At 42.9% G+C, this 72,089-nt stretch overlaps 1 protein-coding gene across 1 annotated transcript; it reads left to right on the forward strand.

The window, feature by feature from the left end:
* Positions 1 to 4,491: 4,491 nt before the first annotated feature.
* Positions 4,492 to 57,358, forward strand: FAM20C (FAM20C golgi associated secretory pathway kinase). Its single transcript, XM_010221858.2, has 10 exons — positions 4,492 to 5,007; positions 6,659 to 6,831; positions 14,165 to 14,243; positions 42,603 to 42,695; positions 44,482 to 44,597; positions 52,628 to 52,808; positions 53,013 to 53,122; positions 54,788 to 54,869; positions 55,372 to 55,431; positions 56,198 to 57,358. The coding sequence occupies exons 1-10, from the start codon at positions 4,499 to 4,501 to the stop codon at positions 56,448 to 56,450; spliced, it is 1,656 nt and encodes a 551-aa protein (XP_010220160.2). The 5' UTR covers positions 4,492 to 4,498; the 3' UTR covers positions 56,451 to 57,358.
* The last annotated feature ends 14,731 nt before the right edge of the window (positions 57,359 to 72,089 follow it).

Raw genomic sequence — 72,089 nt, forward strand, 5'->3', positions numbered from 1 at the left:
AACCAATGCTACAAGCGCTCTGCTAGCATTTGCCAACAGGTCTATCCATCTCATTTCACAGATGACCACATCAGTGGGTAAAAATATTTCTCATCTTCACTATTTGAAATGGATTACACTTTTTTATTGCATGAAATAAGAATTAAAAAGAAACATCCAGCTCAGATAAGTGTTAGCTTATCCCTGCTGGGAGAGGCTGAAGCCTGAAAGATACCAGGCAATTTAGAGTGAAAAACACACAATTACTATTATCCTACATACTCATTGCTATTAAAAAAATTGAGAACCTCACACAGGAGGCAACCCAGATTAACCAATGAGATATTTTTCCCAAAGTCCAAGAAGTTCAGGAGGCCAAGACTAGAGCTGACAGCCGCACTTCCACACAGAAGTTGCAGGGAGGAACATGAGCTGCCTGTGTCTACATGTTCAGCTGCCCTTGACCCTGAAGCATCAGGGATGAGTGCAGTCAAACACAGCGTGCTGCAAGACCCCATAGGTCAATATATGCTCAGACTTACTAGAAGGAAAGTGCCACTGCTTAATTACAAAGCTAGGATGAGGAGGCTTCTGTCTTCAAAAGAAATCTCAAAGCAATTAGGTGTAGAGTAATAGCTAGTTGCTACAGCTGTAGCTAAATACCCACAGTCTAGTGGTTCCATCACAGGTGTCCACTAGAGATTCATCAGCTGCAGGCATTTGCTATTCAACACCTCAACTTGCCTAGCATATAGATGCTAGTTACAGTGTCAAGAAGTTCCCCTGGAGTAGTAAGTATAACCTTGCAAGAGTGAGACTTAGAATCCTTCTATATCTGAAGAAAAAAATGTGAGGGAAAAAGCACGAAGAATTAAAAAACCTCTCCAAGGAATTTTGATTCTGGCAAAATTTGCCTACACACCAAGTCTGAGGGAACACATTAGATGAACCACCAACCAGCCTCCTATCTCCAGATGGATCTGTAACACTCAAAAGGCTCAAGAAACAAGAAGCTCATGAAATAATATTAAAAAAAAATCACCTGAAAAATATACGTAATCAAGAGGAAGCAACCATTACTCAAATAAACAATATTCACCTAAGCATGCACTGATGAAGACAAAAAAGTATTTTTAAAATACACTAATGCCTATTCACGATATTGAAATATGATATAAGCAAATAAATGTAATTTTATAGCTTAGTGAAACTAAAGAGCAAAGTTGATCCTACCTCCATCCCACAACTCACACAGAGTTACAACATGCCTGATTCAGTGCTTCCTTGTTGCAAAATAGCAGATATATTCAAGCAACTCATGCTTAAGAAAAAAAAAAAGTAAATAATCTTTGACTTCTTCCCCACACTGTCTGCTGCAGCTCCTCTCCCAGCTCCTGCAATGACCCTCACATCCAGGAGCTCAGCTCAGTGCCTATAGCCCACATGGTGAGGGCAGCCTTGGCACTGTCCCACTTGCACTCAAACACAGGGATTTCACATGAGAGCACAAGCACATTGAACAAGCAGCAAAAGGTACATAGGAAAAATGAAGAACTGGACCTATGACTAAAACAGCACTATAAAGCACATGCCTGGAGTTACAGCAAGCACCCTATAAGCCCTGTTGTGCCATACTGAAGGGGATCATGTACCCCACAAAGAGCAACAAGCAACTTAGACCTCTTAGAAAATCAGTAGCAAAGGGAAGGGAATACAGCCCACCCACAGGAAACAGCACTCAGTACAGAACAAACCCCAGCCCAAATGCTTCCTTCCAAAGCACAACAAATACTGCTACCCCTTACAGACCCAAGCTTTATTACACCCCTGCAATACTCCACTCACCACTCCTGGAGACCCCTCTCTCCTCCATGCTCCCAATCCTTAGGTCTCAGCTTCCACCTGCCTCCTTTTGTCTCCTTGGGCTTGATTGATAATCCAGCCCAGCTGACCCCACTTAAAAAAACCCCCTGGAAGCTAAGCAGAAAAAAAAAAAAAAAAAAAAAAAAAAAAAAAAAAAAAAAAGCTGCAAACTTGCAAACTGTCTTCTTATGAAGCATATCAATATGCAAAGGTGCTAGGGTGACACAATGTCTTCTGTGGGAATTAAAGTGCTTTATCCACAGAGTGATCTGGAAAAGAGTCCTTCAGGACAGCAAGCAGGTGTTTTGTTCCCCCACAAGGGCTCAGCAACACAAGGCAGTCAGTAGGATCATGGCCTGTAAGACCTTTAGTTTCACAGCGTCTTTTTTTTCCCCCCTGGAAAAGCAGGAAATTCCCTTGTGCAAAACACAGCAAGGCTAGAGAGTGCACAGATGTGATTCGGGCAGGGTAAAAGACGCCTGGTGAGGAAATAGTGCTAGAAAGAGCCCTGGGGGGAATCAGGGCTTTCATGTTGCTTAACCCATGGAAAAACGAACCAGCACAATTAGCTGTAAGACCATGGCGTGCCAAGGTGGCGGGGGTGGGTGGAAGGCCATTCCCTGTCCTCTTGCCCCTGTGGTGCTGCTCAGCACCTCTCCGAGCCCTGCTGAGGAGCAGAAAGCAAAGGGGAGCCCTGATCCCAAAGAGAAAACCAATGCCCCAAGCACCCCCCTTCCCCAGCCAGAGACCAGGACTCTGGAGCCACTGCAGTGACTTGGCCATTCCCCTGTGCCCCTGTAAAGCTGAGACAACCCCTGAGAGCCTTTGAGGAGCCCCCAGAGCTGCACGGACCCTGGCCCCTCCGAGTCCCCCTTGCTATTAGGCTAATGTGGCCACCGAGCCGCCTGGCTGGCTACCGGGATTACCCTGCAGAGCATTTAAGGCTTATCACAGCCCACAGGAGCTCAGATTTAAAATATAAATAAATAAATAAATAAATAGAAGACTGCTCCTCAGGAGGAAGGAGGCGGCGGTTTTCCGCGTTGACCTTGCTCTGGAGAGGGGCTGGGGGTAACGGGCCCGGGCAGCGATTCGGTGTGCGAGCCAGACGATGACAGCGCAGAATCGCCGCGCCGAGCCCGCCGGACAGACCGCACTAATACTGTGCAATGCTATTAGCGCAGATTCCACCCCCCGCTTCCCTTCCTTCCCCTCCCCGCGCCGCTACCACTTGGGTTTTATTTTTTTATTTTGCAAACCTTTGTGGAACAGACGCCCTCTCCTTGCCCCAGTTGGAGCTGCAGTAGGATGGGAAGGGGGGAGGGAAGAAGGGAGGAGAGGAGGGGAAATAAAAAAAAAAAAAACACCCGCTTTTGGTTGAGGTTTTCCTGTTACTATCACTGTAGCGTTTATTTAGCCAATCTCCTAGCTGTGACGTCTGGAAGGCTGGAATCATGGCTTGCTCATAATATTTAACACACCCACTGGAAGCTGGAGCTGCAGAGCTACTAGTCCAACCAGTCCCCAGCATTCAGTGTAGCTGAAAGAGGTTTTCACTCTGCACCTGCCAAAGAGCTCTCCCCCCTTCCCCTTCTCCCCCCTCCCTTTCCTTTCTCTCTCTCTCCACGGCAGATCTGTTAGACCCAGCAGAGATCAAAGACGGGACCTCTTTGCTAAAAGGAACCTCTGCTGATTTCTATTAGTTTCTTTTCTCTAATCTCTTCCTCTCCCCCTCCGCGTTTTTTTCTTTTTTTCCTTTCCCTGTGCCATATTTAACCTTTATGTTGCAGTTGTGCCATCAGACAGTTTTGCGGCCAAAAAAACAAATCAGCCCAAGCCAAAGCCAAAGCCCAGCTCGGATACAGCAGCCGCAGCGCCTCGAGCTCAGCTGAACGTATTAATCTCTCCCCAGCGCTGGACGCGATGGATGAAGAAACTGGAACCGCTCTAAGAAAATAATTTTCCAGCCAATGTTCTTAAAGAGTCTCGGAGAGGAGAAGGAGCGAGCGGGAGACGCTTCTGCTGCATCACTGGTCACAGGCAGAGGAGAGGAGCCAGCGTTTCCAGCACAGCCAAATATTGTGGATGATTTTTTTTTCTTCTGCCGCCTTTCCGTACAGGTTTTACTAATATTTTTCTTCCCCCCTCCATATTTTTATTGTTATTATTTAATCAACATTAGTGTTAGACGCTGGTTTCTCGTCAAGAACCAGTTTTCCCTATTTGTCGTGATCCCCGTAATAAAAAGAGAGAGAAATCGTGAACAGATGGCTTTATATACGGCAATGCCGCTGGCTTTGTTTTCCTATTGATTTTAAAGCCTCAGTCCGGTGGGTTTTTTTTTTTTCCCCCACCTTTTTTCGTTCTTTTTTTTCCCTGCTTTTTTGTTCTGTTTTGTTTTTCCTTCCCCCCGCCCCCCCTAAGTTCTTGATGATACTGAGAAACGAGGAGCTATTGTTTGCAGCCCGCTTGTCCCCCGGCGCCTATGGAGGTAACTTTATTGACTTGATCGCTCGCTTCGCGACCCGCCCGGAGGCCGCCCGAGGCGCGGGGGGGAGCGGCCGCCCCCCGGCCGCCGCCGCCGCCGCGCTCCCCGCCGCCTCTCGCCGCTGATTTCGGAGCCACCCCCCGCCACCACCACCACCTCCCACCGACCATGAAAATGCTGCTGGTGCGCAAGTTCCGCGTGCTCATCCTCATGGTGTTCCTCGTCGCCTGCACCATGCACATCATGATCGACCTGCTGCCGCGGCTGGAGCGGCGGGGGGGCGAGGGCCGGCCCGGCTGCTCGTGCCCGCCGCCCGCCGCCGCGCCGCCCCGCGCCGCCCCGCGCTGGCCGGGCAAGCACACGCTGCGCATCCTGCAGGACTTCAGCGCCGAGCCGGCCTCCAACCTCTCGTCGCAGTCGCGGGAGGCGGCGGAGCGGGCGGCGGGCGGCGGAGCGGGCGGCGGCGGGGCCGGCGGCGGCGCGACGGGGCGGGCGCGGCGGCTCATCGGCCCCGGGGCCCCGCGCCCGCCGCCCGCCGCCGCCGCCGCGCCGCTCGCCGCGCTCTTCCAGCACCCGCTGTACCGCGCCGCGCTGCCGCCGCTCGGCGACGCCGACGTGCTCTTCAATGTCAACAGCGACATCAGGTTCAACGCCAAGGCGGCCGAGCAGAGCGAGTGGTGAGTGCCCGCGGCGGCGCCGTGCGCGGGGTCTGCCCCGTGCCCGGGAAGGGAGAGGGGCCCGGCCGCGAACGAGCCGCCGGGTGGGCAGATATAACTGTGGTGTCACCGGGAGTGGTAAGAAAAAAAAAAAAAAAAAGAGGAATTGGGCATATTGGTTGCTTTCCTGCAAAGGAAATGAAGAATAAAATGCAGGAACGTCAGGAAGCTGGAGCGCCTGTCCGGAGGGACCATGTGCCCCAGTATCTCTTCTCCAGCTGTAGCGGGTGCAGATGCTAAGAGAAAAGCAGTGCAAGAAGGAGAGCGAACGCACAGCAATCTTTCCCCTAGTGCAGGCTCCCAGTGTCCAACAACGAGGTGAAGAGGCCAAGCAGTGAGCAATGAGTCCAACTTTTCCCCAAAGCAGGGCTAATGCCAGGGGCTAATGCCATTGAGGCAGTCATTCATCCCAGCAGGTATATCCACCTTAAGGATCTCATTCGTGGTACCTGTTTTCATCCTAAATGTCCCCATGTCCTAAGAGCTCTGCTTCCAGCTAACTTTCAAAGCAGCTTGTTGTCGCTGTGAATCGTTTGCCTTCTTGGCTCGGAAGAAATGCTTGGAAATTTCAATGACTGAAAAATCAAAAGGCTTGTCTAATACAACAGCACCCTCTTTCAAACACAGTGACATTGTAATGTTTAAACAGCTGCAGTGTACCGCACAACAGCCCTGCAAGCGGCAGAGCAACCGGCACCATCTGAGCCTAAGGAAACAGAGCATAAATATTCCTGGTTTCTACCACAGGAGTTTACGAATTGTCCAGGCCCTTTAGAGCTAATGATTAAAACTCACTGTGATGTGAAATAACCTGAGAAAACCCCAGTTTCTCTGAGGAAAAGGGAAAAATAAATGTCACAATCATATGAACGTTTGGAGATGGCTAAACGCACAGTGGGCTCCTGGCTTCAGATGCCTGATAGTGGATCAAAGGGGTTAGGAGCCCAATTTTCAGATGGCCACAATGTGGCTGCGCTTGAGCATTAGTGATTTCATTAGTGATCATGCCCAAAGTTTGCAGAACTAACTTGAGATGTAGGAGTTAACAGTAATTTAAACAGTTCTCTCCTGTAGCAGTAGCTGGTTGCTTAGGAAGGGGAAACACCACTCACAGTTATTCTTTAGCAACTAGTTCAAAGCGATCTGGTTTCTTCCCATTCTCTGCAACTGTGTGTAAGTACGGGAGGAGGGAGAGCAAGTCAAATTACAGCTGCCACGTCCATGTCCAGAGCCAGCTCAGTGTTAACCAGAAGTCCAGGAGGATGCTTTCATTTCTGTCAAGCTAGGGAAAGAAGTTTCAACCTAATATAATCTAAACACAATATAAAACGTGGAGCTCTGCGTTTCTACTATATAAGGGCCTCCTCTCCCTCTCGGTGATGTCACTCGGAGTTTGGCTCCTGACTTTCATGGGCTTTAAATCAGGCATGAAGCGTGGAGGTGAAAATCCCGCTGCCTTGGAGGCAGCTCCTGGCCCGTGGGCTGTGGGCTGGCACAGGGAGCGACTGTGAGACTTCTGCCTTGTCACGTTTTGAAGCCCTGTTTCTTGATGCCTGTTATAAATTGTAAAAATATTTCTTTCTACTCATTTTGGATTTTTTTTTTATGGTAGGCAAAATGAAGATAATGAAGAATTTTTGCCAACTGGAGAAACCTCCATAGACTCCTACCCAAACTGGTTAAAATTTCACATTGGCATTAATCGGTATGAGCTGTATTCCAGACATAATCCTGCAATTGAGGCTTTGCTACAAGACCTGGTCTCCCAAAAGATAACCAGTGTTGGTATGTTTAGCTGTGTATCATGTTGGTATGTTTGGCTATGTATCGTTTTTATGATTCTTTACTTGATCAGGATCTCCTTGCTGTTTTTATATTAATGAACCTTTTGCATGGCTTCCCTCCGATGTGCCTAGAACATTGCTTCCTGCCTGCACTTATTTTTGGTGTTAAATATAAAAGCGTCTCCCTAAAAGAGATATTGCCGGCTCTGCATTACCTGCATAATGGAAAAGTCTGCCAGCAAGGCAAAACCCATTCATTTCAGCAGTCTTACAGTCACGGTCAGATTGAAAGTGCCCTGTTTGATTATTTTAAAAAAAATAGAGCAATATAAAAAAAGACAGACAAAAGCAGGTAGCATCTTGCCAGAGGTAGCTTTGCATTATTATCTGATCATTCTCTAGAAGCGCCTGCCTGGCAGCGTTTCATAGGCAGGAGAGTGGAGGCAACGCGGCAGCCCTGCGGGAACGGCTGCGAGGAGGAAGCGCTGGAGCTGGGAGCTCTGCTCTGGAGCTGGTCCGTGACAGCCGGTGTCTCCTCGGATTTAGCTGTGTGTGTGTTGCCACCTCCGGATGAGGTCACCAGGGCTTCAGCCCTGCAAGGGAAAAAGTCCCCGTGGCTTCAGCAGGAAATGGCCCATACGAGAATAGCCCGAGTGGGCCCCAGGTTGACATTTTGCACCACGTGAGTCACGCTGGCTGCCGGGCAGGCCTAGGAATAAGCACCATCCAGGGGCAGAAAGCGGGGATTGATGTAGCTGGTCAGGAAAAGGCAGTGCCAAGATTCAAAGATGGGGTGGACACTTATACAAGAGGACAGAAAGAGGCTGGTTATTCACTGGAGGCCGGTTTTCCGTACCCAGAGCGCTGCATTGGGATGGCTGGTCAAGGAGCTCAGGTTTGAAGGCTAAGCCCAGGGAACTGTTGGGGTTCAGGTGGGACGTGGTGCTGTGGCAATAATGACACCCTTCCTGGGGACACTGATCCTTGACACAGGCTTCCCTTTCCTCACCTCTTTGCCCATACCATGCCGTTTTATCAGGTTTCTCACATATTCTCACCAATATTTTTCCCCTTTCTTTGGATGAGATTTGATACATACTGCATAACCTCTCCCTCTGCTTCGGGTCAGCCAGGAGCAAAATTGTTGTAATGAAGAATAGGAGCAAAGCCCTGACCCTCTTGACGCAAGGGGAAGCGTTGCCCCCCGGGGCCATGGATTCACCTGGTGTGTCCCATCGCTGGCTCGGGAGGCTTTCAGTAGTGACGGTCTGGAGGGAGCTTTGGGACCCGCGTGGCAGAAGGGCAACCACCTCGTATGGGGACATGGATGATGCTGTAAGCTGGTTCCTACAGGGCCATCTTGCTTTAATGTCTGAAAAAGGCTTTGCAGAGTCAGGTTAGGGCCTCCTAGAGCCTAGCACCAAAATATAGAGCCGGCGTTTCTGTCCGTGGTTCAGTCCTAGCCCCGTAGCATCGTCCTGGTCCTTCGCAGAGGAGCGCAGCTGCTGCGCAGATGAGCAGGTGATGGGTGCCAGACATTAATCTCAGCTCTGCAAAGCTGGGCTTGTAGCGACTGAAAGGGAGTTTTGCCCATGCAAAAACGACAGGATCTGAATTTTGGTAGTAGCGCGCGCAGCCCGCCTCAGTGAAGAGGGAGTTTCAGACAGGTTGTAAAGTGAGGAGTATGTCATTGATATACTTTTATTATTAACCATTACTAAACATTATTAAAAAGTGCAGCATGCTTTATTTCATGTTGCAAATTCTTCACTTGTTTAAAAAAAATACATTTTAAAGTCATGCCTGCCATTTTTCAGCTTACTGCAGTCACAGCAGGGGTTGCAAGGCATGCATGCTCGTTAATGTAGGTAGGTATTTGACCAAAAGATGTTTATAGGGTTGTTACATTCTTTGTCATATTCCTGCATATTTTCCAATTTGCCTGTTGTTTTTTTTTTCTTGTGGTCAATTTTTGCTGCTTTGCCTTTTGCTCTGCTTTTTTTAAGGCATCTGCAGAGACACCAGGCTACAAATGTAAAATAAATGGAAATCTTCATACTGTCCTGTCTTCAGGCTTCCTTTTACAGACAGGATAATTAAAAATATAGGCTTACATGCATTAGATGAAATGGGATGTTGCTCTACCCGGTCTTTTCTCAGTGTTTAAATTGGGTTTGTCTCTAATAGAATTAGCTGATTTGATATGCAAGGGTTTGATACCTCCAGTAATTACATCAATGTGCAGCTAAACAGCTTTCTTAGCCACACTGTAATTTCTCTGCTCAACTCGCATTATTTACGGAGGTGAGCGGTGACCAGCTTGATCCTGCACCATCTATCAAAACCACTGGCATGGCTCTGTAACGTGTGGTGTTATTTTAAAATGAAAATGGTGACAGAAGCAATTCCCAAGAGCAGGGAACACCAAGGTGACATTTTCTTGATGTTAAAGTTTAAGTGGAACAAATCCACAGATGGGAAGAAGCGTCACATTCAGCTCCCACAGTGACACCTAGAGCTGGCCTTGAAAAGGACAGGGTTAAGGAGAGCTTTTAAGCTAAGGATGTATTTTTCACCCTGCATCGATATATATATATTTCCTATTCATATGGTTCAAAGTAACGGGGTAGCTCTTAATCTGATTTAATTCAGTGCAGATTTCCTCCTGACATAAATGGGAGCCTAGGGAGGACTGCTTTCCACTGTGCAACCCTATTTTCAGGAAAAAAAGACAAAAAGGTCACAGGCAATCACATGCTTCTTTTGCCTTTCCTGGCTGTTTATGGCATGTAAAAGTAACCACAGTTAGCTATTTCCTTGCCTACTTCCAAAATGCCCATGTGTAATTGTAGCAGCACTGTCAGCAGTGTGACAGCAAACATGGCATGGAGACACCAGCTTAGAAAGTGTGGTCCTGACCTGGCTCACACTGCTGTCCAGGGAAGCTGGGCTGTGGGGTTCCATGTGAGCGGGATAGGTCTGTGTGATTGCTGCATCTGGAAGGATTCTATCTTTTTGATTCCTTTAATTCCTCAGTTGGAAAGGTTTGGAAACATTACCTGGCTCCGTTCATTTCTGAAAGCAGCAATGCCTTCAGTTGGTGCAGGCAATAATTAGAAAACCAGCACACAAAATTACTCATGCAGTGAATAAATGCTGTAATTAGCTAGGGTGAACTCTACTTAAATTGAGAAATGAAAAAAGCAAGAAAAAATGAATAAGGCAAGATGCTGAATATCGAACCTAAATTCTGTTGCTACAGGAAATTTAAAAATCTCATCTGAAGGAAGGGAAAAAATGCTGTTGGGAATATGTGAAAAAAATGATGAAATGTAGCACCATTGATTTATTACATAAGAAAACAGTGAATTTATCAAGAGTCAACAGACTGATTAAATGTGCAGTTCCAGATGAAAGAAGTAGGCCTGAAATGTGTAACAAAACCTTTGAATAGTTCTACACATCTTTTCCCTCCTAGCAAAAGAGAAGTCTTTCCTTATCTTGACTAAACCAAGAAAGGCCTTTAAAAATAAGTTAGCAGAACTGGATGAGCAAGAATAAGTTAAGAAACAATGAAGGCTTGAATTTGTGTAGAAATATGTCCTTCCTAGCTTGTGTGGGGCCATGTCTCCAGCCTGGGGCAGAGTAATACTCTTAAAAGCCAGACACCATGTTTATGCTGGATGTAAGCTTGATCTGTAAGCAGGAATCCAAGATGGATCTGAACTTCATCTATTTCAGATGTTACTGCATCCCCAGCTTTGACTGGCTCCTACTTCTCAGGTGTTAGCACTGCATAAATACATTTAAAAAATGTGTTTGTTTATCTGACCATAAAAGGTTCAAAGGTGCCACTGTGACCTTCACTCTTCACTGGAAGAGCAGACGGTCTTGATGGTGATGGAAAGCCAGATCCATTCAAATCCCCAATCCTTTGGGGATAAACCCCAATGGCATTCAATTAAACTAAGATGCCCGAGAGGTGATGGGTAGTCCATGTTTTTTATGTTGCATGGTGTCTGTGGGCCAGGTCTTGTACTAATGTAGTTTCGGGAACGATTAGGAGAGGACAAGATGAGGAAGCAGGACATGTGGTCATGACTGGAGGCTCATCGATGTGATAAGAAAGGGGATTTTTTAAGGTTTGATCCAAAGTCCACCAGAAAAAAAGAGGAGGAGGAGTCTCACTGAATTCACTGTTTTTTTTTACAAGGCCCTAATTCCACAAACACTCAAACAAAGGTAAATTTCAGTGAATTTTTGACAAAACCTCCTAGAGTTAGGAAGATTTATGGTCACACCCTAAAGCTCTTACACTTGGTTAACAGAAAAGGTTAATGCTGCATTCCCTTCCATCCCCTTCTGGAGGAAATGAGAGTGTTTGAGCTACCTGAGAAAAAAAGTAATGGTTTTATTGGTACCCCAAGAGCTGTAGGAGAGCTGACTTGAGGTACCTGTTTGTGTAGTCTTTTCCAGAGATACTTGTGACCTGCAATGTTACTATATATTCAGAAACATTAAATAAAAAGCTGAATTTGGAATATGATTAGAAATACTCCCTGGAGTCGGAAAAAACCTCTCAGATATTCTTTAAAATGTCTGGACCTGCTGCTCAGAGACATGGCAGGTTGCAGTGGCTCGTTGTCCCCCAGCTTCTCTGAAGACCATATCTGCTAATCTGATTCTAAATCTCCAGAAACTTCCATATGGGCAGTAGGCAAAGGGGCAAGGGCACCTCCAGGTGGAAACAAGTCTCCTGGAGCATGGCTGGGCTCTTACCAATTGGCTGTGATGGTCAGAGAGAAAAGTTCAGCTGAGGCGCAGCAGAAAGTGGGGATGCAGATGGAGCACTAAGGGACAAGGAATGTTATCTGACCTAGCAGTCCGAGATATTCATCTTCACGTGGCCATGAGACCTGTTCTTCTCCGGTGTTGTCTCTCTGGTGTTTGGCTAACCTGGTGGTATCTATGCATATGGCATGTGGGAGGCCAGCACGGATCTCCTGCACGCTGTTGCCCCACAATGCTTGGGGCTGCTCTGCAGCTCGGCACAACGTGAGGCCATTCCCACAAATGCCATTCCCACAAATACTCTGTTCCGGGGAGGCCCGGCGTTTGCACGCGGCAGTGGCATGGGCGCCACATGCCAACAGTGCTTGTGTTCAGCGGAGGCTACTCTTGCAACCAATTAAGGCAATACAATAGGATGGATCCAAATAGACCAGGGGAGGTGCTTTTGTCTTCCTTCAGCTCAATTCTTTCTGACAGGAAACCAGGCCTTTGTGTCGCGGGAAAGAATTATTCTGAAGAATTATTCTGAATCGTTAATCCCCTGCATACATTTCCCTTCCTGGTGATGACACGCTCATTGTTGAGCGGGCTGCTAACAAAATCATTATCTGGCGAGTGGCTTCAATTTGCTGAGAAACGAATTAAACATAATGCATCCAAAATTCTGTGCTTGGAAAAGGGCACGGTGGAGCTTCCTCTTCTCTCCTCTTCTGCTTTATGGTGGTTTCCCAAAGCCTTGGCTGCCCGATCATGCCCCCAAGCAGGGTCTAGTCCTTTTCTATCTGATGGGCCAACAGCGTGTCTGCTATGGATTTATGTGTTTCAGGGAACAGAGGTCTAAGCCCTAAGCTCCTGGGTATTGAATGTAAATGTGCAATTTATGTACATTTTAGAGAAGAAAGGTTGGATCTTCAGTTCATGTGAGCAGCTATGCTAAGGTCAGTGATCCTAAGGAGAGCTCTGTGTTGGAAAGGATGCAATCCTGCCCTTTGTTCCCATAACTGCAGATCACCAGACCCAATATTCATAAGAGGGGGAATTTAATAGATGAAATCCATGTGCTTCTGCTCTACCTGTTCAGTGCAAGTTATTTAACATCTCTTAATTTCTAATTATTTATTTGTTCCTTTGGGATAAACTGGTAATGCAAGAGAACATAGGGGTCAGCAAAACGGCCAGGCAGGAAGGATTTTACTCTAGATGAAGTATAATTAAACTAACTAGATTTGCATAGCATTTTGTTCCAAAAATATAGATTACAAGTGCTCAAAGAGAGCTGGTGACCTATCAGTAGGAAGGCACAGAGAGGAGTAATTAAAAGGATGTGCAGGTAGTGGCGCTGGTTGAAGACAGAAAATGTTGAAAGTAGATAGGTAGGAGGAGGGTAAACCCAAAGGTAACTTGACATTCATGTAGTTCTGCACAGGTTTTGTCAGAAGAGCAAAGCAGCAAAACATTGATTATCTGATTATTTGGAGGAAGCATTTCTAAAAGACTGACTCACCCACACTGGTACAAACGCCATGGTCAGCCACTCCAAATGCTGACATGAATTAAAGATCAGGACTTTTTATTTATTCTGAGGGGTTTTGAATAAGATGATAAAAAAGCAGCTGGTTTGCCCATATATATATATTTACCTTTCTTAAATAACCTTATCATCAAGTAAAATGTGTTTTAGAAGGTCAAATAAAAAAAACCTCTGAAAACACTATAATCTGACTTTTAACATAATATTATCCAAAATGTACAAATTGCTATGAGTAAAAGTTGATCTTAAATTCCTGTTTGCTGTTGTTGGGGAAGTGAGAGCGTTTAAAGCTCGAGCAGAGCTAGCCCTCAGTGCACAATGTGGACTACCATCCCTGCTGCCTCTGCTTATCATTTCTGTACTCCCAAAAAAGTCTACTATCCTTTGCGTGGTTCTGCCCCGATGTAGGAACCTATTTGGCATCTCCTGAAGTTAATGGGTAGTGTTCAATGCATATCCATTGTGAGCAGAGATGAATTTGCATGTATTTATGGCTCAGCAGCAACTATTAAAATGATGGCAGAGATCTGGAATCACTAGAGTATCTGGTCATACTTTCAATTAAGCAGATGTTTGCTGTGCACCAAATTGCACCTCCTGGCCTCAATTGTCTTCTGAGCCCCCATCTCCTTTTCCAAAGTCTGTCTGTTGTTAATAAGAAGTTCAAAAAAGACTGCAGACAAAGAAAACAAGTCTTTAACAATCTATTCTTATTTATGTTGTGCACTTAGGATGTTTGTGGAGCTCGTAATGGGGGACAATGGAAAAGACCATTGAAAGGTCTATTGGAAAAGGCAAAGACACAATCCCTGTCTAGTCATGGGTAGTAGCTCAGAGCCCTGCCCCACATGCTGCCCCCACTAAATAATTTGTCATCCAGTTAGGAACTTGCTGCTCAGACACCACAGTGATGAGACAAATAAAGAGCAAAAGACAGTTTTTCATGCCCAGAAATCTGAATGTAAGTAGACCCATATGTAGTATGTTAAATGGCCTCATTTTTTCCCCACAGCAATGAAATCAGGAGGCACGCAGCTGAAGCTGATCATGACATTCCAGAATTATGGACAAGCACTGTTTAAACCCATGAAGTAAGTAAGAAATGTTTTCTAAACATTTTCTGAATGTTTTCTAAATGTGGATTTGTGGTGGAATAGCCTGTGGAATTTTGAAAGGTGTTAAAAGTTTGCTGCTGGTATCTCTCAAGGTTAGGGCACCTATTCTTGTGGCTTGCTGCTAATGGAGAGCCTCAGGAGTGTGCAGAAATGTCCTGCTAGACTGGTTTTTGGAGCAGTTACAAAGAAGGCACCATGTACATTATAGTTTCCTCAGAGGTGAAATCTTCCATCATAATTATAGATTTTTCAGCTTTTCTCTTTTTTTATGGAAACTTATTTTGCACTCCTGAGCATTATACAATGTGGGTTCTCTTTTTGGAGTATGACCAGACACGAGAGATGGGTCAGAATAGCCTTGGAAAGACCTAAATATTATTTGTCTGATAAACTATAATTTAATCCATTGATTTATTATTGTTTATGTTAAAGGGTTGTATTAGTCGCTTGGCCGTGACTATGCTGAAGTTATGAAAATGATTTTATCTGGGAGGGGTACTGCAAGGTCATGAAACTAGAGCCAAAGGGAAGGACTAGGAAGATACAGCCTTGATTTGCAGGTGTATAATTCTGACAAGAACCACTGAGAATGGTGAAGTTATTTAGGTATAAAGCAAATGTAAATGAGTTCTGAATCCTGACCTGTGTATTTGTGTTGTAATAAGGCAAATGATTCTTCACTTGTTATAGAGGGTTTAGCAAAGTCGCTTGGGGCTACAAAATGTTTAATGAAGCTACTCAATATCTGTGTCAGGGGTACCACTGAAATAATAAATTCATTTCCTTCTTTTGTTTCCACTGTAGGGAAGTTCAGTTAATTTCCTTTAGGATGGTCCATAAAAGACTAAAGTAGCTGAGAATGACTGGTTTGGAATATGCTTTGGCACTGTGTTATAGCTGTAGCATGGCTCAGGGAGTAAGCTGCTGGCTGGAGGTTGAACATAAACTCCCTGTTTTACTATAGATTTTACTGTAGACTGACCTCAGACAAATACAGATGCAAGTTTGATGCATTTAAGCTCAATTCCTAACTGCATCCTGTCCCACACAGGAACAAAGGACCTGACAATATTAGATGCCTTTAAACCTTAGGTAGAATGGTGATAGCATGGTGTTGGATTTTTGCATAGGGTATGAATTGTTTATTTTCCGTTTATGGAGATGCAGATATTTTCAGTCTTTATCATTGTATGACATTGTAATTCGGGGAATACTAATGAGGTCAAATCAAAAGTTTGCCTTTTCTACTATACTACGTGCAGCCTTGGCAAGATGATGGATGACAATAGATGTAGAGCCACTTTCCTATACAGAAGCAATTACTACCGTCCACCAGAACAACAGCAGAAAATGATGATGTCTTAATCTTTCCTTCTGCTTGATTCCAAGGGCAGCAGCATCCTATTTTTCTCACTGATCTTTGCATGAAACGCACATCTGGAAAAAGAAGCATTACAGCCTTCTGCAGCTGTGCTCCCAGGCACTGCACCTTACAGTGGCAACACTGCTGCATTTGTGCTGAGCGTTGCTGAACATGTTGCTGATTTCAAATAGGAGTGTTTGCAAGCATTTGTCTTCATTCTGATAACAGTGATAAGGAAACCAGCTGCTCTGCTGCTGTAAATCTTCCTAGCTCCTTTGGCATCTGGTCCCACTGACCTCTTTCACCTGCTTATGGACTGCTGTGCATGAAGCTTTTAGAGCAGTTTTCAGCAGGATTTCTTGATATGCAAATAAGCCTAGAACAGAAAAGAAGAAAAAAAAGGCTATTAGAGCCACAGGACTTCGTGTGTGTCCGCACGATGTGTCCTGTGCATTTCTACATGTTGTGAGCAGTTTATCAGCTCCATGGCTAGCAATGCACACCGTAAGAGTCTAAAACCAGCAAGACCTCAGTTCTGGAGCTGTGCGAAGGACTGAACAGAAGTGGGATGCCTTTTCCCAGCAGCAGGAGTTAAGCTTTTCTCTCTCCCGAGCTGATAGCCCTCTTCTTACAGCCAGCTTTCTCATGTGAACGATGTGAAAACTGCTTGTGCTGTCCGTAGCTATAAGTGGTATCTTCCAAACTGAACTGCTACCCATCCAAGCGGGACTGCTGCAGGTAGGAGAGACCATGGGAATGCTTCCTGGACCCATGCAGTTGTCTGCAAGAAAATTGGAGTTCTCCTGAACTTCAGCAGTGATTTCTCTAGGAAAGTCACAGCAAAATAACCTCGCTGGCAAGTTGTTTTGAACTCTGCAGAACTATTTTGGCTGCCTTTGTGGTTCTACAAGTTCCTAGGTTCATGCTGATTAATGCAGCAAAAAAGCTGGCTCTAGAAAGGCTCCTTCAGACCAGACAGTGTTTGGAGGTGGGGAAAGTGGAATCTACTCCTGGCACCTTTTGTGTTCTGTTAACATTAACTGACAGCTCTTCATCTAGTCATTGAGTCGGGGTAGTGGAACAAACCAGAGAAGGGAAGCTTAGCAGTCAGGGAAATGTGATAGTGGTAAATAAAGCCTGATCAGCTGCAATTATTTTATTTATCTGTGGCTCTGCATCTTCATTTCTGGAATAAGTGCCCATAAAGTATTAAAGAGGAAGCCAAGTCTATTTATAAACCCTGTGGCCCAGTACAGATTCCATTGCTAATTCCAAATGCATCATAGAAAAAGCAAGTATTTGCTAAAACTCCAGGGAAGATTCAATGTATTTGCAATGTATCTTACAGCTAATGTGTAGTTTTATTTAGCTCATAACAGTTCAATCATACAAAATTATTGCCATATGGGACATGAAAAAATAGCAACCTTCCCTTTTCCCATTATTAGTGTGTCTAACTGTATTTGTATTGTGGAGCATAAAAAAAAAAATTTACACAATTATTTACATCTCCAGCCATGGCTTTCTGTATGACTTATCAGATAGAGATGGTGTAGAGTCACAAATTTCAAAGGGCTTTGGTTTATTTGTCCAAAACGAATATGTACTTTCTGCTTTCTGCTTTATAATTTTGTCCTTCCTTTGTTTCTGCTAGCTGGTAAAGTTAAATAGCTGGCTCAGCAATAAAACCAACACACTTTTTTTTTTTTTTTTTTCTTTCCTCCAAAGGCTTTATTCTTGAAGGGTGAGATTCTGCTCTGGCAGCATCAGTGTGAGGCTTCCTATTGCCTGCCCTAGTGCCAGGATTTTCACAGAGATTTTTACAGTTCCTTACGCAAAAGCCAAATAGAATTGAATAGAAAATGATATCTTGCTGTATGGGTTGTGTACCCAATAGTATGTGTTTAAGAATGATCTCTCTCATTTGCAGTTACATGGGCTGCTTTGTAGAAATGTGTGGAAAGGATATTCATTATAAAATCTTTGAGGTTTATTTATTTTATTCAAAGCAATGCTATTGCATCCAATGAACTCCCTTCTGACTTAAACTGAGATAAAAGCCGGTTCTGTTCCAGACTTAAGATTTTGCAGCTGATATTTTTACCATCCTTTTTCTTTTCTCATTCTATTTTTACAAGTCGCAATACACTACTGATAAGAGCCACGTGGCAATTTCTTTCAGCAGCTGAAGCTTGCAGTTACACTGAGATAAAGAACCCATTGGTGTCAGGGTGATTTCAGGCCAGAAGAGACTTTTGGGGTCACAAAATGCAGTATCCTTGAATCACCAGTGATTGTCTCATGACATCCCGCTCCCAAATTGCTCAAACACTGCAAGCAAAGTCTGCAGCTTTTGTCCCTGCTATCCGTATCCAACACACTGCTGTAGAAATAATGCTACTCATTGATATCCTGTACTTTTACAGTTAATTATTTGTTGCAGTTTAACAGTTTAACCAAAGAGCTTTGTCTCTTGGACTTTGTCTTTATAGAAGGGCATTGTGTAGAGACCTGTTGTGGTAATTAACATTGTGCTAGAGACCTGTGTGGTAATTAACAATATTAACAGTGGACACTTCTGCCCCAGAGGCAAATCTCGCATTGCCTTGCAGCCCTCGAAGGCCCAACCCACCCCAGGGACACCTACAGAAGAAGGTGGTTGTCCCTGTGGAGCACAAGGCTAGTGCTTTAATATATAAAAGAAGCATATTCACCTTTTAGCTTCTGTGAAGTTCCTATAACATATCTTTTAGCTCGAAACAAAGGCACAGCAAGCGGGACTGAAGTCTAGCAACTGAGGTCATGGGGAAGATAATATTTTTGTTTTGATTGACAAAGTGTTGCTTCTTACTAGCTTCTAGATGTCGTACTTATAGGGACAATGGATTAGCAACACTCTTTAAATTTCTCTTTGATTTCCTTTAGGGATTTCTCAACAAATAATGCATCTTTTGATAGTGATATTAATTAGGACAAACAACCCCCGTCATACAAACAACTGTTAATCGCCTTCATTTCCTCCAGTTATGTTCCATTTCTGAAGTTGCAGTGTGACTGTTGTACCTGCAAAATGCAGCCTCCAGGCCTGATTAGCATATCAATTAGACTGGAGTAATTCTTCCAACTTCAGTAGCATTACTTCCTATTCAAAGGTGTTTAAATGAACTTCAGAATCCGGGCCATGGGAAGATTGGTTTCCTTATTACATTGCACATCATGCTGTTTTGAGGAAATACATTTTGCAAACCTGTTGCATTTCGGCTGGCAGGCATCCAGTATAAACATACTGTTATAAGTCAACATAGCAATTAAATCAAATTGCAATTTTCTTTTTTTTTTTCTTTCTGAACAGCAGCAGAAGTGAGATATGCATACAGTAGCTGCTATTCTAGAAGCCTGCACGGATTAGCACTTCAGCACACCAGAATGAGTTGCATAAAGCCCTACTGCAATCCCCGGCCAAAGTACAAACACAACCACACTGTTTTGTCACTCAGCTTAAGCAATTTTACTGTACTTTTTGCTGAAGAAATCTAGTCCTGTGCAAGGTGTGCAATAGCTGGAGACATTCGGTTGAATAAGCTGGTAGGAAAGGCTAAAGCTAGGAATGACAGCATTCAGCTTACTTAGGTTTGTTCTGAAATAGAGGGGAGTGCGGTCTCATTAGAGCATGAAGAAGAAATGTTTTCCTTGCCTCTGGAAGTGACAATGAATAATTAGGTATTCTGTGGACCTTATGCATGAGATTTTGCTTGTTTTAAGGGCATGCTCAAATCCTTGCCTACAAAATCTCAGCTGAAATATTTATCTGGGTGAGGCTGATAGGCAGTTTCAAATTCGCTCTACATTGAGAATAAATCTGGACTAAGCTGGATGCTGGATATTTAATGCACATGAGATCTGAACACTATCCTAAATAGGGACAGCATCCCATTTAGGTGGGAAGTAATTTGTCCTCAGGCTCTGCAAGGATGTGCAAGGACAACCTCAGCACCCTGCAGAGCCTGCAAAACCCAGGTAGCCCAAAGGTGCAGGAAGACCTAGAGGGACCTACTGCTGGTACCTGCTCCCCAGTGCCTGCCTAGACAGAACCTCTGTGGGCAGTAGGTTTTTACCATTGTGGCATGTCTTTGGCTTTATGAAGCTATTGATTAACCTTCTTCTGTCATAGGTGTTTATAGAAGCCAGCTAATTAGCCTGTGGAAACAATGACATGCTGGTGTTTGCCTCTCCTTTAACAGCCTGTTCCTGGAGCTGCTGATTTCCTTGTTTTTACCTGTTACCATTGGATATCAGGGAAGAAACATCTCCAGCATCTAATTTTAAGCATGCTATTTCTTCATTTTAAGAAATGCAGTTCGCTCGATTAGTCTTTTAATCCCACATCCCCATTTAGCTCCCAGCGTTCTTCTATAACACATCCCATACTACCTCAGCAGTACAGAAAAGCAACGAATGTTTTCAGGGGAAGAACTGGCATAAAAGACATAACCTGTAATTTACTGCTCAGGAGCAGGGCTTGGCGTGCTGGGAACTCATTGGTATAGAGGTGAAGTAGGACGCCCTTAGCAAATCTAAGCAAAAAAAGCGTGGCCAAAATGTTTTCAGGGGGATATGCAGATACCTGCTACCTAGAAATATTTCCTAGGGATTTGTCTCCATTTTACTACAATTTATAATCCTTGAAATAGGCTCAAGAGATGGAAACTCAGGGAGAGGAAATGATCTGTACCAGAGCCGTGTTTCTGCCCGCATTGCACTGTACTTGGCAGCCAACTTTGCAATGCAATAGCATTGGTACTTCTCTTCCTTTTTTTTTTAACTAGTGATTTTCCACTTTGCCATGGCATTCTGCATGTGGGTAAATAAGAGTGAGAAAGCCTGGAAGACTCATTTGCATGGGAAGAAGCAGCAGAAAGCCAGAGGAAATTGTGCCTGTGAACGTGTGGGAGCTGGAGAGTTAGCAGGACAGCCAAACTGTTGTAAACAGGAGCCGCTAGAAGTGTAGGATTAGCTGGAACGGATAATAAAATACCTGAGAAGGGCACTTAGGGCAGACACAGGTCAGAGTGGCAGAATCATAGTCAAAATGATCCTGTTAGAGCTTTGAAGCCCCTTCTGCATGGGCTGCTAACCAGTGATCTGGATTCTTACTGCAGGCATAGTTGCTGGGCCAAGGACGAGCGACAGCGCAGCGGTGCATGGAAATCTGCACTAGTTAGGCAAGATACCGCACACAGACCTCAGAGATGCACAGTCTGTGTATCGATCATAAACTGCTTTGATATGCTGGCATAAAACATCAAAAGGAACGAAGATGTTAAATTAATCTATAGAATCAGGGGAAAATCTGGCAATAATGAGGACCTTTTCTTTCATTTTCAGCACAGCTCACTTGTATTTTGTTTGATTCTGTCTTGTGATATAGTAGGAGGGAGTTTCAACCTGGATTTTTTTTTTTTTTTTTACTTCCCTTGTGGTTTTTTGCCTCTCGGGACTTCTGTGACATGATAATCTTCCCCAGGTTTCCGAACAAGCCCCTTTTCGCATCTGGTTCTTTAGGGTTTTATTAGGCGGAAAATCTGGTTCCTGGGGGCTCAGACAGGGAGGCAGAGGCAGCAGGGGCTCCAAGGAGGGAAGCGCCTGTTTCCTCATTGCCTGCCTAATTATCCCGTTCCCAGAGCTGCCTTGGAGTTACAGCTCATAAGCGCTTCTCCGACAAGCTCTTTGTGGGATGCCGTGACGGTGCGCGCTGTCCCCCATGGAGAGCCCTTGGCAGCGGTTCCCGGGGCCCGGTGCGCTGGCCATGGGCTCCAGAAAGGCCCCCCATCCTGGCTGGGGGATGTTTGGTTGGATCCCCCTGCCCCTGTCATAATTTTCCAGTTTCCTGGTGCCAGATACAAGAGGGAAGCAGGAAGCTCCCGCTCCGGCGCTGGCCAGAGAGCCATGTGGAAGAGCTGCTCTTTGCAGCGTATCCAGGCCACCTCTTCAGAGCCAGGCTCTTTTGGCACCCGTGAAATGATCCGATGACTGGTGAGCAGGCACGGTGCCATCCACGCAGATGGACACGAATGTCCCGGCAGCCAGGAGACTGTCGCGGCTCAGCCAGCTGGGCGAGGGAGAGCGGCTCTCCAAGCGATCATCCGTCTCGGAGCGATCCCAGGAGGAACCAACCTAGCCATGGGTGCCCAGCTGGGGCCTGGGTATGTGACGGTAGAGGTGGCATCACCATGCACTGCACATCCGCAGCGGCGCTGATGCAGAAACACTTCCCAGAGGCTGGAAACGAGACATGTTGAGGCTGTTTTGATTTAAGCAGCCTAAAGGAAAGAGAGGTTTGAGCGTGGTTCTTAATTCCTCGAGTCTATACAGGGAAAACATTTTATTATTCTTGGGCATGAAGTGTCCCTCAATTCCCAGCTGCAGCTGGAGCCTACTCCTACATTGAGGGAATGGGGAGAGAGCGAAGGTCTCCACAAGGCAGTGCTGAGCACGTCAGGATGTGGCGGCTGAGCTGGGGCAGGGGTGCTGTGCTGTACTCCCTTGGAAATAAGTTTCCTATTTTTTTTTCCTTCTTTATTTCCTTCTTTTCCTCTTTCTTCAGCATTTGTGCCCCCTCGCTTTGTACCACTGTCACTGAGAAGATTGTTTCTGGGATGGGTTTCACCAGAGCTGCCTGTTTGGATGCACAGTGTGTGGGTGACAGCCAGCCCCCACCGCCACCCCGTGCCCTCCACAAAGTCCCTTGAGGACAACGGCAATTTCTGCCTTTCTGTGAGAGTCAGATGCTTGCCCCAAGGCTCCTGGATAGTGAGATAAAAGGATTAAAACATCCTCTTTGGGGCTTCACAGAGAATAGTCACCAGGGCTTTCTTTAAAGCATAACTTCAGGGAAGACTTTAATGCTGCTACCCACGAGGGGGGCAGCTTCTCTCACACAGGCAGGCATGTCAGGCTGATTGACAGATCATTAATTAACTATTATTAATTAACCCCTTAATCTGAAGGGAGAAACTCCTTGCCAGCCTGGATTCTGTCATTTCTTTGAACGTGCGAGTCTGCTGTTGTGCTGTACTCCCCAACCCGTGGGCCTCTGGGCTGAAGAAGCTCATAAAAAGGCAGGAATAATGAACAAGCTTCTACTTCTCTGTTACTCTGACTTTAGAGGAAGAGGAACGTCCAAAAAAAGCTGATCTTGCCTTTCAATATCACTTCGCTGCAGGTCTATAGGATGTAGCTTTGTGTGAACGATACGGGGTCTGTGTAAAACCAAGCTGCTTATGGATAGTCACACACCTCCTTTAAGGCCAGGCTTCCTACAAAAGATTTCAGCCCAAAGTTAGGGAGGAAACACCCTTTTTTCTCTCCAATATAGCTATGGTATGATTGCCTCCTCTCTGCTCTTATAGCCCAAATTGTGTTCAACTGCTGAATGCAGGTACACCCGAACCAGTAGTGGAAGTGACGAATTCTGCTGCTGCCGATCTCACTTGGCCTCAGGTTGATGTTCCTGAAGACCTTATTCTGCTCTAATTTCTCCTGGGTTTTGAGCCAGCCTGTGTGTTCTCACACTTCTGCCCAGTGGCCTCTAACAAGCTCCTCTGTCAGGCAACAGCATGATTATAGCTTTATTTAACTTACTCTGTCTGCATTGGTGGCCTTTCAAGGAGCAACAATCCAGAGAGTCTGTAAACTGTATGTGGCCTCAGAAAAGAAAGTGTCCTGCTTATCCACAAGTAACAGAGTCTTCGTGAATTCTTGGGATGATGCCAGTCTTGATAAGACGTCAGTAGTTTGATAAGCCAATAGCCCTAATCACCTGTATCGGTGTCTAGTCGACGTTTTGCGAGGCTTTGTGCCCGACCTAGTTGACCCTACCCTTTTGCTATTAAGTACTGCACTGTTTGGCAGGGAAAGACCTTCTCAAGGATAAAAATGGTGCCTACATTGCAGGAAATGCCTAAGACCAAAAATTATGTGTTCCTTTTACCAAGTGTGGCATATCATGACGCATCCCTCCCATGCCATTTCAAATTAATCCTGCCATTTTACATCTTCTGAAGGAAACTGCCTCACCTGGCTGACATCTGAATTATGTTTTTAACAGGAATTTTCTCTGTAAAAAAACAGAAGGAAGCCAAAATGTGCACCAGTACTGCAGGCTCGCTGTTTGGCTTTAGTAACACAGTCCTTTACTTGGATAATGGCTGTGAAGCAGTTTTGTGTAGATTTGTGTAGTATTTTTGGATTGTTTGTTTGCTTGTTTGCGAAGGCTTTTGTTTTGCCTTTGTCCCTTCACGCGTGAATCTATCCCTCCTGATGCAAAAGCACAGTTTCTAAGGTCCCTCCTATCTAACAGGACTGTTATTATATTATTGGATTCTCTCTCTCTTCTCTATCTTCCACTAAAAATTCACTCAATAAATGGGTGAAATTGCAATGTATTTAATTGCATGGTATTGCACCAATTCTTTCTTGCAATATCTTTTAGATTTTAATAGCTACAGGCCTTCAAACTATCTTGGTGTTACCAAAGACATTTAATATCTGTGAACTTACAGAAGGTATTTTCTAGCACTCAGCAATGACTCCAAAGCCCCAAAGAATTACACTCAACAGCCCTGAATTTCAAAGCCTGACATCGCTGTGAGCAAGGAATACAAATCCATCAACAGGAGCAGGGTTTTAATTGCTTTTGAATGATTCTTTAGAAATCTAAAATTGCTTTGTGGGATGAAAAAAAAATCCTCACTTTTATCTGTGAAGAGGTTTTAATTCTGGTGAATAAAATAAGTGGCTGCTGTAATAATGCGTGATTTTTTCCCTCTGACTGTGTAGCTGTTCCTTCAGCCCTTGCCTGCTGGGATTTTATCCTTGAGCAGTGAGACATCGGAGTTCATCAGATATTATATGTGGCAATTGCCAGACCTGGAGAGGCTCTTTGGTGGCTGGAAGATTTGTGCTGCTATTACGGTAGCTGTTAAAAAATGAGACCACCTGTATTCTTTTTCAATGTGACCTTCTCTGGCTGGTCATATGCTGTATTTTCTCTGTGATCTGATGTGATTTTTAAGGGTAATCAAAAGGCCAACAGTGCTTTAAAACCCAGTAATACCTCATCTCTGGCTTTCAGCAGTTTTTTTTAATGAAAAGAACTAAAACCTTTGCAGACACTTCTGCATCTGGCTTAGCTTCTGGTTAAATGAATCCCCAGGGAGTGCTGGAAAATATTACCTCTATTTAGAAGAGAAGCAAATGAGTCCATGTTTCCAAAATTATTTTCAAGGAAAGGCGTATCAGAAACTGTTTGATTTTCCTGTTTAATCGATCTGGTGAATATCTGCAAATTGTCTGCATCACAAATGAGAGCAAAGACACCAACAGCATCAGAGGGGGAGTATTTCCAGTGCTGGCGCTGCAGGACGCAGCACCAAACACCTCCGCAGGCTGCCAGCAGCCAGGGACAGTGTCTTGTGCTGTGTGCCCTCTCGATCATCAAAAAATACCCCTTGCGAAAATCTGGATCAACCCACATCAGTGCCTGAGCAGCAAGAAGGCCCAGGATCCATTGCCTCCACCCCAATGTTTCCAAAGGGTGTCTGAAACCTTCCAAGGGGTCCAAGGGCCACATGAAGCATCTCCCAGTGGAGTGGTAGTAGAACGCAATAGTAGTTTTAGTTGGTCACAAATAACGTTTCCTTGACCAGATATTAAAATGGCTGAACTTGTTTTAGGGAGAAAGGAAAACAGAGAAAACAGTATTTGTTATTTCAGTTAGCAGTAAACCTAAGAAAAGGTGATTGGCAGCTGCCCCCCAAAATTCTGCTCTTATTTTTTTTCGCTGGCATCTGAAGCATGGTAGTGCTAATATATTTTCAAGTACAGAGAACCTTTCTGATGAAGGCCTTAGAATGTTTTTAATTATTTCCAGAAATAAACCCAACCATTACTGTATTTCTGAAGGACAATTATTTTGTCCTTTCTTGCATAACTACACATTTTGAAATACATTCTGAAATAATCATTTTAAAATTGATTTTCCTCAAATTGACCATAACAAACCAGACAAATCGCTTCAGGATTAATTTTCCACCTAGCTGGAGAAATTAGCCCTGGCTTTCTCCCTCCCACCCAGGAGGCACGTTGGAATGGTTACCTGGATACCCTACTTGCAAAGGATATATGTGCGGGAGCAATTTAAATAGCCTGATTTGTCATCTAACTGCCGACATCATTAGCAGAGCATTATTTGGCTGGAACGGTGTAGGCTGAACAAGGATAACACCTCCATGTTGAGGGAGATTTAATTTAACCACTGTGCAAGCAAGTAGTGCTTTCCTGGGTGAGAGCTATAGTAAGCCGAGGATGAGGAACGTGACCTGCGTCTGGGTAGTGTTTTCCCCCTGTAATTCTGCACCTCAAAGATGTCCCTGTTCCTTATCAGAATGAAAATAGGATCATTCCAATATCATGGTTTAGCATCCAGTGGTTTCTTTATTCGGGGGCAAGGAGAGAATTTTGTTATGGTGGGAAAGGGAAGGAAGAGAACAAGGGAGCAAACAAAACAGCTGGATGATTCTGGATTTTTGGAAGGACCAGGTTGAAGGCTTTGGTCTGACACCGGACTGAAATCTGAGTCTGCCTCTTGCTTTTTTCCTTGTTACTTTTTCCCTGGTCACAGCCCCTGTTTAAATTTATTCATCTTCTCAGACTCTTTAATTTTTAAGATGGCAATTACATCAGGACAGAAGGACTCGCAAAAGCAGGTTTTTAAAGACAAGCTGATAAAATCACAGTGATGACTTGCTTGAAAGTAATATCTCTGCTATTGTATAAAGCAGAAAATAGTGACCTCATCAGATAAAAGCAGTGTGTCAGAAGGCAGAAATAGTCGATTCCCTGGAGTCTGACTATTGAGCGGGGTCAAAAACTGTAGTCTGCGCATAGCAATAAAGAATGTGGGAAAGCAAATGAGAGCTTTAGAAAGAGGCTTTCCTAGTCTTTTTAGGTCTGGACTGAACAAAACACATGATGTTATGGCTTAATCCCAAATCAGGTTGTTCTGTGTTGATTCCAGTATGGTCTGGAAAACTCAGCGAGGTCAGGGGATTTGTCAGGGAGGTTGTTCCTGCTCCCCTCTTTGTGAATTCTGCACCTACCACTGAAGTATAAGAACGCCGCAATTACAGAGCTGCCACTTGCATATTCCTTAACTTACATATTCCTTCTTGGCAAATCAATTCCCAAACCATGTGCAGGAATCGTAGTCTTAAATGAAGCGTGGTTACAAAATATTCTGCTGATCTACGGTGTAAGTCATTTTCCTTTAGCCGTAATTGATGTTACAAAATATTTTATGTTTTCTGTCATTAGTTTTCCCAATTGGCTAGATCTGCAGCTTTTTTCAAGCTGTAAAAATGCTAAGAATTTTCTACTGATTAGCAGCATCAGTAGGGCATATTTCTGTCAACATGGGATATTTTTGAATGAGTAAGGAATCCTTTGTCTTTGAATTAGATATGTCTAGACAGTGGTGATTTTTTTTCTTACCAATCTAGCAAAATGAAGATACTTTCTAAGTACTAATTAAATTCTTTCAGACACACAGTCTGTTATGCACAAGATTCTAGTGTAATGAATATATTTATTTCCAGGAAATCTAGAGTATTTTCCTTGCCATTTGTAGGACTGAGCACATAAATAATGCAGATCATGCTGTGCTGCTTTTCAGTTCTTCCTAGGAAATTATGCCATTAGAAATGCCAGAGTTCTTTCAAGCACACGCAGACACAGCAGGTAAAAAGAATATTCATGTGATGAACAGTGACAGAAGCAGCATCAGCTAACACATAATGCTGCAACGCGCTGCTCAGACAATGAAATTGTTTGCAGTAATTATAGCATAGAATGAGACTGTTGTTTAACTTAACATCGTGGTAGGCAAACGGTGATCCATCAAAGTGGGTTCTGAATTTGCAACCTAGGATTAGGACCTGGAGGTGTAAGTGAAATTAAACCTCTGTGTCCTCCCACCACTGTGCCAGATGCACGCAATGGATAACAGTGATGAAAACACAGCTTCACTCGAGCGGTTTGGGAATGGAAAGGTCACAATTAATTCCTGGCAAGCTTGCTGTTGTTTGAGAGCACAGGATGCTGTTGGAAGTCTGCAAATGGGATACTTAAAATGTCTTCTTCATGGAACCAGTGATCTGTCTCGCAGTGTTCAGACGACAGAGATCAGCCAGTGTATAAAAGCGCAATTGTGTCCCTTTTCTCGGTAAGGTGGGAGTGTTTTCCGTGTTTAAGAAAGAGAATTTAGCATCTACCATTCTTAGGCATTCCTCACGCGTAAGGTGAGCTTTAGTACGTGTTGCAAATGGAAATCAAGTACATGATGTGCCTGGAAGGAGTTTATCTAACTATTTATGGGCTGATCACATTTTGAGCTAGAACTGCCTTGGTTATTTTTAGTTGAATAATGTTACGGTAGTATTTGCATTTGTAAAGAAGTAGCAAAACTCTCCTGCTGTGTGGCACAGTGCAATTCGCAGCTCTTTCTTGCCGTGTCTGTTTTCAAACCTTAAGGTTGTGATGCTCAGGGTCCCTGGAGGAGCACCCAGAACCCAAATATCATGGGGCTGCCTGTCTCCTTGCGGATCAGTGAGCTGCAGCTCAGAGTCAGATATAAAACTCCCTTGCAGAAATTTTATGTGTCTCTCAGCTTTCCCGATTCCCTCCCTGGTGGGTGCAGAGCACTCAAACTGGTTTGGGTAAGGTGGAGACATCCGTTCTGGTTTGTAAGTGGGCCATGTCTGCTGTCTAGCAACCCAGGTTAAGCTTCCCCGTCCCTGAAACACAGGACACACATGGAGCGCATGTGTTTGCCCAGTGGTTTTGGAAAAGTTTGATCTTCAGAGCTGGAGTTAGCTGGAGTTCAGCTTGTACAAAGGGTCTTTGTACAGAAGAGCGTTCAGCATCACGCCCTATGAAGAGTTTTTGTTGGATCTGTCAGGAAAGCTCAAAAAGCCAAGAAAGCTCAGTCTTAAAAAGTCTCATCTCTGCTTTCTCATCTTTGTTTTCATGATAAAAATCAACAGTTTCAGTCAATTGCTCTTTGATATGCTTTTAGAAAGAGACTTCCCAAACTTTTGAGATGCAGATGATTAGCTACAGCATGTCATTAACAGCAGAGACTGTTTCGCCTTTCTGATAAAAAGGGAATGGATAACCATTAAAAGTTATAAAATAATAAGGCAGAAGTATGTAATTTAACATGGTCATCTATTTGAAAATGCACATTGTGCATAAATAATCGGATACATCAGCAGGGAACCCACAGCCATCCAGCAAGGATGTTGTTTTGCAATTGCCACCTGACCTGTAGATAAGTGGAAACAGTGTCTTCACACACTTACAAAACTGAACACTAATCATTAGTAAATCCAAGAGGTAAGGGAAGTCTCACTGTATCTATGCGCACTGCTTGCAATCCATGACTACTAAAAGTGATATCAGAAATATGCAACTTGGCATAGAGGCTTGAGCTGCAGGGCTCACTAGCCTGCTCCAAAGGAAATCCAGTTTAGGAAGTAGTCTCAAGAGTCACTATATGCTGGGAGAGACAAGGTATATCTGGAAATATGTTCACCAAGAAGCTCGTGCACAACTTTTGCAAGTGGTGGTTTCCACCCCTATATGAGACCATTTTAGTTGAGTCTGTGCTGGTTTCTCCAATAGTGACTTGAACAGAGGATATCTGCCAGGTGTGGTTTGTTCGCTCTTTCTCTTATTTTCTTCTCTGGATGTAGAAAATTAAGAACAATTTGATGATTCATGTTTATAAGGGTTTGCTTTTTTGTTGTTTTCAGTATTGGTGCTGCTCTGTCTTCTGCTTCATTTCAGAGAAGGCAGACGGGAGCCGTGCTGGTGGGTTCAGGGAACAGGAGGTGGCGAGGCCCTGGGATTCCCGTGGGAGTTCATTTCTCACACTACATGGTCGTTATGTTGGCAATCTACCTACTTTGACAGTATGATTGATACGGTGGTATGGCACCTGTGTTTGCGATGTTAAAAATCAAAGGGGGAAGCTAATATTTTTAAAGCTGTTGTATTTTTAAAACTGGAAGCAGCTAAGGAGGGAACTTGAGGGGCCCATGATAAAACACAAGAATAGGGATTATGCATCCTTTTTTTTAATCCAAGATCTTAATCTTTAAATTGTAAAAAGCATAGTGAGTTTTGGACAGAGTTGCAGATTCAATTAAAGATCCTTCTACTCCCTACTCTCACTAAATCCCCGAAAAGCTGCTTTGATATTAGTAAGACCTATTGAAGGAATAGGTGGACATAATTGAACTAGACACTAAAGGCACAGGTTATGAGCTCTCTCCCTGACATTTGGGCATGGACAGGAATGTAGCATTTGCTGTCGTGACTAGCCCATTTGGCTATTCACTTCCTTATGTGTCTGATCCACAGTCCATTGAAGTTGGTGGTCTCTTTTCCAAGACATCACCGAATTTTGAATTCAAATATGGGCATGTTTGGTCCCACTTTAAGGACTGGCTCTGAAGTTCCTGATCCAGTTCACCTTGAATTCTGTTGGGAACCTTTCATTAACTACAAGGAAAGCTGGATCAGACCCAAGGGAAAAATAGTAAGTGCTAGAGGAATGAAATGAGGATATTCGAGGATCAATTAATGGGATCACTTCACTCTGCCATATATCCTATTCTCACAGTTAATTTATAAAGCTAGAAAAACAGTGAAATACAGGTGTCCTTTGCTTTAGGAAAAACACATTTCTCTCTTTGAAATCAAAACTCCCGTGGGTTATGCACCATATCATAACTACTGCACAGTAGATAGGCTTGAAATTGTAGACATTTTAACACGGTTACAAAATCTAGGAGAGGTAGCCAGACATACACAACTAGAGAAAAGCAGCTGCATAACATAAATCAGCTCCGTGCAAAAAAAAAAAAAAAAAAAGAAAGAAAAAGACAAATGCCATTTCCCTAAATGTTTTACTGCACACGGTTTGCAATTTTTCCCTCCTCTCTCTTATCCTCTGCTCTTCTTTCTTGTGCTTATTTTCTCCCCTAAGCTGTTTTTACTGCCTATCGTCGCGTGCTTTATTGTAATCTCTCCTTGTTTTACCAAACCACCTGCCCATAGGTGGACTTTTCAATTGAAATTAGCCGAAATGAATTTTGAAGCCCCATCAGAAGGAGCTCACCTGTTTCAGGGAACGCTACCCGAGCGGAGGCACGTCGAGGAGACGCAGATCCCCTCCGCCGCCCGCCTGCACGCGCTGTGCGCACACATGTCCTTACCTTTCCCAAGCCTGGCTCCCGGGTTGGGGGAATGCCGATTTGTGATCCATGGAGTGTGAATGCTGTCTCTGCACCCTGAGGATGGGAGTTCACTGAACACATTTGCACTTGATGGGAGATATTTATATAAAATAGCAATTGCCCTGTGAGGTCCTGCTGAAAGCAATTAAGCCAGCTAAATCTGTTCTTTCTTTGTAGTGATGCTGCAAAGTTTCCCTAATATCGTTCTGCTCTTTATTCTTTCACATGAGATATTTTTCAGTGGCTTCAGTAGTTCTGTTTCTACTTAAGAAGGGCAGAGCCAATCCTGAACCCTTCTTACATCCTGCTTTTGCTGGCTTTGAAATTGATGCTCCTCAAAATCTTCACCTCCATTTTTCCCCCACAAATGCTGCCTTTTTAACTAGGATTAAGTCAGGAGAGTGACTGTGTGCAGAATTGAGAACTGGGTTCTTCACTCACCCAGCTGGTGCCTCCAGCAACAGGGCCCATGTGGAGGCCGGGGGGTTAAAATGCTCCTTCTCGGTGGAAATGCTGAAGATGAAGAGATGCTAATATGTCTTGATTTTCCCCTGGGAGTAATACAGTAACTCCCTGTGGGCTGCAGAGCGTTAACTCACCCGTTATCTAGACAGTTTCAATATAAAAGGACCCTGATGTGTAATTTCCAGTGTAATTTGTGACTCACATGGTGCCTTTACTATAAAACGCAGATTGGCAGTGCAGGTTTGGGGCCTGGAAGAGGGAAACTTTAGCAGGAAAATGAGGTTCTTTCCAGTTCTGTGAGGCATTACAACAGCTCTGCAAAAGAGCTGCAGAAAAGGACTCCAAACCTTGTACCCATGTATTCCTACTCCTGCAAGAAGTAAAAAGTCAAGGTAGAGGAAAATAGTCCATTCAAAATTTGGCTGGCAGTGAAAACATTGGGGTTAATATTGCTAGGGTGGCCAGTGGATAAGTTAGGGAGTCCTCTGGCTATGGTTGAGCAATGGTGCTTCCAAGGGCTCAAGAGATTTAAGTATTTGCACTTGTAAATCATCTTGACAGCTGCATATGAGAAAGGAACTACTTGAGAAATGCCCAAAATGGCAAACTGGTGATGTCATCACATTCCCCAACATGTAGCGCTTTGCAGACCAAAATAGCCAAGATTGGATGCATGTCCATGAAATACCTATGAAATAAACCTCAAACATTTTTTGAGCAGGAGTTCTTTTTTACAGCAGAACGTGGCCCACATCCAGGCATAACCTTTAAAGCTCCATGGATATATCCTTCCCTCGTGAGATACAGTGTAAGTACCAGCCCATCCAAACCTGGGTAAAATAAAGAAGAAAGAAGTGCCATTCTACATTCCTTGTTTAGGCAAAATTCTGCCTGGAAACAAAACACATGGAAGTTTAACTAGGACACAAGGCAAAGAATAAGTTAGATACCTTGGCACCCTTGGCAGAGATCATGTATGCTGGCAGGATGAAAAACATTAGTGAGACAGAAGTTAAAAAAAAAAAAAAAAGAGGTGGGAAGAGTTTGCTTTATTAGAGCAATGAAACACCACACCATATCAAAGCATTTCCCATTTCTTTTGTAACCACAAAGTCGTCTGAAACAGGCAATTACATCTTCTTTCCAGCTCAGAGAGGCACATCACCCTTTGCCACACATTCAAGAATGTTAATAGCAGCAGTAAAGCAAGTTCAAGGGTGTGTGTGCTTTATTGGGAAATCACACCTCCGAGGAATTAGAAACACTTAGCCCTGGGGAGGGATTATCTTGCAGTAACCACATGCCTGCTATCCTCACTGGCATAATTATGGAAGATCCTCAGGATTTGGTATGGAAACAAGCTTGAAAAGCAAAACTTGCACTCCTCTAAGGGTATATTCACCCCTGGCCAATGCCTCGTATGTGAGGTTTGTGAGGGGCACCAACAAGAGGCTGAAGCAAAGTATGGTGGACCTAGTTGTCTACTGGCTCTTGAGGGACCTGGTTTCTGCAGGAGTTTTGTACAAGATTCTTTGTTTTGCTTGTCTGATGCCCAGCTTTTCTTTTTATATGAAACACAAGGAGAGTTTGTGCAATGTTAAGGTCTCCATGGGAGGAAGGCTGGCTGGATGGTGCCATGACTTCCATACAGATGAGAATATTGTGCTCTTTTATGTATCAGTCCATCCATATACACAATATAGGCTCTGTCCTGCTAATGATTTTTGACAGTAGTTGTTTCTCTGTGAGATCGTGGGCACTTAGGTCAGTGTATTGCAGTAGCTAGTAACTCTCCAATGGCAAATCGAAATGAAAAGCCAAAATTGTACAATTTGTGCATGTTTGGCTGGGATGTAGGAGAGACCACGCCAAAGTTAGCCTGGTTAGTCCTTTGTGGCCCTCAGGGAAGTGGGAGTTCTCCATGCAGTTGCAAATGTATAGCTCACCCATGACAGAAAACAGAAATCCCAGAGGGTTTTTGATTTCACAGCTGGAGCCTGAGCATCCTTTAGTTTATTCCTCCAAGCCACGGTAAAATGATGGTTCTGCTGTTTGGCTAATAGGCAGGTCTGATTGTATTACATTTTAGTCATATTAAACAATGCGAGGGAGAGAGAGACAAGAGAAATTCGGAAAGGCAAGTAAGGAAAGTGATTACTTTTAGCTTAGAGGAGTTGTGATGTTTTGCATCTTGCTGGTGTTCGGGTACGGGGAGCATCGGCTACAGCAAGGACCTGCAAGCCTGGGCTCGAGCAAAGCCTGCGGCCAAAACGACCACCTCTATAGATGGTTGGACGAGGTGTCCCCCAAGGTGGTCACTGCTGTGGGTGGAGGGACAGAGGCTGAGCACCGGGAGCGCGCGGGAGGCCGCGGCGGGAGCCCCGTGCGATCCTGCGCTCACCCCGGCTCCGTCGCGCAGGGGCTGAGCGCAGAACAGCTCCAAGGAAGTATTAAGGATACACTTGGCTGTCAAGGACACACATAGTTCACTGGCTATATGCATGCCCACAGTTAAGCATGTGCTTAATGAGGCTGGAGTGCTTAGCTTAGGGCACAGCTGAAGCCTTAATAGCTCCATGTTTGGGAGCTCTTGCTGCAAAATGGGGCTAATACTTTCCTGCTTCCTGGGATATTGTGAGGACAAGCTTACTAAGGTTCGTTATTCTCACAGCAATAGGAAAGAAATGAGTAAATAAACAGGAAGAAGTTATATAGCGAGCTCTTGATATGTCAGGTTCATGGTGATTACTTTTTCCAACCTATTTTGAACTGGAACCTATTCTGACGCCTGGAGTATCAATAGCACGTACATCAGATGCAGCAAAAAGAAAAAAAATCCAACTAATTAAGACATTTGAGCTCTATGATGCTTCTAATATGTTTAATGTTATTGTTCCTTTAAATTCCTACCCTTAATGACCTCAGATGTATTAAGTAGCATTCTCAGGACTGAAGAAATGCTTCAGACTTCTAATTTTGTACATATTTTTCCTCCCACGTTCTCTACAAATGTTATATATTCAAGACCTTCTCAGTAGAAATTACTCTGTAGTCCTTTTACTGAAGAAAGACTGAAGGTACCTGGGCTCACACTGAGCTATATTTGCAGAGCCTGTTTTCAAAAGCAGTTTGCAGCTGTATCATTTTTCATGCTTCCAATTTATGGCTAGCAGGCAGTATACAACAGAGCCTCAAAGAGGAAAATCAAGAGGAAAGATGACAGATTTCATGGGCTCGGCATGGCAAAAATGCCCTACCTTGCAATCCTTGCTAAGAATGCAAAGGAATCAGCACCGGGAAGGCTGGTATAGGGGCAGAAAGGGATTTGCATGATCAAGTTCTTAATGAAGACACCTTACCTTAAAGAAAAGTACCATTGTAGCACCTCATTAGTGATCTCTGCTGCTTATTTAATTGCTACGAGCCTTTTTCCTCCCTGCTGTGGCAACAGCATTGGCCACATTAATGTTGGTACAGGGAACTGTTTTGTAGTACTGTCAAGTACCTCTTAATCTTTCCACTCCTGTATGTCAAGTCAAGTTTCTATCTCAAAGATGAATCAAATATTATTTCTGGGTTAAGTTTTTTTTTTTTTTTATCTGAAAAGTAAATTAGCGACAGGAGCTCCCCAGAGTTTGCCTTTCTTTTTTTACCATGACTCATTTGTTTTCCATACAAACCCTGCTTTTTCTGGATAGGATTAAAAAAAAATTCTAATGAACATGTGCAGCCACTTAGCCTTGGTGGCATCAACGCTGAGTTATTCTCCATCCCACACCCCGTTTTCCCCTCACCTCAACAGGAGAGGAAAAGGAATTCACAGTGGGTCTCACAGATTTGCACACCTGCAATTTCTGTATGTGCGTGCCAGCTCTTGTGTAATCAGCTTGCCACTATGCATTATATACCTCCTGCTGAGCACCATGTGCTGGGGCTAAATCCAGATACAAAGACCTCAGCTTCTATTTTTGTAGATCCATGGTTCAATCCCCTAGTTCTTTCCTAAAGGATAAGGTATTTGAGATTGTTTTGTACGTCTGTCTCGACTCTGGTAGTATTGGAGTTCATCTCTCTTGCTTCACATGGCTTATTTGCTCTATATCAGCATTTTGCTTTCTTTTAGCCATCTTCAAAATAATAGTAAAAGTAAAACCTTGTGAATCTAAAATTTGAGCTGCCTGACAGCACAGCACCCACCACACAGTCTTCCATCACCTTAGTTGATCTGCATGGAAAATGGGAATGGGACAGCCAGCTGTCAAGCCCAAAAGTGGCGGGTGGGGAAGACATCCTGGCAAATGTGCTTACACTAGTATTTCTTTTCATTTGCTTTTCCCAAGATGACAGACTGCTACTTACTAGGCAGAGCTCAAAGTAATATTCTGAATTGCTGAAGAAAATTCTCCTAGTTGATCAAACTCTGTATGTTTTATACTGATCAAAGATTCTCTTCATGTCTTACACATCTGAAAGAGAACGAATGAAAAAATAGCTGTTATTCTGTGCGGGTAGACAATGAAATGATGATCTGTAAGATTAAGCCTTGACTTTACTGTCAGCACAATCTCAGTGAAGGCAGCAGTGTGGAGAGGCTACATTCTGAGATATTACTACAAAATCTAGACCAGTATAGAGAAATCAGAGGTTGCTTCACTGTCTTCTTGAAGGAGTGACATTTTTGAGAGAACATACCAAAGTAGATGTTTCAAGGTCTTGGATTTGAGGGGAAAACATTGCTGAGTTGTGCTTAGTAAAGAAGTGGCTTTCAGTCTGAGGACCCTTCAGCCTGAAGGCCCAATTCCCCAAGGGCTTAGGTGCTCTTTTCAGGGCCCGAGTTATTGTGGGAAGCTCAAGTCTAAGAATGGCGTAGCCCCAAACATGTGAACATGCTCCGAGAGCCCAAAACCTATGTTTATTCCCTTACAACATCTCAAATTATCATCAAGCAATGCCGCTGTGTTGGTTTTGCTTTGGTTATGGAGCAGAGCCAAAGTGCAGCAGGAGATCAAAGTGCAAAGGACGAAAAGCCAGACTTCAAATGCATCAAAGATTAAGGCCAGCATGTGGAGTCAAGGAGGAGAAGGCTACAGCCATGGGCTTGGGAAAGGACGTTTTGAAGAACAGGGTATAGCAACATCTGTCCAGAATGGTTTAGGTCTAACTGATCTTACCTTGGGGCAGGAGAATGGGTTAGGTAACCTCCCAGCATTTTCTTCTCCCATTTCTCTCTGGAAATTGTGAAAAAAAAATGTATTTAATGTACTGTTTCCCTGAGTATTTTCTTCCCCCTCTTCCCTCTACTGTCCTACGGTGACAGGTAACAAGGCATTTATAAACATAAATTCTCTTTCGGAAGCTTATTGCCATTCATTGTATCAGAAGTTTATGATCTATATTAAGCTAACTGGTCCTTGAGCGTGTGCTGTTGTCAAGCTCTCCTCGTCTGCTCAGAAAGAAGCACTCCAGGGCTGGCATGCAATAGCATGATCTTGGTATTTATCCTTTTGGCAGTTTGCTAATTATTCCTATTCCTATTGCATCCCTGTGTGATTTTCTGTCTTTCTGCCACAGTAAATATTCTCTCATTTTTCTAGCTGCAGAACTGCTAGTTAAATGAAAGAAGCCTGAATATCCTGCAGAGGCCCATATTGTCATTTGGATGATAGCAGTGAAACGGGCCAAACATCCTTTCTGCAGCACGTTAAATTGCATGTCTTTGCATTGCTGGATTGGCCACTCATTTTCTGGACCATATTCTCCTCTTGTAAACAGCTCGTATCGTTCCTCGGAGTGCTCTTTGCAACAGAAAGCCTTGATAAAGCCAGCACCATCAGCTGCCAAGATTCCGCAAGGAGTCGGAAATAGGCACCAGATATCTCTGCTACTGTCGACATAGCCCTGCATCGGCAATATCATTTATCTTCCTAAGGTCTTACTAAGCCACTATAATGTGTTATAAAATTAAGTGGCATTTCTTCCACCTGCTGAAACTGATGCCAAACGCGTGGAAAGCCCTCCCCAATGAGACGCCGCCACTCGCAAAATCTAAGTGCCCTCCTAAGGACTGCTGCTGCCTTGGAGACATGGTTTTTCCTATGGGCTGCCTCCTCCACTTAGAATAATAAGCTTTAGATTATCCCAGGGCACTCCAGATTCCGGCGCTGCCCAATCCAATTTGACATAAGGGTTGGCGTTGGGCAGAAAATCTTGCAAGCAGACACTGAACTTTCAGCCTGCTCCTTTCACTAGTATAAAGCAGTCATTTGTCGAAGAAGGTTGGTAAAATTTCCTGTGTGTCTGTGCAGGCAGGAAGGCTCTTCAGTTGTGATGCAGCATCTGGGCTACAGCTGCTTGGGGCTGCTGATGAAGCCCCACCGTGGTGCTTCCGATACAGCAAGTCTCCAACAGGCCCCAAAGTCACTGAGACAGCAACAAACTGCTGAGCAGCACCTATTAGTCTTGTATTAACTCCAAGCCAGGTGTTCAAACACCTTAAATGCTTCCCAGGGAAGGAGATTGTATCTGGCATTGCTGCTTGCCAGGGGAGAACAGTAATAACCCAATAGCAACCTATAGCTGCGGGTAGACCCAGATAATCTCTCCTTATCTGTTCCAATGGCCAAACTGCTCCCTTATCAATGTTAGTTGTGTTCCTGCCAACACAATTACCGTGCTTCATTGACCTGTTATGTCTCGTACTGATTTCACTGCTGTGGTTTTACTGCCCTTGCACCCCCTGTGATGCTGCTTGCAGCTGCAAAGGCACTTGCTGTAGTTACAGACCTTGCGCTAGCAACCAAAATGGAGCAGGGTCCCCATGGCAGAAGGGTCCGACGTGAGCAGACACAATCCTCGCCACGAGAAAGCTGCTGCTTTCATTCTGAACAGCATCCTGTGATCTAAGGAAAGGGATCGCTCTTCATCACGCTCCTCCACGCTGCGCAGGTAGCAGGGTGAGCGCCGTTGTGGTCCTTAATCCTCTCTAATCCGGTCAGTCGATTCCCCCAGTTGCTTGCTGGAGCAGGAATATGGCCTATTTAGAAAACACTCTTTTGGAAACCCCCCACTATGAAGCAGTAGCGTGTCTTCAGATTACTTAAAACTACACCAATGACACACAAAAGTATCTCTGGAAAGTCTCGGGACTATGGCATGGGAAGACAGCGTGTGTCTGCCAGGATAACACTTGCCTCAGGTCTGCTTGCCCTATTTTCTAGCTTTTTGGCTGTTCCATCAATAACACGAGCCCTCCAGTGCAGAGGAGGTCTGGCATCTAGGCAGGCTTCTTCCGAGTCACAGGTCACAGCCTTGGCCCTGGCACATATTGATCCTAGGGACTGTATCAGACATCCTCAGAGCTAAATACAGATCACTGTGTTCATTCCTACATAGAAATTACTAATATTGTAGCTTAAGGACATAGTAACTGGTCAGAAAATGTTTATGCAAACATTTAAGAAAACCTTGAGATGATGCAATTATTTCCCCACACAAATCACTGTATCGTTTTATCCCCATATTACAGAGCACCAAAGCTTGTATCAGCAATAGCACAGAGAATGCCATAATAGAACGGAGCTGACTCACCGTATCTGCTCCTGAGTGCGTTCCCCAATCAGATCAGTTTTATTTTCCCGTTCATGAGCATGATTTGCTCATCTGGCCACGAGCCCAGCGCATGGCTACATCTCATCCTACGTAAGCGCACATTTGTTCCTCATCTGTTTAAGATAAATCTTTACTTCCGCTTCCCCTGCGAGCTGGGCCATGGATGGGAAATGTCCATGGGTTTTGCTTTCCCTTCGGTTCTTGTTTCTCCTCTGCCAGCGTTGCCGGTGCTGATTTGTCTTTTCCTCCTGCTGCAGTTGGGCCAGTGCCACTGTGTAGTTTTTAACTGTGCGCAGTATCAACAGCACTCCATCTGTCTCTCCTCCGGAGCTTCCCAGCCTGCCATTATAAATATCTGCCAAATCCTTCTCCAAAGAGACGAGCGCTCAATTCCAACTGTTTGCAAAATAAAAGCAGCAGCCAAAAGCTCTCTCCCACCGTCCGCAACCTGTGCAGAACCTGTGTGCTACATGGTGTGCGGGTTTATTGCCGGCGCTAAGGAGCTCTGACCATTGTCTTTAATTTATTATCCATCCGAAGAGTGCGCTTCTGCAAAGGGTTTAAAATATCGCTCTGTTTGCTCAAACATCAACTTGCATGTGTCATTTTATTAGGCCATCTTTCTTCAATAACCATCAGGTAATAAACCTGGAGAGAAAAAAAAGCAGGCTTTTTTTTTTTTTTTTTAAACTTTCCTTTAAAATGTAATTCCAAATTAAAACATGATGTTTGATGATTTGGTCCCTGTGTTGTTTCATAAGATACTTTAATTGGCCTGGAACGGACTCAGAGTCTGTGGTCCTTTCACAGCCTTTCCCTTGTAGATTGAGGGCCATTTGCAAGGATCTAAAGCCAGAACAAATTCATAGAAATTGCTGACTTTCCGACAGCATTACTGAGGCAAGAAGTTCATCTCCCAGTTCTCTATATGCATGAGTCAAAATAGGATGTGCTTAGAGGAGTCAGTACCAAACCAGGCAATACATTGATCTGACTCTGCACACCAAAATATAGCACATTTTCTAACAGTGATAAAATCATGTAGAAACATGTTTGGATTGAGTGACAAAAAATAGATTATGGTGTAGGTGCCTTAACACTGTTAAATGCATTCTCATAAAAGTCTACTGACTCCAAGCCGTGTTAAGCTCAGAGGGCTTTCTGAGCTCAGTTGTGTGTGTTAGGGTATGATCATCACACCTATTGCCATTTATCAGTAAAAAAATTACCAGTACTTTAAAAAGTACCGATATCTCCATTGTCTAGATTGGACTGTGGATTTGATGTCATTTTTTGCATGTTTTAGGACAGTCAAGCTCATCATTTTCTAGGAGGATGTGCTATGATTTAATTATATATTACGTCAGGGAGAAGTACTAACAGGCTAACACTGCAGGAGAACAGTGCTTATTACCAAATGAATAATAGCCTGAACCCCATTGCCAGAGGTAGCAGTGAACAAACAGAAAAGGGAAATTAGAACCAACCCTGGGTTATGAACATACCTCTACTTACAAGGTTGAGATCTACCCTTTCTTTAAAACTTCATTTTCTGCATCAAGATTTTCTTGTAAAGGAACAGCCATGATTTGTTTAAACTTGTGGGGAGATAAAAAGCAGATGGTATTGATTAGCTAATTAGTAGTATTTTCAGCAGCTTATCAACTGCAGATGTGTTTTAAGTTTGCAAAAGCTGCAGATGAATCTTTTTATCTTTGGTTTGTTGAAGAAACTGAGTTTTTTTAAAACTAGAAGGGAGGGAAAGTTATGAAGAAGTGTTTAATCTCTTGTTAATTTCTCTGTTAATCTCTTCCCCTGGATATATATTCAGGACTCGTATCTCCATTTTTACAGGAATACATTGGGTTGCATCTCTCCTAGTGCTCTTGTCTGAATTACACGCTGTGTTGTGTAACCTGCTGCAGGGTTTTGTCTCTCTTCTCTTCCTCCCCATGGGTTTGTGCCTCCTCTCTTCTTATTGTGGAGAGAACCCACAGCACTATTTTATCCCATGTTCACTTCTACCTTGTCTTCTTACGGGCAGCTAGCAACTACAGCAGCCAAAGAGGCTGCTGGTTCCATGGCTCCATAGCAGAGCTCCGGCCAAGGCCCCTCCATGGCCATTCCTATAATGATGCTGGGTGGTGTTTCAGCCAGGACATTGCTGCAGTATTGGTGGCCCCTCTGACCTGCAGTTATATCAGATACAATCAAATATTTTCATATTCCCCTTTGATGGCAGTTATTTCTCAGTGAGGACCATATAGAGACTACCATGCCAACATGGTAATATAAAGAGGACTGAGAAGGAATATCCTTCAAATTCCATGAACTGCATGTCAAAAATCTTCATGTGAAGATTTGAGATATGAGTCCCAAGACCCATCCCGTTTCCTCAGCAAGGCAGATGCAGAGAAGGGCCACGGGCAGGTGGCAGCAGTCAGGTGGGAGCAAGCGCGATCATCCCAGCCACAGAGTTTGGTGCCCACCGAGCACGGTAGTTGTGGCTTGCTGCCCCTTCTCCAAGATTTGAACCTGCACCACTCCAAAGCCTTTCAGCGACAAGGTCACTGCCTAGAAGCTGCATTTTGATTGCTGGTGTGTAACATGATGAGAACAGTGCCATCCACGACAGAGGAAATTGAAAAAGGGTTGGGAAATTAGGTTTTCTTCCTATGGGGAACACTCCTCTTTTGCAGATGCTCTACAGAACAGCTTTGCAATGCTTGCAGTACTTTTAAGACTCCAAAATAGGGCATAATGCAAGCTTAGATGGGGCCTAGACTCTCATTGCTCAACTGCATGTGGATGCTCTCCATCCAAAAGCCAGCAGGAGTGGAAATTGCCTGAAGTAAGACAGTGATTTGCTCTTCTGTTACACAGAGAGCACTTGCTATTTTTAGTAGAGTTTAGTGTTCAGGCTTCAGCCTTTCTGTTCCATCAGGATGACATTTTTTATTGGTTCTTAAACCGAAGAAACAACAAATTCTGCATCCTCTCTGGAGCACGGTCTTGTTAATATTCTTTGAAACATGACATGTGTCGTGGCCGTCAAACTGCAATGATCCCATTTCTTCTGAAATGAGAAAAACATGTCACTTTTGGCTCTAAGTAACACAAAGGAAGAGTCATATTTTAGATAGTAGCTGCATGGCTGCCAAAGATGAAAGAAAAATGTTATTACTTTTGGAAATCTCATAATTACAGTTAATGATAATTTAATGAAATGACATTGTCTTCACTGCTATCACTAATGAAATGTTTGAGAGTGATAAAATAGATCTTGTTAAATAGAGCGAGAGTCTTGAGTGAAAGAGCAGCCTGCACGCACAAGTCTTGAAATCCTATTTTTTGTTACAGTAATTTGAAAAAAAAAAGATCGGATGAGAGCTACATGGCAAATAATGCATACATGAGGTATTTAAAGGCCTTTCATTAAGCAAACAATAGTGAACTCGCGAATAACATGCTGACGACTGAGTGTTGCTCCTTAGAAATGCTAACCCTTCATTATAACACTTCTGCTGTTTTTCTTTGCAGACAAACCAGAGAACAAGAAACCCCGCCTGACTTTTTTTATTTCTCAGATTATGAAAGACATAATGCAGAAATTGCAGCGTTTCATTTGGACAGGCAAGTAAAATGGATTTTCATTAAAAGAAAGAAGTAGAAATATTGTGATAAGCTGCTTGCACTTGGCCAGTCTTGTAACTGAATTACTTTTAAAAAGGGGGAAAATGGAACAAAGGTGAGCAAATTCCATGAATAAATGAAACGGAAGATGATGAAAGGGTAGATAATAATTAGGAAATAAGACTTGCTCTGGGAGTGAGAAAGCTGGCAATAACTAATTCTCAAAAAGAAAGAGAAATGACATTGAAGAGAAGCTGAGAAATGAATTTCCCCTGTGGTCTGCATGAGGAGAGGACCCATCTCATGGGGAATATGCAGCATAAGGATGCTGGAGTCTGGCTCACCCCAGTTAGTTCCAGGGCATGTAGATATGAGCAAGACATTGCGAATCATGAGAGTATTCAGAGAGAAATGAATGGGAGGGAGAGGGAGCCCAGGTTTCACAGCCAAGAGCTGGTGTCATGCCACACAAGGAGCATATTTAGGCCCCAAGTAATTAGGAAGGAGAAGACACTGTTGGTCATCCCATCTTTCTGTGTCCTCCAAGCAGAATTAGTGCAGTGTGTTGGATGCTGCAAGACCAGATATGGGCTGGAGCCCCCTCAGGCTGCCCAGATTAGGAGTGGGTCAACAATTAGTGAGGAATTATTAATAGCACATCTAGAAATTGTGACATTTCATGGGCTGAGTTAGAACTGAAGCTCCCCTCACACCCTGAAGTGCCAAGAAACTTCCTACCTAACGTCTGAAGTTTTGGTCCATAGTTTTATTTGGAGCTTGTGTCCTGTGGTTGCCTTCTGGTTTGATGGTTAGGACCAGAGCGCCTGTTGATGGGCGTCACAGGGTAGACTTGCCATTAGGAACCATCCTGGTCAGATCCCTAAAAGCATTTCATATTATATGGTGGCTGACCTTGGTGTTGATCTCTTTTACTTTGCATTTTATTATTGCCATTTTAAGGAAATGGTATTGTAGGACAAAACATTAATCAAGCTTCTGATGGAAAGTACACTAGATTTCCACATGGTAAGCAGAAAAAAACAGTTGCTATCAGAGATAGAAAACCTTATCAGCAGACAAAGGACAAAGAAAATCCACCTACAAGGAGGCTTTTTAAGGGGACTTTGCTGTTACTGGATCTAATAGCAGCACTTCATAGGGTGCTTATTATGATCTCCTAAAGAAAAAGTTTGGGGGAGCGAAAGACTCTTTACCCAGCCTTTGTGCCAGGGAAGATTTTTAGTCTCTGGGAGGTATTGCTTAGGCTGGTATATGGGGAGAAGAGCAGAATAAAATAAATCAATCTGTCAGGAAAAAAAGAAAATAGTTTTTAGATCTTATTTATTTATTTATTTATTTATTATTTTATTTTATTTTTATGAAACAGAGATACCGAATGCCCATTACTCAGGTCACTTAAAAATTGGTGAGCAAAATGCATTTTATAACAATCCTGCATTGGCACAAGGTCAAGATCCAGTCTCCACTATTTAATTTCTAGAATTTTTGGGCACTTGATGTTTTCCAGGGAACATTGTGTCCCCATGCTCTTCTGAATATTGTGTCTGCTCCATACAGTGTGGGGAAGACAGAACTGATAGCCTTCAAGACATATTTTGCAGTATGTTATACAAAAGATTATCCAGTTTATGGTCAATGGATTTTTTACCATTAAGGTCACAGACAAATGATGATGTCTTCAGAGCGTAATGTGCCTTCCTAGTCCATATCGCTATCACTGTATTTTAATCCTCTACAGAAACTCTCTCTTTCCTTTCTCTTCCAGGATCCTGGATTTCCGTCGTGTCCCCCCTGTTGCAGGCAGACTGGTTAACATGACCAGAGAAATAAGAGATGTTACTCGTGACAAGAAACTCTGGAGAACATTTTTCATCTCACCAGGTAGCCTTAGAAATGGCAATGTGTTCTTCCTTGCCACCCAGTACATATTTAAGGAAAGGATGTGTAGATTGCTTAATTGCTCAGATATTTCTAATAGAACTGTCTTCTGAACCTTTGAATAAATATAAATGTGGAGAGATAGGTTACAAAGACGACTTTATTGTTTTGAATTGAGTGCCTTTCCCCTTGACAACTTATCCGCAGAGATGGGCTTTTATGTTCATGAAAGCAAAGAATTCAACAAATGCTTTATGTAAAGCAATTTCTAAAGCAATTTCTTATGTTGCTCTCAGTTTACCTAAAACCTTATTATTTAGCCCATTAGTTATTTTGACTTTTTTTTTTCTTGTGCTAAGTGATCAGTCACTTCTGTTGGTCCGATGCATTTATTTCTGTTTTTTCTGTTTCACTGGAGGATGAAACCTAATTTTCTCTGAGCTACATTCCTCACTGTTTATTATAAAAGGAGTCTCAAAAAAATGAAGCAAATAGATGTGTGGCATATCTTGCTTCTGTCTGAAACCCCCTCCTTTGCAGAGGCCAAGGTAGAAGTGCCTTGCATTGTTCCCCGTCTTCAATCTTGCTTTTAGTGTTGACCTCAGGCACAATTATTCTCTCTTTCTATGAATATTCACTCGTTCTCAACATCTGGTAGCCCAGCAGAGAGCAGAGCTGTACAAACCCAGGATAAAACCAGGCTCTGCTCACCAGAATGCATAACCAAAACTACATAGGCAAAGCGTGGAAGAAGGATCATCTCTGAATACCATCTGGGGTGCTGAAACACAGAAATGGAGTCTCTGAATCAAGGCACTAAAAACACACTTAAATACATTCTTAGAGAAATAATATATAGGGAAACATTCAATTTAAAGCATGTGGGTATGTTTCAGTGAGTTTAATTCATATTATTTCAGCTGTGTGCAACTGTGTTTTCTTGAGCTCGTGCTGTGACTTGTAGAGGCAGGAAATCTGGAGCAGAAATCTCCCGAGATCCATGAGTGGTCCTGTGTGATTGGTCACTGGCTATTCAGCCCCAATCCTGAAAGTCACACTCCAATGACTTAATCAGTTTCTCCCAACTGCAACTGTAATTCATTGCTGTTAGTTAGAGACTAGAGCTCTTTCACTGCAGTTTTATCTCTTAAAGGGCTTGTTACGGTATTGTGATCACCAATAGACTCATTATTATGGTTGTGTTTTTAGCCTAATATTGATGTTTTCTTAGCTTAATATTTATGTTCAGCTCAACAGGACACAGTATAGCAGACAGTTATTTAGTTCAGTAACTTCGCCTGTGAAATACATTATGTAATTACATCTTAGTTTGTGCTACGAGTGCTCCATTTTCACTCGTACCACTGACAGCGTTCACAAAATGTGACGCTCAGGCTTTTCGTGTGCTCCAGTTAGGCACTTGCTTCTCCCCCTCTCTCTCTTTCTCTCCCTCTCTGTCTCTTTGTCTCTACATTTTTTGTGGTTGGTTGGTTTGTAGGCAAACAATTATACATGGAAACTGATAAAAAAATATTGCAAATGGGCATAAGGTACTTTGATTTGTTTGAAATATAAACCATTTTATTCTCATTTCATCAAGGCAGATATGGATTAGTGGACTAGCTTGCTTTTTAGTCTTTGCCGGTTATATATCAAGGCTTAAGGGGGAACTTCAGTGGTTTCTGAGAATCATGAAACTGTACTCAAGTATCACACAGCTTACGGCAACAAGAGCAAGGAATTGTGGAGTAAGGCTGCCAGTTAGGATGAAGATATTTATCTCGTCATTATGAAATTCCAGACATCCAAGGGAGCATGCAGGCATAATCCTTTATTCAAATTTATTTAGAGGAGTCGGATAAATTCAATTAAAATATTTGATTAGCCATGAATCAGGCTTTTCTGTAGAATAAAGCACTTAGGCAATTAATTTTTCTTTCAGTTTTACATTTCTGAAATCAATATACTCTGCTTAAATCATGCTGGTTAGTTGTCAGAGTTCCTTTCTACAAGCTCCACGTTAATTAGTCGGATTCACATTAACATATGCCCAACCTCCATCCTGTATTTCATCCTGACCTTAAGAAGCAGGCTTTAATTAGTGCTTAATGAAAAAGTAATAGACATTTTAAATTAAGCAGTTAGAAACAAATTCACAAAACCTAACAGGCAGCTCAGGAAGCAGATTAAGGACAGAAATGGAAAAAGACTTGGAAAAATCACTACCCTTGAAGGGGGTGGGCCCAGTGTGCACTGGAGCTTTTGGGTGAGCCCCCGGGCAAGGCTTGTGCCTGAGGGTGGATGGAACATGGGCAAATTTATGCCTTTCAAAACAGCAGACAGAAGCAGATGCCTTGTGGGCCTGTGCCCGGGAGGACATCAGTGAGCACTGCCTGGTGAGAGGCCGGTGACCGCTCCTGTTCCCTTCCCGTGGAGCATCCCTCTGTTGGCTGCAGGGTGGTGGGATGCTCAGCAGCGTCTTGGGGTGACGGTGCTGCATGGTCCTTGTAGAGGGAACCCCTGTTATGGCATTGATGGTCACGAAGTGTCATCAGCATGTCGGGCAACTGTGAGTTTGGGACCATGATAGATGCATCACAGACTGGTTCATGAGTAGGAAGCCTGGGAGAGACCAGGAGAGGTTAACTTGTCTCCTCTTGCAAGATGAAGGTTGAATTGCTCACACAGTCAATGGGCAATTGATTTCAAGGTAGAGTTGGCTACAGAGGTAGAGAATTGTGCTCTTTCAAGAGGCGGTCTGCACCCCCACAGAGCCACCATGGCCCCTATGGATGCTCTTCTAGGTGAATCTGGCTCTGCATCTCTATCTCCAGCAAAGCACAGAGAAAAGTTATGGTTCTGGGGACACATGCTGACATATCCCTCTCTATGCACCCATATATAGAAGCCAAAATGAAAGGAGCTAAGTGTCATTCATTCTAGACAGCTCGTTCACACAGACTAGGAGATCACCATTTGCAGAGAAAAGTCTGGCTAATCCTCAGGGGTAAATATTGATGTGTTCTTCAGGAAAGCATCGTTCTTCTCTGGACAACTGTGAGGTGTCCAAAAATTCCTCACTGTATTTCCCAGTCTGGGTCATTTCCAGGGTCTTGTCCCACAAAAGATGGAAATAAGGCCCTCTTAATGTCATCAAGGTGTTTTTCCACACTGCACTTCAGAGAAGCCTTCATTTTTTTCCATTGGAAAGTGTAAATGACCGAGACGAGGCAAGACTAGGGTCAGTCAATACGTTAGACTGCATTCGGAGAGAAAGCAGATTGCAGAAAAGTGCACTTCCAGGCAGCTTGGACTACACATGAAAAATGGAATTAGGTCAGTAATTATTTAAATTAATTTTACATCCTTTGCAGTAGGGCAGACAGCAGTAGCCCTGCTACTCTTACAAATGAATGGTAATTTGCTAGTGAAAAAAAAAGAGACATATTAATGATGTCAGCCTTCATTTTGAAAGTAATTGAGGCAGCAGCTTAAAGAAATCAGTGTTACACAGCTAGTAAGCACTATGTTTTTTGTTCAAATTTTGTTCCAAGGGATTATGGATTTTTTTTTCCTCACAGCAAACAATAGGAGATCTAAATTAGCTATTATTTTGAGCAGGTAAATGAAAGATCTTTTCATCACTGCTTTAGTAAATATTCAGGATTCTTTCAAATGTTGCACAGGGTTACTAAATGTCCACTGTTATCAGCCATGCAAATTGCAATAAAAAATTTGCTCTGCCGAGCAATTTGCATTAAGGTTTCTACAGTTGTTCCTCTTCTCCCTAAGAAGAACTATTGTTCAGACATCTGGATAGTGCATATAACATGTATGGATAATACACGCTGTGGTTCTTCATTGTTATCATTAATTCCAAATTTTTCCTCTTATTTTTACCTTAGAAAAGCTGAATGCTACTCTTGGTGTAGGATTCCCTGGGAAGCATTTTGTATGTGTTTCTATGTAGATTTTTTCCCTTAAATGTGTTTGGAAATCAGGTTATCTACTGAGGTTTCCAAGAGGCTTTCTATTCCACCTTTAAACCTGAAATGAGATTTGCATTTCTTTATTTTTGTCACTGCTTTTCTTGTATGGTTTAAAAAAAGAATGAATGTTTTTCCCCAGGTAATTGAGCTGCTTCCTCCCCATTCCTATATGTAAGAATTAGCATAGATACATCAAGATGCCCATTCTGTATCAATTGAAGCAGCTAATTTCATCAGTAATGAAACCTGAGGTCCAGCGCTCAAGAGAGAGTCTTCCCCCACTCAAGAAGCCAGACAGGAGAGGACAAACCAGGTTGAGCCTGGAGAGAGTTATCAGGTGTCAGGAAAAGCTTTGCTCTTGAAAACAGCTCCTCATGAGGAAATACAGCCTTAGCTCAGTTTTACTGTCCTAATGGCAGGCTGTGTCCTCCCATGGCTCTGAGGACCAGACTCTCAGGGCAGTCAAGGGGTGTCCTGCATTAAACCCCCATCTGAAGGAACAGAGATTAAGGGGCAGCAAACCCACGAGTTGTGCTGCTCTCTGCAGCAGTCAGTGCGATCACTGTGATAGCCCCCAACCTTTCCTGAAGATTTATCTGGATGCAAATGTGTGATTACTGTCAAATAATGAGTCCTTGTTGCTGCCAGTGACAATACAGAGCAGGGCTTCATTGTTCCCAAAGTTAAAATCAGAAGCAAACTATTAAACACAGTATTTATCGTCCTGCTGCACAAAATGCTGTGTTTAATATAATTCTTTTTTTTTTTTTTTCCCAAAGGTCAGATTTCCATCCCTCGCAGCAGAGGCTGCAGCAGCACAGCAGAGGCATTGCAGCCTTTTGCTCTTTACAGGGCTGCTACAGCTCTGGACAACTAGCCATGAGCTTCCTGAAGCCAGGAGGAAGTCAATTCCTGTAAACCCTCAAACAGAAGTTGTCTGGGGCCGTGAAGATGAATCTCAGTGGGGCACCTACCTGCACAAACGAGCAGGTGGTGCTGACGCAGCTAGACTAAAGCACGAGCCCCACTGCAATTTTGTGTAGAAAAACACTTCTTTTTGCAGAAGCAACTCCTCACTGCAGAGCAGGGGAGGATCCTGCTTTCTATTGAGAGAGCAGGCACAGGGGAAATAAGGATATCTTTATATCTCCTAACTCTTCTTCGCTAGCCTGCAGCAAGGAGCATCATCTGTGTGTGATTTCTTGTAAATCATCCCCTGTGGCAGCCTGGAGCTCCTTAAAATACTTTGTCTGCAATCTTTTCTTTTAAAGGTACAAGTCACAGATGTTTCTCCTCAGTCTTTATTGGCTGAGCATTTTCCAGCCTTCCTAATGACCCAAAATCATAGTCCTGTTTCCCAACCATCTGCAGCTTACAGCAGTGCCCACAGGTGCTTGGACAACCTCTTGCTTTCATCCTGAATTATGGAAGACATTCGCAGGAGGCATGAAATTCCCTTGGTTTTGCCAGGATGATCAAAGACTAAGTTAAGGCATCCATGTTAGCCCTGTAAAAGCTATGCCAAGCCCATTACTGTGATAATATTTTTGAAAAGAAAATTCATGAGACACTGTAGTTTGCAGAGCCCTGAACTCATGGCTTATATTAAGTTGGGTTTATCTAGACTTTGACTGTACATTTAATTTTACACTAATAGAATTATTGAGTCTGAAGGATGCCCACTGAGATGCTATGAGGCTGGAGCATGTGGCATACACGAGGGATTTGGATTTATTTGAGTGGAGAAAAAAAGATAATCCTGGTCTGACTCTGAAGTTTTTCCTGGCGTGAAGCGGCAGGTTGGACTAGAGACCAAAGGCCCCTTCCAACCCAAGTTTTCCTATGATTCTATGATAATTTTCCTACACAGTTTGTAAGTAGTTTTTCAAAGATCTGCATTCACAGAAGTATGAGACACAGTGATGATTAAAAGAAAAAATGAGTGGGATTCTGTTTACAAGCTAATAGTCATATCATGTGATGAGTAGTACTAAGATTGAGGCTGAGGTGACTATAGGAAATAAAAAGGCCAAGTGGCTAATCAGTCATTTCTTAGCCAACGGGAGGTCTCAAGCTACTATTCCTTTAATTAACATGTTAAGGGACTAACTATATCCGTCAGGAAGATCTTTTAAAATGCTTTTAAGAAAGGGTAGTCGGCCTGATAAAACATTTTTAATAACTGAAGTAAAAATGGAAGTACAGACACGCTGAGTGCTCCCTTTCTTCCTTTCGTAATTTCTGTTCTTCATTTTCTCCTCCCCCCAAGTACTTTCTGTAAATGCCAACAAGGTTTTTGACCACAGGGTAAATATTTCTGGACTGAATCAGAATGTGCAGAGCCAGCACGAACCAACACTGAGAAAGCAAATATACAGCTCAGATGGGAACTGCTCTTCGCTACCACAGGTAGTGGTGAAAAACAGTGGTGGCCCTTATGAGTCAAACACTGCACAGGGATTTGCGTAATGTGTGTCTAGCCTGAAGTGATCACAGTTTAACAGACAAACATGATGATCATCAATGGAGGCTTGCTAATGAGTAACTTGGACAAGCCAGAAAATAACACAGCAGTGTTAGCATCTGATTATTTGATAAAATTCCAGTGCAGGCTGTCTCTAGTTAATAGAGGGACCTAGTTAAGACCACTATAACCATCATAAGACCTTATTGTTCCTCTGCCTTCTCCTGCTCCTCCTTCACCAGACGTAGCAAGTTGGCCTTTTTCTCCCTTCCGTCCGTTTTGACCACAGCAGCGGGGCCAGCCTTTCTCGCTGTCCTCCTCGCTCATCATCTCGTGCACACACACGCCGTGCCACCCCCAGCGGGGCATCTGCCAGCCCAAGTTCAGACTGTGCCATGAGGAGCAGCATCACGGAGATACAGAGCCTTGCTGCAAGGCATCGCTGAGATGAGAAATAACCAGCTCACCTTTCAAAGCAGCAGGGTCTTTGCTAGCAGGCAAGCAAGGGGACACATGTTAAAATCACCTCCATCTATTTAAAAGCCCTCCCCAGGCTCATTTATATTGATTCTACCCAAAGAGCAGAATCTGAAGCGATAGTCCAATGTAGAGACCTTGGGGGCAATTTGGAAGTCCTAATGTAACTTCTCAGCATTGTTGTGTATTATCAGAAGAAAAAGACATAGTTTTGCTCTAATGCCATTTTATATGTGTAAATCAACTGTGGAAAGTGTTATAGTAGACCAACAACAATATGGTGCTCCTGTTCTTGTGCATAATCGGCTGCTGATGTGTTTGGGGGGATGAAATACTCTTTTCTGCCTTGAATAAATTCACTTGGGAGTGGATCTGTTGCTTGTAAAGAACTGGGATGTTCTTGTTGTTTCAGAAATGTATGATGGCAGTTTAGAGAGATTTTGAAGTAAGATACACTTTAAAATATGGTTATGCTGCTGCTGCAGGGCTGTTTTTCTGTGTTTTTTTGCAATAATGTGATGCATGGAGGAGGAAATTTGTGCTTAGGATGTATGCTGAAAGAGTTAGATCTGTGATATTTCCACCTTCCACAAGCAGACCTACATTTGTTTGGGTGATAAATAGTTCGCCTTAGCAAAACTGCCAATTCTTCTCGCATGAGAAAGTAAATGAGTAAAATGCTGTTGTCTGTTCTTAGAGGAAATGAGCCAAGATTTTGAAAGGCAACTTAATTTTGGTCATGCTCTATTGTTCAGCTGTGTGATTTGGGGCTCCAGCCATCCTAGCTCAAATAGAGTAATAAATATATCTCAGGGGATGTAGTGTGGGAAGCTGTGAGAGGAAAAGAAAGGCTAAAAAGCACCTTTTTTATTTTGGGGCTCTGGAATATAAATGAATTGGAAATAGTCATAGAGAATTAATGTAGAATATGGTTCCAACCAGTGAAGTAAATCTGTCTTTTTAGTGGCTTCAGTGAAAGAAAACTATGTGTGGTAGCAATGGGTCAGGGTTTTATTTCTGCTCATGTTACTTTAGTGTTTTTTATGAATTCTTGAACTGTAATTTAAGAGGAGGTTTTAAAAGTCTTTTCTTTTGTTTGCCAGCTAACAACATCTGCTTCTACGGCGAATGCTCATACTACTGCTCAACTGAGCATGCCTTGTGTGGGAAACCAGATCAGATTGAAGGCTCTCTAGCTGCTTTCCTGCCTGATTTGTCTTTAGCTAAAAGGAAAACCTGGAGGAACCCTTGGAGACGGTCTTACCACAAGCGCAAGAAAGCAGAGTGAGTAGTGGTGAGCAAAGGGTTTGCCAGCTGCAGGACAAGATAGAAGGAAAAATGGTACTTCAGTCACTGCACCGCCCTCCCTAAAGCATTGAACTTACGGGAGCATTGTATGTCAGCAGTGTTCCAGCCCTTAGAAAGATATAGATACTTGAGTAACCTTTTTGTGTCACATAAAATATCAAAATATTGGCTTTTTTTCAGATGGGAAGTTGATCCAGATTACTGTGAAGAGGTTAAACAAACACCCCCATATGACAGTGGGACCAGAATCCTGGATATAATGGATATGACAATTTTTGATTTCCTAATGGGTATGTTTCATCTCTTTCAAAAATTAAATGCAAGATTTACTTAAAATTAAAACCCACTTTTTTTCTTTACCACTTTGCATAGTTCAGCAATTTACTAAAGCGTCATTGAAGCTGCTTTTACTGTGCCATTCTAGATGATTATGAGAAAACGCCGATTTATATGGTTGTGTATTCCCGCCAGCGCAGATTAAAGGAACAAAGATGAACACAAATATACAGTGATGAGCATAGGTCATGCTAGTCTCCTGCACAACAGTTAAGGGCTTCACCGTTCACCTTCAATAAATGCTTGGCCATAGTTCTGTGTGTTCCTACATGTACATGCAAACACCGGCCATTACTGGCACGTTGTTGCTGCTTGCTCTGTAAAGTATCAGAGATGGAGAAAAAGAAGTGTTGATTTATAATGAAGGCAGCTGTAGTATGCATCAGGAATAGTGATTTTTAAGTAGCCTGATCAAAGTAAAATAATTACTAACAACTAACAGCAACCACTTTCAAGCTATCTCAGTGGTTAAGAGGGGGATGTTCTCATATGAAACTTATTCTGCTTCAGATGATGTACCTAAAGGTGTCAGCAGGCATGCCAGCACTGATATACCATCCTCAGCCATTTCTCCTACTGAGTTTCTACAAAAGACTCTACAGCAGAAGCCAGTTCTCAGCTCAGGAGCCATATGTGGCATCCACAGATGGATCAAGAACCCCACGACGCAGACAAAATTCATAGCTTGGCACCAAGACATTGGCAGACACTGGGACACATTGACCTGAAAACGCAGATCACACGTCTGCCTGCCAGGGGTGCCCAAGGAGCAGCTGTTCAGCTGGTACCACCACAATAGTATCCTAACCCTTATGCTAGAATCATAATATTGTGCTGGCTTTCCAAGCAGCCTGAAATTCGAACAAATTTCTTAATCAGCAAAAAACAGAATGTTTGATTGCTGTTCCAAATATTTACTATAATGTTAGTGAGGTCATATGGATTAACATGCCTGCTTGTAGGATGCGCTTTCCTCATCTAACTATGGCTTCCCTGAGCCATAACTGTGGCCTCTAACTACTCTAACTATGGCCCCACAGCCAGCACAGGGAACATTGCTGCTTGGCAAGTTATGCCACCTGAGAGTTGGAGCATCAGGGCTGGTTTTCACTGAAGAAGTTCTGCTGGATTAGGACCAGGCTACCTCATGGATGACTAGGCTCTCCAAGCACCTAAGATGCCATGGTGCTAGATTAAGGTTTCCCTCAATCAGGTTCCTGGGTGGGAAGGAAGGTCCATTTTTATCTCCTTGTTGATCCTCTAGACCTGGAGTATGACACATTATGGAGGACTTGAAAAAGCTCATCTTTTCTTCCAAAGGGTTTGATGATTGGACATGAAAGGGAGATTTTGGGGTTCCTTTGGGACTGCTCTAAAGGCAAAAATCTTTCTCCTCCAATATTGCACACCTTGGAGTTACCAAGAGACTCCTAATAGTGAAGAATAAACTCAAAGTTGGGCTCAAGCCTGGGAAGGGAGAGCATGGCATTGCTCAACCGCCACTGTGTTTGGAGAAACGCAATGGTTCTTGCTGAACCTGAGCTGATGTGTTGTCTGCTGGCCTGCACACCCAGCAACAAACCCAACCAAAAACGGTGCTTTTTGTCTTTGTTCCATAGGTAACATGGATCGACATCACTATGAAACCTTTGAAAAGTTTGGAAATGAAACATTTATTATTCACTTAGATAATGGAAGAGGGTAAGTATCTTCAATAACTTTATGAACAATGAAATAATTCTGGCCAAGCTAGTTATTTAATGGTATTCCTTTTGAGATGAATTTTGTGTCCTATTTTGCATATAATAATAAATTATTAACACCTTTTCATATAATTGGACAGTATTGAAAGCCTCAAGTGGACACAAGGCTTCTTTGCTGGATAATATTGAGACACGATTTGCCTCATCCATGTCTCCGAGTTTATGAGGTGAATAGTTCAGCAAAGAATGGCAGAAAAGAACTATTTTTATCATCTCTTTACCAAAAAAATGGAAAAAATGAAACCCACTGATACTCTATAATTATTCAAAATAAGAGACTGAACTTTTATCCAGGTAAATGTCCAGATTTGCTCTAGCCCAGTTAAGCAAAACAGATACCACTATGAATTTTTGCTTCCATATTCTGGACTGAAAAGAAATGTGTGCAAGTTAATCTTTAAAATAGCCTTTGCCATGTTCTTGTTCTTACTTTTAAATAGGTTTGGAAAATATTCCCACGATGAACTTTCCATATTGGTGCCTTTAAACCAGTGCTGCAGGTATGTGTCACCTCCATGTTTGCCTCCTATTTTGTGTTGCTATACTCCACCAGCAGGACTGAAAGTCTCAGTGAGCCTCTTACTGGTCTCAGTGACCCCTCTTATAACACAGAGGGAAGGAAATGTCATGATGAGCCTGGTGAGCCTGACCTGAACTAGCCCTGAGCATTGGCACTAACGTGCTTAAGTGCTTTGCTGATATCAAGCCCTCATGGAAATAGTGTTCCTGTAGGCTGTAGTGTGAGAGACATTATTAAGATTTTGCTTCATTAAGACAAAATACACCTCCCATTGAAAGCAAGGGGCAAAACTGCTCTGCACTAGTTCATACGCTTCATGGGAGTTTTTCTTCAGTGTCCAGAGCCAAGATTTTCAGTGATTCTCAGTGTTTTGGCTTGGCACAAGCTCTGTGGCTCTGGAGACACGAGGGTGTCTCTGCAGGATTATACACTCCTGAGCTTCTCCCACTTCCATGGGATGAACATGAACACGGGAGCTGCAGAGTACTCTATGATGGTGCCTTGCATGGACCCCCAACCGTGAAGGCTCTTTGTGCTTCACCATAGAGATGAGCTCCAAAACCTCTCTATATCTATGGACATCACTAGTCAGATGAAAACTTATTAGTAATATGACACTGCCAGTTTGTCACCATCTCAGCTAAGGTTTTTATGCTACTATCAGGATGCTGAACATAATCCTTTTAGCCTTGCTGAAATTAGTAGTGATGAAAACACTGATTTGCATTTTCTTCTTTTTCTCTTAGAATAAGGAAGTCTACCTATCTGCGATTACAGTTGTTAGCCAAGGAGGAGTACAAACTCAGTCTCTTGATGAAGGAGTCTTTGCTAAAGGATAAAGTAGCGCCCATTCTCTACCAGCCTCACTTGGAGGCCATGGACCGGCGGCTACGGATCGTCCTCAAGGCTGTTAGCGACTGTATAGAAAAGGATGGTTACGACAACGTGGTTGAAAATGACTTTAACACTGATGTTAACACTGTTACGACCGAGAGGTAGTGAAATCATGAAACCGCAAGACTACGTTTTTACCAGCCAAGTAAAGAAGATTTAAAAAGGAAAAAAAAAAAAAAAGTCTTGCAAAAGACTGTGTATGCTACTTTGTGAATTCAGTGAATTCAGAAAATGAGATATAATTGTTCCCAAAGTAGGTAAAGTGTAGACTCTGCAAAGGATTAGTTCATTAAGAAAAATAAGTCTAATGTGATGCTTTTTGTTAATACCTAAAAAAGATTATGAAGAGATCAGAAAATATTCAGATCACTGAGAGACAGCAGTCTGATAGCAAACCACCTCCTGTCCTTTTTGTATAGAAAGGAGGCCTTTACTTAATATTTTGTATTTATATATGGTATATCTAGAAAATCCAGACCTACCTACCAAATTTAACTAAAGAGGGACAGCATAGTTTTGTGACTCACACTTTATTTATGGTGACAGTCCACTTAGTGCTTTGTGTTAACCCTTTAAGTGCTTTAATTCACTGTATCTTATTTAAATTGAATGCTTTTTTTCCCCAGATACTCAGCATTTAAAGGGTTAAGGCATTACAAACTTTTAAAGGAAAAAAAAAAATCTTATAATTATTACAGTGGTTACCAGAAGGGAAATTCACTAATTGTTCATTGACAGGAATACTTGAATGTTGGTTTTACAAGTGATGTAAAATGACAAGTTGTACTATTTATCCATAAGGAGGTAGCAGCTCTTATCTTTCTAGACTATCATAGCTGAGCTGCTACTTTTCAACTTTGCTTTTGATAGTTTCATGTAAATATATACATATATGGGTAAAAAGCTGCTTTCGGCAGCTCTAGGCTTACTTTTGCAGCATTTTTGTGGAATTGTTTGCAACGTGGTAAAAGTGCAATAAAGATATGGCAAAATGTGTAGCCATCATGTCTAAATGGATTCATTTTTCACTGCAAAGCTTGTTCAGAGAAAAGTTACATACAGCAGCCAAATATTCCAGAAGTGGTTGTTTAAATTGTCACCTCATTTTGTAGCAATGGAAAATTGAGCTAAAGCAGGGAATTGATGATTAATAGAAATTATAACTCTGACAAGGACCATGCTGTTGAAAATGGCTGTAGCTGTAGAAACAAGCTGTATAGCAACACCTCTAAAAGATTATGGCTTGACACACTGCCCAGACAATCTAGATACAGTTCCTCAAAATTGGGTAATAAAAGGCAGTGCACAATCTAGGAAATCACAGTCTAAGTTAGCTAAAAACATAGTTTTGTCAACTAAACAGTTTTGCACTATGTACAGTTGAGCTCATGTAACATGTGTGAAGACTTTCAGCCTGAAAGCACTTAGACTTGCAAAAACACTGTGTTGTACAGAAGGAAACCCTCATTCCTGCTTTGGATGGAGGAGAGAATTTATTATGACAATATCTATCACAGCCATAATTCAAAACTGTCATTTATTGCATTTTATGGGTTTCTTTTCAAGGACTTATAAGCACAGACTTTAAAAACTTGTAGCCAGCTAGACTAAAATGTTAGCGTTTCAGCACAGCCTGGCAGTATTAAATTTATGAGTGAGGAAAAAGTTATTATATAGCCTCATTTATGTAGGCTGATATATCATAACTGAAAGATTTGCCTTTTACTACCATTGTTTCCGACTCACTTGACTCACAGACTAGAAAGATGACAGAACACCTCAGATTGTGCAACTGTCCGTGAACTGGGAAAATTCCATTTTCACCCCATGGCTCTTTCACTTGCAGAGGTAGAGACGATGCTCTTGCAATACAGAGCTTGCACTGCAGCAGTGTCTCCCACCTAGCCTAAAGGCCCAAGCTATGAGACTATAATGAGGTTAAATGAACAATATATACCCACCGTATTCCTATTCCCTGAGAGGCTACAAGGAGAGTAATTGCAAATCTTAATTTGTTTTACATGCTTTACCCTAAAACAAGCACTGCCTGGCTGTGATTTTCCCACAGGTGCTGCTTTTTCTCCTGTGGGATTGTGCCAGGATGGGGAGCAGGCAGGGGCTGGCCAGAGCCTGCCAGGTGGGCAAAGAGTCTATAAAACTCTTACACTGTGGCAATTCTGCTTTGCACTGGGGATCAGGCCTGCCAGGGGCTCTGGGCCTTGAAAACTGATATTGCTGTGGGACTACAGCTCTTGGCAGACTCTTACCTTAGGCATCAAAGGAGGATCAGACATAGCAGGGCTCTTCTGTCTTTAGAAGCGAAGTTGTTAAGTCAGAAGCTCCTGGCAGTTGGTTCAAGCTAAAGGCTGAAGGGTGCTTGAACAGGAAGAAAGTTGGGTCAAGATTTTGACTCTGATTCTGGGTCTGTATAAGCTAAATTAGTAGTGTTTTTACAGACCCTTTAACTAAGGATCATTCATCCTTGCTATATAGTAGTCAGCTCTGTAGGATCTTTATTTTCTTTCCTTTGAGGCCTACATTTAAATATAGGCCTAATCTGAGGCCTATATTTAAAATGGCCATGCTACAGCTTCTCATAATCCTTTAAAAACTCTTCAGTTCTTATAAAGAGAAAAATCCTGAGCTGCCTTCTGTCCTAAAACAAATATACTGCAAACCCAAAGGAGGCCTTCTCTTTGGGATGAGATATGGGAAACCCTTGGAAGAAGGAAAAAGTGGGAGGAGTTTTCTCTAATCTCCACAGAGAAAAAGGGCTAGATTTATCACACCTGACCATCATTAGCACAAACCCACTCCAGAGTGCTCAAGCAGTAAATGGGAACATATGGTTTTGGTCTCTGCAAAGACACTGAGGCCTTTTGGACAGAAGAAGCTGAGGAAAGTAGCCTGATCTGCAGATTACTGCAATAAATGTGATCAGTTATAAAAGGCCATGTTTCTCTGTATCTATGGGGAAGCTTTGCTGTATTTGGCTTGTGCTGCCTGGTAGCTTGAGCTTTGACTCATTAATTTTGTGGGTTTTTGGGAAAGAAAATTGATTATTGCCTTATTTCAATATTTCCTTTCTATGCAGGCAGGAGTGAGCAGACACGGAGAAGGAAAATCACTCCTGACGTTAATACAGCCTTCCAAATAGCTCAATACAGCCAAGGATAGGGGAAAAACTGCTTCTGGGTGCACTTGCAGTGCCCCAAGACAGCTAGTGCTCTGAGCTAGGATCTGGCCTTGGTTTCCTCCAGTGAAAATCTGACTCTTTTTTTCGTGAGCTTTTAGGCAAACAAAAGACTTTGCTCTCCCAGGGTGAAATGCATCCTCCTGCAGTCAAACGGAGCTTTCTGAGCTATTTTGGCAGTATGGAGGGCCTCTTTGCACAGGGACAGCTTGTTCTCGGTGGGCTCGCGGGGAGAGCGTCACGCGCTTGTTGTGTGGCGGTTGTTCACTTGAGCGCGCACGTGTGGCTGCCGGATTACCTCAGCGAGAGGCGATGCCTCTGAAAGGGCTGTCACTGCGTATTAGGTCAATAATCCATGAACTAAGGAGGATTAACATGATGCAGTGGAACATCTCTTTAGGAGTCCTACATATCTACTAGGCAAAAAGGTTCACTCTAAGAAGATAAATAAATGCCGGAATCCAATTGGTTTCTCTCCAGTTCTCACAAATGGGTATAACAACATCTAGACAATGACGTACCAAGAAATCTGAAGTAGTCTGTCAGGGCATAAAACATTCAGCAAAATAAATATAGTATGCACAATAAATAACAGATGAAATAGGTAACATACTTCTAAAAGCACCTACTCACAACTGTATCTGACAGCCTAGCATAGCTTACTGTATTCTCCTGAGTAATTCAGATAAGAAACCCATTTTATTTTGCTCTTTTTCTGTTATTTAAGCATCAAAGAAAATTCACACTTTTTTTTTTTTTTAAAAAAGCCCTCATTATTTGAATAGGATATTGCTCTTGTGCTCAGCACTGGGCAGAGCCCATGATGTGCAGGCTCTGAGCCTGGAGGCAATTGCAATGCAAGCAACAGCATGACATGTTGCGTAGGAGGAAGGAGCCTGGGATTACAGCGCCCTTGCTGGATTGCTGTCCTCAGGGGACGAATTGCAAGCAAACCTGTCCTCTGTTGATTGCAGAGGGAGGAATGTCCAAAAGATCTTCTGGTTCCTGCTAGTGGGCCCATATGTGATTATGAGGTACCTACGGGTCTGGAGAGGATCGCTGCAATGCAATCCTGCCTTCCTCCATTGCAGTGGCTACGTCGTTCCCTTCATCACTAGTTCAGACTCAACCTGGAGACCTACTTCAAAGCTATTTTGGGTCCCCAGCCTAATTGTAATGATTTAGTAGCTTGGAGCTTGTTATAAACTTTTAAACTTTGACAATATGCATCCTGATGGAGCAACCTTACTTCTAGCACTGAATATATGACTGCAAAATGTATTTTCCAGAAATTATTCCAAGTATCAGCTGTTTCTGTGGATATTCTTGCCAGTAACCTGCTTTACTAAAATATCTGTGGTCCAACAAGCAAAAATGAATGTAAGCAGGAAAGTTCTTTTTAAACAGTGAAATGAATACTTAAGGAAAATGTTCAGTCTCCTGGGACAAGTTATCACCTGGAATTCATTTTTTTTTTACCAGTTAGAAGCTGTTGGGTCTTCCTGAATATATTTTTTACACTATACCTGTAAAAGTGATTCATGGATAGCCTCCAGCCATAATTCAGACTGTGACCAGACCAGACTAGTTTATCTATTTGTTTTTACATTTGCATCAGTAAAGTACACACCCAATGCTCTGGGAACAACTAGAAAAAAATTAAATGCAATTCAATTTGGTAGGTCAAAAAAACAGGCCAGTTCTGGTCATGGATAAAAATGAAGCATTATCAAAAAGGAATGCTATTAATTTGACAGTAATAGTATCTTTTCCTCTAATACAGAGTCATCATAAAAGTCTGTGGTCTGGTCCTCAAGAGCTGCTGAAGCATATGCTGTTGGTTGCTCCTTCTTCTTTTAAAGGATATCAAATATTTTCCAATTTTTCCATATATGCAGTGGACATGAGGGAGTAAGGGGATTTTGAACAGGATGGGAAGATTGCCTGCGTTTGTATCCTGTCGACCACATGAAATCTACCATACGTGCCAGAAGATCAGCTTTCCGCCTGCGAATGACCCTTACACCTGATCAGCCACTGTCACTTGTCAGGAATAGCATGAATTATGCTTTGAATCTTGCTCGGATATGGACCCAAACCTAGCAACTAGCTTATGCAACTGGCAGCTTGAGCTAAACCAGAATATCTTAAAATCTTACATGTCAGATCAGAACTTCCCCACATCTATAAATGTGGGAATCTGGGACACGTGCTTTGGCCACAGTAAATGAATGGCATTAGGGTCCCTACATAAAACTCCTCTGCCACTTATTCTGGAAAGGTGCTTGTTGATTGATAGACACATGTACAAGAACACCTACATGTTTTAGTTGACCCCCTGACATCACTTCAAAATACATCTCAAGATAGATTCTACCAGAAAGACAAACAATTTAAAAGCTCATTCCTCCAACTGTTGGTGCTGTCCTAATGCCAGCCATGTGTCACTCCAGTGGTGGTTGCTGGTCTGCTGAAATTCTTTAATACAGTGATCTTTGTACATCCACATTAGCTCAGCAGAGCACCTGGACACCTGAAAACGTGCCATAAACCAAGGGAAGACTGCAATCTATATGCATCTTCTGAATCCTCATGCACAGTCAAATGACAAATGGAAGTTAAAGCTGTCAGCAAAATGGAAGCAATACAGCTGTGGAAGCCAAAGGAGGGGAAAAGACAAACCCCAAATTACAAAGACAAGTTGATTCTCAATTCCTTTCTTGCAGATATGGATATGTAAGCCAGGAACATAAGTTATGCTCTGATCTGGGGCTGAATTTTGGAAAATGGGGAAAAAATGTGTTGTGATTTTTAAACTAAGCAAATTAGGCTATCCAAAACTGCAAGTAGCTTTCTATCCAGCATATCGAGTTAGTCCTTCAACATCAAGATTTGTGCAATGTCTTTTAGTTGCACCTGGAATCTTTGCCACAGGCAGCACTTTATAAATAGTGAAGATATAAGTTTTTTCCGGTTAGTCCATTGAGGGAAGTTTGTATCATTTTCCAGATCAAATCAGAACTCTTTCTGCTGGTTTTTAAACAACAACTTCTTAATCAGTGAAGTCAGTGAGAGTTTACAGAGGCAGAATTTAGTCCATTATCTTCCTTGACTGCCCGATTTACAGATGAATAGTCTCTCTGAGTTTTTCATGAGTTTCTTAGCTATAAGCTTAAATAATTTATTATTATTGTTTGTATTTTCTCTAGATTGCTAGTTGTTTGCTTCATTGAATTGCACTGGATTTCCATTTTTAATGGATGCTTTTTTGGCCTGAATAAACTCTTGAATTCATTATTTATGAGCTGAGGCATCTATAGCTTGAGTCTTTGCTTTGTAATTGCAGATTCATTTAAATAATGGCAGCAGCATTTGGACTCAACTATTTGCCACAAGTTTCTTTATGCTGGTCATCTCTGCAGAACACTCACTTTCTGACACATTGGTTACACTCCTCCTGTAGGAGTTTGTGTGAGATAATTACTGTGGGGCCATTTATTCCTCTGTTGTCCCATTGTAAGTGTGTATCCAGCTGCTTTATCTTCACTGTCCCTCTGGGAGCTGGATTTGAGGACACCTTTTGCAGTGGCTGGACCTGCAGAGATGCCAGGCCTTCCTGTTCATCAGAAATGCTCAGTATTTTCTTGCTAGTGGATCTAATCTAGTGAAGTTAATGGAAAAACTCAGTTTCAAAGCTCTTTGGAGCCAGCCCATTGCATCCGCTGAGGGTTGCAAGCCAGTGGTACTGAACCACTCCCTTGAGCTTTTAAAAAACTTTGTTGAAACAAGGATGCTAAAAATTGAAATAACTATTGGTTCTATTAGCATTTTATTTGACTTGGCGGTGGTATCTGATTATCTGTTAAACAGGAACCCCTTAGCTATCTGCAAGGGGCTTACTTTTGCAATAGGTAAAAATAAACGTTACCAACAAAGTGCCTAGGAAATCAGGAAAAAATAAACAATAAATAAATAAATAGGTCTTCCAGTCCTGTACAGTCTGCGAAGAGAATGCGAACCAGCTGTCAGACTACTGCATATTTATGGGAGCATCTCACATATCCTCACTGTTATTGCAGCATCCTAACTCAAGCTTGTCAGGCTTGATTAGCATTTTAACAGGTCCAGATGCTCATTTAGCAGGTCTCTGCCCTTTGCACTGGATAATTCAAGCGTTGAGCACTGGAGGCTTGAGGGGATGAGCATCCTGCAGCAGCCCGACAGCCTGTTCATCCTGCCTTCCCTTGCACTGCTCAAAATTGAGGTGTGCTGACGGATCAGGTACCACTTCACCCAGGCAAGGAGTTGCTCGTTCATCTGCCAGCCTTCAGGGGATGAAGGAGTTTTCTTTTGCTTTGGTTCACCCAAACCTGCGTGACAGGGCAGAGTGGGTCACCTGTGCTACGTGAACGCCCTACGTCCATCACTCAATTTGCAACCTTCAATGCCAAGGTGCAGGCATGAATTTCTCACTGGGATAAAGACCAGCAGGCAGTGTTTAAGCCAAAACTGAACTTAAATAGTGACACACAACTCAGAAGCATATTTAAATAGGGCCACTATTTAAACAAAGAAAGAGTTAAGAGGTCTGCAGTACACATATATTGGTTAGCGTTACAGAGGTGGAGCCTTATCACCACATCTTTAGTGCTGCATCAGCTTAATAATGCTTTTCTCGAAGAGAAGACCACGTCCCTACTGTATTACTCTGTTACCAGATGCTGTTCAGTATTTATCTTTTGCTTTAAATGAAGTCATTAAGAGAACAATAATAACTATCCATTAGCATCTGCTTATAAACTTCACTTGAAGGAAAACATTGGCTATTTCAATCTGTTAACAGATACAGACTTTATAATGGTACTACCAAATATTTAAAACCTGGCATATGAAGCTTGCACTTCTCTCCTACTTGTGCTAAAACTACAATATGAGGTGGTGCTATTTTCCTGGAAAATAGATCCCTTTTGAGTATTGAGAGATCCTGGTGCAAATTGACCAACTGTGGAGTGGGTTTTGGAAGGAATATAGGTTGTTTCTAGCTGAAGTAAGTCATGCCACATGGATGCACAGCCAGGGGGTTCAGAATGGGGCAGCTGACTCTGGAAAGTCTGGATTTAGCGCCGTAGGTCATATGCGCATGACAGTAACAGGGAGAGACATATCTGTGCAAAGCGTTTCCCAAAGCCGACCGGAAAATTGGATTTGTGGCATCACAGAAGACCACCTAAAATGTGGAAGCTTAAAAAACCCCTCTAGCTTATGAATTTCTCAGCAACTTGGAAGAGAGAGGGCCACTGCTTCAGCCCTTGCTGAGCGTCACCCAGGTCCTTTGCTCTTCCCAGCAGGTGGACTGGGTCATGATGAATATAAAATTTGCTTTGTGTGTCTTTAATGCTTGAGCTGTGCATAGGGCAGGAGAGGAGTCAGAGCAAGGGGGCTCATTTGCAAGACTTCTAACAGACATTTGTATAACCAAGGGGGCACCTTTAGCCTGCCTGTCACCAAGACTTCCCCAGCTCATCTATGAGGTCGTTAGCTCTCCTAACAGCTTTCTGCCATCTGAATTTTATTGGAAAATTATATATTTCTCGAACTACCCTGAATGACTGGAAGGGGAAAAGCTCATGATTTGGTTCATTTGAGCAAGATGCTTTGTTTTCAGGAAAGAATCCTGCCCGAGCCCCAAACACCTGAGCCAATGCTGATATAGGTTGCCCATATCGATCACTGCTGTTTTAGACTTTGCTTAATTTAACAAGCCACAGTCTGGCAAAATGTATTTGGAACTGTAGTATTGGAGCTAGCAAACCTAGAGGAGCCTGGATAATCTCCCTCCCTAGCGTTTCTCAAGGCAACTGTCCTAGAGCATTTTTCTCGCTCTCTCTCTCTCTCTGTTTCAGGGAATTACTATGGGGAGCTGCATTTTCTCCTTGCTCTGCAACATGTTCTAATTTATAGGATGAGATTTGTGATAATTGAGTTCGGAGCTGAATGCTGAGCCTTCTCCACATCCCCTGGGGTTTTCTTGGGAACAAGATGGATTGCCCAGTACGTTTCAAGCAAAAAATAATGAATGAATAAATAAATACATGAATAACAGCATGCCTCATTTTGCCTATCTCTTGGAGAGAGAGGAAGCTAATTCTTTAAGTATTAGGAATGTGCTCATTATGCAAAAATGGCAGAGCAGATGCACATATTCATAATAAATGTATTAAAAATCTCATTTTAGCTCTTAGAGGACAAGTGCAACTGCAAAATTGGGTGCAATTGTATTTATCTTCCTACCTATAGTGTGTTCGCATTTGAATGTGTATTTGTATGAGCAGGGTGTATCTAGAGGCATGGATTTTCCTATGACTTGGAAAAAAAAAAGCAAATTGTTAAGACTAACCACCTAGGAGACACTTGAGAGCTGGGGCCTGCTCCCGGGTGCCCTGGAGCCAGGGAAAGGGCTGCTGCCGGGTTCAGCTGCCTTGGGATCCTGGCAAGGGCAGCTCACGTGTGCAGCAAGGGCAAAGGCAGAGCGGGTGATAATAGCAACACAAGAGAGCAGAGGACACACTTCAAGTGGGGCTATTCATCACAGCTATCACTTAATCCAACTAAAATGATGCACTGGTAATTGGATGTCCTTGTAATGACTGCACAGAGTTAAAGCACTGGGTAGGGTCCTTTTCATGTGCAGAAATAAATCAGACAAGTAGTCTGCTGTGGGGAAAAAGATTAATCTCGGGGCTGAGCATGAACAATAGTGGAAATAAGTGTTGCTCATGAGACCATCGGTCTATGCCTGACTGTGGTGTTATGTTTGGTGCTTGTGAATGAAGAAAGCTGCTCCTTTGCACTCTTACAGTGGCTTTACGGGTTTCTGAAGCCCTAAAAGCCCACATTAAATATATTTATTTAAAACCCATGATGGCAGAATCCTGGCTGGGTCTAAGACAACAAGTTCCATAGAGATTTGCTTTTCAGTTTTACCCCATCACCAAACTTTCATAAAATTAATATGACAAAGAGCTAAAATAGAGGTGGAGATGCAAGACAGAACATCTGGAATATGATCTCCTACAGGCCACAGTGTTGGAAAAAAACTTCCTCTGAAAATTCAGCAGCACAATTATCCAAAGACACATATAAAACTCTTTTTAATTACCATTAAAAGTGGGATTTGTGCTTTTTTTCCTGAAATCCCAATCACCACACCATCTGGGAAAGCATAACCATTTTTGAAAAATGAAAGAAAGAATGAAAATAGGACTCCAAAGACCAAATATTAAATGAAGGAGAAGAGTGTTTTCATGTGGGAAAAGTTAACAAGAATGGCAAAAATAAAGTGTTGAAAGTGTTCGCAAATGTGTCTAATTTTTTGAAAGTAGCTTTATTACATTTTAACTGAAAACTTGAGTTCTTCACTTAATTCTTGCCTATTCTATTCCATTCTGCTAAGATTGTCATCCTCCCACCATAATTAGAGAATTTGGGCATCTTCCAGCACTACATTAAGTGACTGACATCTGTCACAGGTAGTTTTACTCAGGGAAATTGAGCGTGCATGTAGAGAAGTGTGTATTTCGGTACCTTTTTTTTTTAATGATCCTGTTACTCTATTTCTGCTAGAAAAGGCAAAGTCCAAAAAGTAGCACTTCCATTTGAGGATTATAGCAGAGAGCAGCAGGTTTCTGATGGCCCCTTCATGCTGCAGGAACACAGACCGTAATCTTAGACTAGTCAGTGGGAAAGATCTGCCTCCTGCATGGATGAACGCTTGCCTTATACACAACTATTTTGCCAGAGCTGCTTATTCCAAGGGGCTATGTAATATATATCAGCTGAAAATCTGATTTCAATGCTTAGGTGAGCCAGGATTAATTACAAACTGTTTGGCACTGCAAGTTCCCACTTGGCTGCATTTTTTTCAGGCACACATTAGGTGTAATCTGAAGCCAGTGCTTATTTCACATTTCTTTTGAAGTAATAGTAATTCGCTCAGTCTTTTTCTTCTTCTCTCTCTAGCAAAGAAATTAATAGTTACATCTGCAGTTGTGTTATCACTAAAATAAGTACAATTGCATACTGTGAGAGTTGAGGTAATTTTAATTTTAGTAACAAGTGTTCAGTTAAAAGCTAGAAGCAGACAAAACAAAATTCAGCACTGTGAACAGTACAAAATTTAGCATTTGATCTAATTTTATTTCTGAGATGAGGGTTAAGACCTAGGCAATATGTACAGATAAGAACTGCCAAACTATACAGTAAGAGTGCTAGTTAATTGTATGAAGAAAAGAATCTGTGTTAATGTATTCCAGAATTATCATAAATAAATCCAGAAATAACATAAGATAATATTAGTTGTGATTGTTAGGAGAGGAACATGTTTGGAATAGCAAGAAATTTTTCTTTGTGCTTCTGGGCTCTTTTTATTTCTGTGAGGAAGAACTTTGCAAGTTCTTCTCCAGCATGCAAGAGGAAAGGTTGTCTACTTCCCAGGATTTAATGAGCAATTATTTTGAATACCGAGTGCTTTAATGAGCATGGAATTCGTGGAAAATCATTGTCTTCCCAACTGCAAGAAAATGTGGCTTATAAAAGAGCATAGTCTCATGAGCAAGGTTATGACTGAGGGATACAAAAGTGGGGACTTCTCAGAGGACTGTGAGGTACACGAAGAGCTGCGACCCTTCAAGGTGTTTAACTGAGCCTGGTTCGGCCACATAAGTGTCTGAATATTTGGGTCGAGCCCTGCGTCCTGCTCCTGGTGGTTCTGCTGGGCTGAATCTTAATCTCTCTTAATTTGCTCATAGGTATAAAATCAAGTGGAAATCATCACGAGGGACAGACTGCCCTGACAGACATGTGAACCAGGATGTCGGTCTCTATGAGATGTGAAAGGAGAACAGTATAGTGCAGCTGGAATCAAGTTTCTATAGAATATGTAAGGAGATACAGTCTTTTTGGCAGTCTTTTCTTGAATTCCTAACAGTTGGATGGGAACAAAGGAAACAACAGAAATGGAAAGTGTGACATTTAGCTGAACAAAAAGCAAGATGAAATAAGTTTCTAATTATACCTCCTCTATGAAAATGAAAGACATTCTCCAGAAGAACTAAATATTGTACATTTATCCATAATTAGGACAGGATATTGCCAGAGAGAAACATGAAGGTATAAAGACAAAGGAGGGAGAGGGTTTTTCTTCTTTTTTAGTCTTTAAAATTGCCACAGGAAATATGCTGGAAAAGACACGTTTGTGGGCAGCAGAACCACAGAATGCGGAAGAAATGCCACAGGAAGGAAGAAGAGTAAATCTAGGAGTAAACAGCTACTTTTAGAAAATACCATCTGTCCGGAATATGAGTTTGCCATATATATCACTTACTCATATAAGAATTTTTCCACTGGCTTCCAAGCTCTGGTTTTGCTGGAAGTCAAAAACCTTAACCTCACTCAAATACAGTTGCATCCCATGAATAATGTGTACTTTTGTTTGGAGCTCCAAACTTCCTGGGTACAAGAATATCCAATCCCAGGATGTTGGCTGCTCCTGTGATCTCATGATGTCACTGCATTTCTTTTTTTCCTCAATTTGTCCATCTATGGAAATTTGCAGGGTCTACCTGCCTTGGGAAGCATATGTTAAGCTGCTCCTAGTTGTTGATGCATTCTGAAGATGAAAGCAGTATGCGAACACCAGGAGCCATTGTCACATTAGACACTAAAAGAGCGAAAGATGGCTAAAATCAGTTAATAGGTCCTGTCCAACGGGAGGAGAGCTCAGTAACATACAGAGGACACCTCTCTTCTTTCCATAGTAAGGAGCCTGGGTCTGGGCTGTCATGGGATGTAAAGTGCACAGAGAAATGAGTTCTTCTAAGAGATAGAAGGAAAAACACATCAATAGGTAGCTTTACAAGCCATTTATGCTCAATAGGCTACTTATCCACAAATATTGGAGGTGGAAAGTCATCTTTTGAAATATGTTATTCTCCATCAAAGATTGTTTTCTTCAGGGCTTTCTGTGATATCAGTGGGAGATCAGAAAATGAGAGGAAAAATAATAAATAAATATAAACATCAATCAGGCTGGAAAACAGGCCAAATGCATTTCATCTTTTGAGGGAATGAAGTGGGTTTTCTTCGCTAAGTCCTGGGCAAATCCTGGAGGATGAAGAACTGAGCAGTGAAGGGAAAGAGAGGAAGGTCTGGTCAAGGAATACATGGGACCAACAAGATGATAGACAGAGTCTGTCCCTACATGGCCGTGTTGCAGAGAGATGCCTTTTTTTCTTTACATCTTTCTCAGAAAAAATTTCCATTGACTAATAACACTATGCAGAGAGACAAAGACAAGGAAGAACACCCCAGGCTAAGAGGTGCCTTGGGTCCATCCATGAGGAATCAAGTTTACTAGCAATGACCTTCTATCCTCTTCCAAGTGGAATATGGAGGACTGACAGTGCCCTATCCATCTTCACACAAATCAGTACCAGACTGCTAGTCCTTCTCTTCATGTACCTGTGCCAGACACAAATAGTAAGGAGAAAGGTATCCAAGAGGGTTACGCCAAGCCCAAATTGCTCTTGCAGCTAATTCGGAGCTAGAGCATTTTTTTTGCCAGCACCTGTTACTCATGGTTGTGGTGGGAAGAGCACATTTAGCTGCAAAACATGAGGATGAAAATGCTGAAATCATCGAGGAAATATACACCAGGTGCTCATTTTTTATGTTAGTGGCAACCTGATCTGTTTGCTGATTATGGTGTAGCAAATCTGGGACATTGGGCCTGACTGATTCCTCTGACTCTAGTTCCACTGTAGTGCAACTCTGTTGCTCCCCATGATTTTCCACCTGATTTATCCTATGAGATTAATCTACTTTGCACTTAAAAAAAAGGGCAAGAAATAAAAACCTTCCTTATGTTGAAGCACTTGACATTTCTGCATGATCTTGTACTAAACAAACAAGCTGGGCACATTGAGTCTTTTTGATACCAGCTGGAATCATCCTTGTATTGGTGCTACTTCCTTGAGCTGGTGGCCACCAGCCGGGACATGCAGAACATCAGGTCCATGGAAATCACCCAGCTGCTTTCTATTAGGCCCCTGCTCTCATCTCCTGCAGCAAAACTGGAAGACAAACGCAACTCCCCACTGTTTTATGGAAATGGACAGGTCTGTGTAGCACTCACACGGCTTTTGTTTTTGTGGAAACATTACTTATCCCCTCCTCCAATATCCCACAAAATAGAAGTGTAAAAACACAACCTGCCAGCCTGTCTTCTGCTCTCAAGCCCTGGTACATAGAACAAATTATATATTTCAGCTTGGGTAGAGAAAGGGAGGGAACTTGAGGGAGTCAGATTGCTCTCAATTAGTAGTTATCTCCAGCAGCTTGTCTGATTAATGGCTGCATCTCACACTGTGACTGTATAATAGGTGTAGAGAAGGTGCTTTAAAAGTGCTTTGCTCCTAATTACTGTGGAGACTGAAACGATGGGTATCTATTGTAAGAGTAAACATCCTCCTTCTCTGTCCTTTTCCCAGCCATGTTCAGATGGAGTCTAACCCTGGGCCTGGCTGGGCAGGCTGGATCTCAGATGCTGGATGGTAATGTAGCAAGATGCCGAGCTTGATGGAGCTCAGTTATGTGTTGTAATCAGTGCTAAGTACCATTGTATCGGGAGACTTCACATCCTGCACCAAGATATATATTCCTGCCTTCATGGATCAGAGTCCAGTTTCTTTGGATGCATTAAAATTTACTCCCTAATATGCTGGGCCCAACCTGAGGCCAAGCTGCAGTCCAGATCCCAATTATGGCACAGGTGGAATTGGGATCTTGACAAGTCACTTAGGTATGTCTTTGTAACAGAGCTAAATCAAACATGCACAGGCTGTGTCTGTGCCGACACATGTATCACCCAACTAGCCTGGAACCAGCTGTGACTTGGCTCCTGCCCTGCTTGCCAGCACATCCCTAGCATCTCTGTAGACTATCAGCTAGATGTGGGGCCATGGTGACCTCAGGTGCGCAATAATTCTCCCTGGAATGATCAGAAAAGCTTGTCTACGCTGACCAAAAAACGTATTGGAAAATCATTTAAAGCTCGTACAATTTTACTCTGCTTTCTTACTCCTTGCGAAGTGAGGGAACAGCAGGAATGTCCTTCAGCTTGCAGGAATGCCCTACCAAACTTGAACAAAATAAGAACTCCGTGGTGAGGAGGAGGCAGAGACTTGGAGTGACCTTCTCCTTTGTTCCGCTGAGAAAACATTCCTGCACTTGGTGGAGACTTAGCTCTGTGTCTAGCCTTAGCTTAGTGACTTGAGAGCTCTCTCCTGCACCTACACGTCAGCAGCTCTTTAGGGCTGGTTCAGGTATTTGGACATGCTGGCGCAGCTTTCAGGGTAGCCCAGGCCACTCAACTGATTTCAGCAATGTGAGGGCTCTTGCATGTCAGAGAGATGCGAGGATAACCTCGCTCCTTCCTCTCCACCAAACAGCTCCTCTGCCTCAGGCATAAAGACGCAGATAATTGTAATCACCCA

Source organism: Tinamus guttatus, unplaced genomic scaffold (genome assembly GCF_059628265.1).
Source record: "Tinamus guttatus ecotype Peru unplaced genomic scaffold, ASM5962826v1 Tinamus_guttatus_pri_ptg000330l, whole genome shotgun sequence".
Classification (NCBI taxonomy): domain Eukaryota; kingdom Metazoa; phylum Chordata; class Aves; order Tinamiformes; family Tinamidae; genus Tinamus; species Tinamus guttatus.

Excerpts from the sequence above, each read along its gene's own strand:
- FAM20C (XM_010221858.2), top strand. The coding sequence starts at position 4,499 with ATGAAAATGCTGCTGGTGCGCAAGTTCCGCGTGCTCATCCTCATGGTG. Across the intron at positions 14,244-42,602 it reads GCACTGTTTAAACCCATGAA|ACAAACCAGAGAACAAGAAA; the intron begins GTAAGTAAGAAA and ends TTTTCTTTGCAG. Across the intron at positions 54,870-55,371 it reads CACTTAGATAATGGAAGAGG|GTTTGGAAAATATTCCCACG; the intron begins GTAAGTATCTTC and ends ACTTTTAAATAG.